The 71,487-nt window shown below is 40.0% G+C and overlaps 3 protein-coding genes across 6 annotated transcripts; 1 reads left to right on the top strand and 2 right to left on the bottom strand.

Annotated features, from left to right (window-relative positions):
• Positions 1-23,773: 23,773 nt before the first annotated feature.
• Positions 23,774-30,275, bottom strand: CRIPT (CXXC repeat containing interactor of PDZ3 domain). The gene is made up of 5 exons (XM_066546519.1): positions 30,189-30,275; positions 28,722-28,787; positions 28,241-28,295; positions 27,496-27,599; positions 23,774-25,468 (listed from the first exon to the last, which is right to left on the bottom strand). Exons 1-5 carry the CDS (start codon positions 30,202-30,204, stop codon positions 25,404-25,406), a joined length of 306 nt encoding a protein of 101 aa, XP_066402616.1. The 5' UTR covers positions 30,205-30,275; the 3' UTR covers positions 23,774-25,403.
• PIGF (phosphatidylinositol glycan anchor biosynthesis class F) lies at positions 30,265-55,443 on the top strand. 2 transcript variants are annotated; one of them, XM_066546515.1, is made up of 7 exons: positions 30,265-30,303; positions 30,486-30,732; positions 32,398-32,489; positions 33,317-33,433; positions 37,910-38,018; positions 48,845-48,978; positions 50,328-55,443. In XM_066546515.1, the coding sequence occupies exons 2-6, from the start codon at positions 30,505-30,507 to the stop codon at positions 48,956-48,958; spliced, it is 660 nt and encodes a 219-aa protein (XP_066402612.1). In that variant the 5' UTR covers positions 30,265-30,303; positions 30,486-30,504; the 3' UTR covers positions 48,959-48,978; positions 50,328-55,443. The 2 variants fall into 2 exon arrangements, with proteins under 2 accessions (XP_066402612.1, XP_066402611.1); XM_066546514.1 differs by lacking the exon at positions 50,328-55,443 and having other exon boundaries at positions 48,845-49,227.
• RHOQ (ras homolog family member Q) lies at positions 44,240-66,605 on the bottom strand. Of its 3 annotated transcripts, none has more exons than XM_066546516.1 (5): positions 66,408-66,605; positions 66,191-66,249; positions 51,130-51,294; positions 50,296-50,391; positions 44,240-49,564 (listed from the first exon to the last, which is right to left on the bottom strand). In XM_066546516.1, the coding sequence occupies exons 1-5, from the start codon at positions 66,547-66,549 to the stop codon at positions 49,409-49,411; spliced, it is 618 nt and encodes a 205-aa protein (XP_066402613.1). In that variant the 5' UTR covers positions 66,550-66,605; the 3' UTR covers positions 44,240-49,408. The 3 variants fall into 3 exon arrangements, with proteins under 3 accessions (XP_066402613.1, XP_066402614.1, XP_066402615.1); XM_066546517.1 differs by having other exon boundaries at positions 51,130-51,227; XM_066546518.1 differs by having other exon boundaries at positions 49,412-49,560.
• Between the last annotated feature and the right edge of the window lie 4,882 nt (positions 66,606-71,487).

Genomic DNA, 71,487 nt, shown 5'->3' with positions numbered 1-71,487 from the left:
TAAGACAATAAACTGTTCTCTTTTTCCTATCAGCTGTAAAATCTGCAGGGTGACTGACAATTATAAACACCTCAGGAGGTGAGGTATGAGATCCTTTTTAATACTGAATTCTGATATATACATTCTGTGTTGGAGACATGGTCTCTCTAGCACGTGTTAAGCAAATAAATTGTAACATATTAAATGTTCCATTCTTAAGGCTCTGTTGCATCTTGTTAATGTACACTCAACATTAGTAACTTTCCCCCCTGCCCTTCTCTTCTGTTTCTGCATCAGACAGAAAAAGCTAATTTTTGTCTTTCAGATTTCTGGGCAGTTCTGGTGAAGTTCTTAATCACTTTACAATAAAGTATAAACTCCTGCCCCTGTGCTTCCTACATGGCACACATAGCTCAGTGAGGAATGTATCTTTCACAGGACCTTACATTCTATATTGGTCTGTACTTTAAAAATACATGTGATACAAACATTTAAATAGGTTAACTGCATTTGCTTCTTACTGTCTCTTTACTAAGACAAAGCAATACAGTGGCTAAACTCCAGGCCATGATCTGTGTATGACAGAGTATGAGTGCACACTTCTGAATTAGCTCAGAGTACCTTTGTTCTGATGAGAATGAGTGCAGTGATCTGGGACAGAAGTGAGAAATGGATGGACAAAGGCAGCACAGTCATTGTCAAGACAGGTTCATAGTTAGGCACAAGGGCCTTCCTGCCACCACTGCAATTTGCACATCCAGAGGCAGCCAAGGCATGCCAGCTCTAGGGGGAAAAAAAAGGGTAGGCATATTATTAAATTGATGGGAAAGGTCATGTATAGCTGTCACTCCATCTGAGCAAAGTAAATACAGGTTTTCCTGAAGTTTAACAGCATGAACAAGACTAGAGATCTATAGCTGGAAGGAATTTTCTGGTATCATTACTCTGTTCTCCAGCATCAGCCCAGAATAATGTCAATCACGCTATTCCTGACAGATGCTTATTTATTAACAGCTGCCAGTTAAGGTGATTCTGCAGTAATCACAAGCAGCATTCCCCCATGCTACTTCATTGCCCTTCTAACCTGACAGCTTTTCTAATTGCTAATGCAAATCTGGTTATAAACTAAGGTAATTATTTCTTAACTTTGTTCCTGCAGTAGTACAAAGCCAGTTGAATTAGTTTCATGAAAACTGAAAACATACTCAGCAGATTCCTATAATTTCCCTTTTCTCAGTTTCCTCATTTTTTTAAGCCTAAATTCCTTCAATCCTTTCTCACAGCTCAGGGTTTCTGAACTGCCTGTCAACTCTTCTCTCAGCTCTCTCTAGTTTTTCATTCTTTTAAAAACACAGTGCCCAAAATGTGGCTCTGTATTCCAGATGTGGAAGGAAAATCACAGTGCCAAACAGACCCCAAAAATTATCTTCTTTGGCTTATGTGTGGTCCTGTTATTAAAACTACCCAGAAGATTGTTGGTTTTGCAATCCTGCCATGGCAGTGACTCGTGTTCAGCTTGTGACCCACGTAAGCCAGGGTGCCTCACTGCAGAGAGGGGTGTGGTGAGCCCTGCTTAAGGGTCTGAGCTGACTCTGAGGGACACATGAGAGTGGATCACAGGGTAGATCACATCATGTTGTGACAGCTGTGAGGGAAGAGGGCCTCAGGGCCTGTATCCACCAGCCACAACCCAACTAGGCACAGTTCAAGGGTAATGCTGTCAGATAGTTTCCACAGGGACCTAGGTGCAATCAGTCCCAGAGAAAGGCTTGTTCCTGCTCCTGGTTTTAGGAGTAGATCCTTGCATTCATCAGATCATTTAATACAATAAAAATGGACTGAAACAAAAGTAAATGGAGTAGAGTGCAGTGGGGAACAGAGATGTCAAGCACATGCAGGTCAGTTGACATACAGGTCATGGGTCTCAAGACTGTCATGCCTATTCTTTTCACCTTCCGTGTGCTGAAGAAAGCCCAGAGGAGGGAGTTCACACCACTGATGGTATGCTTTTCTTCAGGGAGCCTCTTCTCACCATGCTTCTACCTCCAAATTAGTAGAGGGTTCATCCCACCTAACATTTAAGCTGGCATCATGTGTAAGCCCCTTTTCGTTTTTTCATAATCTGGGAAAAAAAAACAAGCTACCTTTCAAGCCCTGGATTCTCCCCATCACAAAATAAATGTCTTAGAGATGAGGTATGAATCATCTCCTGAATGTGCTGCCTCTCTCCATTGATCAGTGAGGAGTGACTAAGTCAGCCTTAGGCCAGCTGTCAAATAATTTAACAGCCACGTAAAGGCAATCACAATAATTTCCTTAATGATGGGTCAGACTCTCTAGTCAAGCTGATTACTTTTCCAGAAAAGCACTCATAATCTGTTCCACGCATAACAAAATTCACTATATGTATGAGAATCCATAAAATTTAGTTTAAATGCTGAATATCCTCTCTGTTTTCTGTCTTCCACACATCCTCTGCCTCTAGCTCTAGTTATCTATAGCAGATTGTATTTTTCCAGCCATTCCTGGCAATACCTCAATAACCAGCAGCTGGGTCACATTCGTGGAGCCACAAGAACAAGACAAAGCTATCAGTTAGAAATTGTATCTCCTCTCCCCGGCTTTCATTGGCCTGGCATGAACTGACAAAGGGGTGTCACTTTTTTTTTTTTGCCTGCCCACATTTCTCACAGCACGTAGAAGGAAATGCAATTTGCTGTCACAGCAATTTTTCCCTTTCACACTTGGCTAGCCAGACTGTACATTTCACACAGATCTTTTCACTCAGCTGCTGCAAGTAATGGGCCAGAGGTATCAGAAATCAGAGACTGTGGTGTCTCAGCTCTGCTAGCAGCCATAGAATTCTATGCTAAAACAATACTTTACTCATCTTACTAAAACAAATACTTTGGTAGCAAACTCATGAAATGCAAACTGTTGACAGAAAGGTTTTGCTGGCAGATTTTTGCAGAGTGGCACGTGTACTAATACATACATTTTTATGTATCTTTGGTTCTGCCAAGCTTCATGCAAGAACCAGAAGAACATCAATCCCTAGAAAGAGGAATAATTAGCAGCTAAATGTGGAATGCAAAGGGCTGCTGTTATGGTTGGGTCAGAAGCTGCAGAACAGCTCTAATCTAGAGCAGAAGCAGAAGATAATTTTCCTCATCCAGGCTGTGCTTGAAGATTTACCTAACATCATACTTACCTCCATGAAGAGTACAGTGCATTTGCCACTAGTGGGCACACAGAGGTCCTTTTCTAACACTGATCTACTAGTTCCAGTGTAATGTCATGGGAAAGACAAGGGAAATCACAAGCACAGAAAGTCTTTTCTGTATCCTGGTCTGCTATATTTGTATTTGCTAACTGGAAAAACACAGTTGTGTGAAATTAATTAGGTGATGGTTCAGAGCACTGGTAGCTTTTATTTTGGCTGAAAGCTCTTAGTAGTGATGTCCTGTACTCAGTGGTTGAGAGTTGGTCTGCATTTTCAAACACTAGATGGTGCCAAGGGTTCACATATAAAGAAAAGCATCGAAAATACTCAATTTACTGACAATACTGGTGTAGTTTGGTCGTTCTGTAGTTCTGAATTAGTTCAAAATCTATTCTTAGAATGTCTCATTACCAAGGAAGTGACAGGGAAAAAAATTCCATACAAGAGGTTTCTAATCCAAGCAACCCAAGTCACAGCTAAATTATTGTTGGAGTTCCCAGAGAGAACAGCAACTCAGACATGAAGTTTCAATACAGGGATGTTATCAGCATGGACCTAGTGTTTTCTTGGATAGAAAATGTTATATTTGCTCATTCAATACTCTTACTGGTCGCACTATACAACCAAACTTTTGGAAATGAGAAACAAATTACCCCAAATTTAAATCAGAAATGCATAATATCCTCTGCATACTGCTTTACAGCAGTAAAGCAATATCTGGGGAAAAATCTGTAGCCATTTTTCAAGCCAGTATCATACTTTCTTGAGGCAATTTGTATGAAACTGTTATCTGTGAGACTATGATACTGATAGTTTGCAAGAAAACTGTTATTAAATTAACAGCAAGAAAGGTCAAAAAAAAAAAAAAGGAATATTTGATACCTCATTAGCCTTTCCATTCTAATACTCTATTGTTTCAAGTTATTGACACTGTTCAACTTTCCCAGTCCTGTTTTTCCTGTACTCAGTCAGAGTTCTGGGAAGAGGAATGTCTGTCTGCCAATGATATGCAAGAAGTGTGGAATAATCTGAGTCTTGGGGAAAGTGCCCAGTTCATGCAGTTACCTGTCAGCACAGGGGTTAGATCCTGATCCTGCATTCAGAAGGATTCTCCTAAGGAACCTCTCATAGATATCAATGTAACTGGACAGAGAGTCTGTCTTCACAGTGGAGAAAAGTACCACTTCCTAAAGTCTACTGATCCAAGTCTTTAAGGAAGGATCCTTGGATCCATGCTTGATGAAAAATTCCTCCCTGGAAACCGGGCTGGGATGCCTCCACAGTGCAGTCTCTGTGTGTCCTGTGGCAGCACCATGTACAGAAAGAAAGGAAGTTCCTCCTGGATGACCAGCTCACAGGTGCCTCTCCCATGGCTGACCCAGTCCCCAGGACACAGGAACAATGTGCTGCAGCCCAGCACAAAGCAGGCTGAGCAAACAGAAGGCACCTTGTCTCTGCTGATTGTACATCCTGCACTTAGCAGAGCTGTGCTGCCTCAACCAACTTGTATACAGAAGCTGTGGTGGGGACAAACATTCCAAAGGGGAAACAACAACGTATCTCTGCCTAATGGATGGCGATGTCTGGAGATACAACAAAGTCTAAGGAGTTGTTAAGAATGAAGACAGATCAATAACACAGAATGATCTGGGTGACATGGTCAACTGGACAGAGAAGACATAATCAAACATAAAGTTTTACATCAAGGATGAAAGCATATTCATATTCAGACAACTGGTGAAGGCTGGGTGAGCTCTCATGTGAAAATGTGACATTGGAAAGGATTTGGCAATGAGTAAGGTGGATTGACTGCTGAACATTCAGCCTGTGCTCTGATTCTGCAGCCAAAAGCACTAATGCAATCCATAAATGTACTTATAAATCAAAAGTGAAGGGGCCTATTTGACATTTGTGTGATTGATCTCTACTAATTTCAGTGTGGAGGCACTAAGAATGTTTAGAGTAGACTCATAGTTGCCATTAAAAATTGGAAAGCAGTTTGCAGTGAAATATTTCAGGAATTTGGTTTGCTTTGCTTATGAAACTTATGTAAGTCTATGACCCCCTGTGCAGTTTCTCTGCAGATTAGTTCATTTCACATGACCACTGGGTGCACTCTGTCATTTATAATGCATGTGTGCATGTGTGTAGGTCAGCTAGTTAGGGTGAGGTCATTTCAATCTCATTTTGACTCAGTTGCATTTTGCAAAATTTGGTTAAATATTTTCTTTAAGAGAGAGGCCCAGTGACAGGAGATGAATCTGTTCCCCATCCATTAGGGATCTCATGTAAGAAATAAGGACTTTATTTAAAAACCCAGTTCTGAGAACCAGCTACTGCAAGTTTCACCTCATGCTATCTGTGCAACTGATTGCTGCAACACCATCCCCCAAAATCCAGGGAAGTCCTGAGTACACAGGTGAGCCCCACTGACACAGGACTACAATTCATGACTGGGGGATGAGCACAAGCTGGAACATACCAATGCATTTGTGGGCCAAATGTAGCCTTGTTGCCCAGGTGTTGAGCAGTCCTGCCCTCAAGCACTCCTTCTCAGCCAGAGTCTTGTTTCCTGCCATTGGCACTGCAGATCATCAGTCAATAGCTTCAAAAGGCTAACTTCCATTTCTAGGTGTCCTTGCAAATCCACCTACACAGCGTCAACTCAAGCCCAAAGCCAGAAGTCTTCAAACTAAATGATACTGCAGATAAATGAGCTGCAATGCTCAATAAGCAAAACTTTCCCAGTAGCAAGTAAAACATCAAAGAAATGGGGTTTATTTCTCCTTTTTAATGGGAGGTGAGAGGAGAGAAGAGAAAAAATAGCAACAGATCCACTAGATATACCTGAAAGGTACATAATTCACAGGTCAACTACATCACTCCCACTATGAGATTAGAAATAGAGGCATCATAATTCTTCAAAAGCTATCAGGAATGACTGAGATAAACAGCTACTGCTCTCAGATTGATGTTCAGGCTCAAGAGGGACGAACTGGTGAGTACATCTATGAGCACACTGTGAAAATAATGTTCATTGTCCAGAGTTGGCAAGCAGCTAACAGAAATAAAGTCAGTGTGCGATACAGACCACATCAGTGTTCCCAACCCACAATACAGAACTATTATAGATCCTTAGAATGGCCCTGGGTGTCAGAACTGTCTTTCCTAACTTTGCTTCCCAACTTAATCTGGTTATGTGATACCATGCCAGAGTTTTCACTTCCACAAGCGTGAGTTTTACACACATGTTCAGCTAAGAAACTCTCCTTTATGCACCAGGTAAGTAAGAGTTAAGCTCAGGCTAAGGAGCAAAGGAATAAAGAAATACTTAACCAGATCACCATCCATTTACCAGTTTATAGCCATTAAAATTTTTATATTTTATCCATATCTGAATTTTTCAACTGAAAGCCCCAAATCTTAGTATTTCCATGCTTCACAGTGAAGTCACAAGGCCTAATCCATGAAACTCCAAAGTGTGATGAGGTCCTCAGCTAGAAGATAGCTGGAAGAACAGTAAGATTTATTTGAAAGTACAGAAAATGATCTGAACAATTAATAGGAGGGAAATAGACTCTGTTTCACTTTATTAGGATGAATGGCATTTTGCCTGGAATATGAGTCATGAAAAACATTATATTCTGAGTGTATGACATGGCTAGGCAAGAAGGAAGGGGGAATAGTAATCTAGAGGATACATTTCAGGAAGAAATAACTAAGAATACACTGAGGTGTATATTAATGCATGCAACTACTGTAAGATTAAAAGCTCAGTTGCAACTTACCCCTTTGAAAGTCATTCAAGTTAAAAGCCTCCAAAATTCTGCTGAGAGAATTAATCACATCTCAAAGCCTGTCAATACAGCGCAGGAGAGCACAGCAAAATGCATTCTCAGTCTGGGACACCTGCCTCTGGAAAGAATTTTCAGTACAGGTTTGATGAATCACAGTCAGAGGTTTCTTGAGTCATTGTAAAACTTTCATTAACAGTTTCAGACCCAAATAAACATTTGCAATACTAACTGAAACTCACAGCTCTCCCACAGAACAACAAAAGTTTAGCAGACACAGCCTTGTCCAATACAAAGCTTTGAAGAAAGTGAAATGTGAGAAAAGCCAGAGACTCAAAATTGAAACATGATTCATTGCTTCTATAAAGAATCCCCCAGAATTACTGATGGCATATTCATCTTCTCTGGCCACATGTAGACATTTTATTGGTACTTAGGTAAGTCCTTTGGCAAAATGATAGTAGCAATGCTGGCACCAATAACCACACTCAGAAGTCTCAGATTATGGTGGCAGCAGTTTCTGTTTTCTCTTTTTTGTGCTCTGGGGTCACTGAATCTTCTCTGGTACCACAGGGTATTGCTGTGACTGTTCAAAGGAAGGATACCAGAAACACAAAAGCATGTCAGGGATGAGATGGGGAAAGCTGTGGGCATATCTTAGTGACAGTAGGAAAAAGCAGACAAACTTCCAGGGCACAATGACTATATTTTACCTGAACTGCTTGCCAAATGTAGTCCTATCCACTACCATTAACAAAATCCAGTCCTAATAAATGTCATTTGTGTAGAGTTTTTGCAGGCCCTGATTTGACACATCTATTATTGACATCGCACAAGTCCTGCTTGGAGGAATTTTTGATTGAATCTGCTGATGCAGACTGCATCCAAAGCTATTTCCAGAGGACTTTTGGAAAAATATTGCTTGCAGCAATAACCTGGACAAAAATTGCATCTAGTATGTTTTACACATTATATAGCTAAGAAATACATTGCATGATTTGATTTGCTGCTATAGTTGAATGTACTCACTTATGCTATCAGCATAAAAGCAACTCACACACACACTTAGATGCACTCTGCCTAGTTTTTTTGTATTATTGTGCACGTGGCCTCTGAATTTTGGTTTGGCAATGTATGAAGCTTATTGCCTAGAACTTCTTTTTAAGGCTATCAGTTTTATTTAATTATATTCAGATTTTAAATGTATGGCTTTGATTTTTCTGTCTTGATTCAATGCCCAGGGAAGTCAGTGGAAAGTTCTTATTGACCTAAAAGGAAGTTGTTTGAGGCACTTTTGTGTGGCTGGTTTGATTTGACATTAAAGTTCTTCTTTAAATATGTTCCCCATATTTAAAACGGGTTTGGAACTGTCACAAAGTACTGAACTGTTTTTTGAATGCAGAGAAATGACTAAAGAGCACAGCTTGTGAGAGCCTGCCCCAGCTCTCACTGAAATCAGCAGGAGCTGTTTCATTTACTGCAGGGGAAGCTGAGCTAGAGCTGAAGATCAGAATGACATTTATTCCAGGATTTATTCCAGAAAGTGAAAACCTAATATAAAAACCAGATGGTTTTGCCCTTTCTGGGTCTTTATTGAGTTGGAGAGAAGGTAGGATCCCAGTACTGGCCACAATTGAATGAATTTAATTAAATTAAATCCACAGATTTAAATTTCCAGTGTTCTCTGAAACTCTCCACTTTCATCTCTAAAAAAAAAAGAAAAAGAACAAAAGGAAAAAAGTAAACTAACTGCTTTTAGAACTACAGAGAAAGGTGGAAAACCATAAATCCTAAGGGCTCAGAAATAAGAAGGCCAAGTCCTTCCTCACAGATTGGTACGTGGTAAAATGCTATGATTTTTAAATCAGCTTCATAGTTTGGAGGACTGATTCACTTTGAAAGGCTTCGTGTCATTAATGCCTCTGTCTCACTGTGCTGGATAATTATTCTCTGGCCCATGACATTTCTCTCAACAGAATCAGCACTCCAATAATGCCAGAGGCTTTCCAAAAAGTCAAATTTCAAAAGGTAAAAGTCATGCAAGCATGTCATCAAAATTAGTTTCATCATGAACTCATATGCAAATGTATTAAATATGGTGTTAAAGTTACAACATTATAGTCTGCCTTGTTCCTTGTATAAAATCAAAGTGGAAGAGAGATTAGAAGATCTTCCTCAAAACTATGTAAGAATGCACTAGATCATGTTTTTTTCTGGAGGGAAACCTGTGTCATATACAGGATACCATATATCATTGGCAAACAGATGCTGCTTGGAATTCCAAGGCTCTTTACTGATACAAGAATGATTACTGACAACCTTAACTCTAGATGTGATCTGCTGCTCATCTGCTGTACCCATATTTCTTCAATACAGAAACTATTGAGAGATCAGCTATATCACACACTGCTGGTAAAATATCTGAGCACTTTACCAGCTCTGCACACCTTGTTAAGCTACTCTGCTGTTCATAAGGAAAATGCTTGTTGTTTTCTCAGCTGTGAACATCTTCAGGACCTTCTCCCCCCATTGTCTCCTGCAGTACATGAAATATGCCCTGCAGACCTGAGCTGTAAGATTTTAACATGCACCTCCTAAGGCTGGGAAAATCAGACATTCCTAATACGAAGGATGCAGCCAGTGCCTGGCTGTTTTCTCTTTTCCTAAAGCACCATATTACCACTTCTGGAGAAATAATTTTAACTTAATGAGGTATCCTCTTACTAAAATGGCCAATTAAACCTAATGAGTCTGCCATATCAGGCTTATAAAGAATATTTTAATGGAAAAAAATAATTATTTTTTAAAAGGCCCTGCTTCCAAAAGCCAAAGGGGTTTTATAATTTATGAATCCCCAAGTTTTTATTTTCTTTTCTCCATTTTTTAATAACATGGATGATAAATAATCTAAACTTTAATCCCAAAGATTCCATCTTGCAAACTTGAAAAACCTAATGTTCCTTTGGAAACCCATTACACACATTATTTCTATAACTACCACTGCTGGGTATTTTTAATTCTGGATATTCATATAACAGTTGGTTAGAAAAGTCTCCTATTATTTCTTTTGTTGAACGTATGTCAAGGATAAGCCTTTTAGTAGGGATCTTTATGAGTCAGTATTTAAAGACCAATTAAAAAAACCATCCCCATGCAAAGAGAAAAATCAGCAAATAGTTACAAACACATTGGTCATAAGTGAAATGACAATAAGAACAAACAACAACATACCCAGTTTTGTTTATCATCTGAGAATCTGTTCCAGAGCCACCTTTTAAGATGCTTCCTTTTCAATTGTATATAACAATTTGATACCATAATCAAAGGCCAGATCTTGAAAGTGTTCGTTCACATGTAGGTATTACCTCTGTTAACATGGAATTTGCCTGTGCTAAGATGGTTAAAGTGATGGTGGTCCTGAGTGTTCACCAAACCAGGTCGTACAGCGGGTCAGAAGGAACTCACAGACAGTGAGCTTAAGACCAAAGAAACATCAGGGAGCAGTCTAAAAGAAATTAACATTTAGAGTGTGATGAGAGGAGAGATTTGCAGAGCTCATCCTTCTTACTTAGTCTGACTGTGCTTTCCCTTTCTTTTGCTAAGGCCTTCTGGGATTCACCTCTATTTTTGCCCTGGCAAGCTGCTCATTCCTTTGGCTAGTTTAAGGCTATGATAATACTGTAGCTTCATTAATAATTGGTAAAAGCATTTTTTTATGCAGCATTACTGCAGCAATGACTTAAGGACTTGAATGAAGAAAATGAAAGACAGTGCAGGGAAGAAGTGTGCACAAAAGAAAGGTACTTTATGGAAAGTGTGAAAAATGCTTTACTCATAAAATCTCCTTCAATAAATTGCATCTTCTGCTCACTTTCTCTAATACTGGAAAATTACCTTCTTTTTTATCACTGCTTTCTGGGCTGAACCCTTTTATTTGTGAAAGGAAAGAATTATTTATCCAGTGTTTTTGCTGTGACTCATATTTCATTTGGGGATCACAGCTTCTATGTGTCAACTTGATTTTGCTCTCATTGTAATTCAAATGTTTGTGAAGAGGTTCCTCTACTGCTGCAGTGCATGGGAGACCTATTTTCTCATCCCCTCAGCACAATCACTACTTGTAAACTTGGGGTTCTAGTTTGATTTTTCAGAGTTTGATTTTTTTTCTGTATAATAAATCCATGTAGATTTTTCAGTATTTTGAAAATATTCTAAGACTTCACATTTAGAAGGGCCTCTCACTCTGCCTTGATTTGCATTCAGTAAAACAGTTAAATAAATAAAGTTTAACCCTAGAAATTTATCACATTGTGACTGGGACAGAAATTGGCCAGAACTCAAATTTTGTGAACTCTCAGCATTATTTAGAACCAGGTGAAAAGCTGAAGACTGTAAATGTACCTGAGTCACAGATTTGCACCCAGAGGAGAATTCTCACTTTCTTGAATGGAGGGAAAAAGGAAGAGCAGGTCTGCATGTAAACCCCCACCTCCTCTTAGCACAACTGTGTCCTCAGAGTAACTGCACAAGTTAACTGCAGGTTTTTTCAATAAAGCTGTTTTCAAAGCCTGGATGGACACCTGTATTTCCCATTTGGGCTCTATGGGTCATTTGTCACATTACAACCATAAACCCCTTTAGAGCAGTTTTCTGCCCTAAAGTCAGGTATTTCCTTTCCTGTAAAAGGTCATCTGTGCTTTCATGTACACTTAGTGATGCAGTCTTGATAAAGGTCTTGATGAGATGATGACCATTAAGGATACTGACAGGCTGTCCCCATGTAAGTACCACTCACTACCCTTCATTATTTACTGTCCAGTTCTTTATGGAAAATTCTGATTTTCAGAGTCTTGGATGCCATGTTGAATAAAAGGAAATAAAGAGGGAAATAATAGCGAAGATAATAAAAGAGGAAAAATTGCTATGAGTTCTTACTGCTCCAGGAGGTAAGCCAGAAAAGAAAACACTTATCCTTAAAGGTATATGTTTAATTGTAGCTTCTTTGGGGAGTGTGAAATGTGAAAGTTGTTGTATCTGTGGCATAAAGCAGTCCAGGGCTGGTCAGTGTAGATGTCCTTTAAGAAAGAGTTACATTTACTTCTGTAGGTAAATAGCTGAAAGCTGATAGCCTAGGAAGGAGTAAAGCTGCTGGTCTCCTTCAGGTTTTCATAATCCCCACTGAAATTAATGACAACAGGGCAAGTATTGCTCATGCAAACACTATGAAAACTACACCAAGGGTCTCTACCTGAAGTCAGAAAAAAAAGCTCAATCCAAATTTTACATTCACCGGCTTGATCTTCAGATCCTTCCACAACTGAAACACCTTCTACATTTATTTACTGGAGTGCCATTTAAACTAATTTCTTTTGTTTTCCTAACCAGTAGAACTTTCTTTTTTTTCACCTTCAGCCATATACTTTTACTATGTACACACTGCCAAGCTACAGCATGGCTCCAGTATTTATTCCATATGAATCTCTGGCAGCTTGAATGACTTGGAATATGCAAAAAATATACCTACCTGCCTTAGCAAAAATCCTGCTTCTAATCCAGACTCACATAAACTGTGCCTCAAAATAAATTGATTAATAATTTGAACCACTGTTTTAATTATGACTTAATACAGCAAATGGAAATTCCTGACTTGGATCATTTATTGTTTTCCATTTCCATGGCTTTTTACCTCACAGAAAGAGTTGGATTCTCATTATTAGTAATGTAGTGCTCATTTGCAGCAGAACATAGCCTTTATATTACATCGGGGCTTCATTTTGCTAATCAGTAAGACACCTTCTTTTCACACACACTCATTTAACATGGCATGTATTTATTCAGATTTCTAATGCCTATATTTTATTCTAGAAAAAAGTAGCTGCTATTAAGAGTCAATTTATTTTTTGATTCCTGATTAGTGTTAAGCTACGCTTACACGCCAATTGGAATTCAAGTATATTAAAAACATTCAGAATATTAAAGTAGTGCTTTACTAGCTGAATAAAATCAGCTTGAATACCCAGCTATAGGAATAAAAAGGCTTTTCAAAATAAAATTCCCATTTAAAATGTCGCCTTGTCTTCGTGAGCTGGATGATTGTTCCTGGGCATTCCATCCTTCACAACGTTATGAAGGTAATGTTATTCTGAAACTGAAGAGAATTAAGTTTTTCAGCTCCCTAGCATCCCAACTGTAAAATACTTCTACATGTGCCCTGTTTACAGCTTCTAGGCTCTTTTTCAGATGCAGGAGTGAATCTCCTATTGGTATTGCTGGGAAGACAATATTGCAAGCTTCGAGGCCACAGTTTAGGAGCTCAGCATCTGCAGGTTCTGATTTACACCTATACTGCTGTAGTCAGAGGCCACCCCACAGATTTAGTTGGCACAGAAATCCTATCTGCTCATGACTTTGTTTAAACATCACCTTTCCTCCTAGGATCACTCCTAGGAGTTATTCAGCACTTAGACCCTTTCTTTTTGCAGGTGCCTCCTTTGAGTCATGACAAAACTGGCAGATAAAAAGCTCTGCAGTGGCTCCCAACCTGACTAAGAAAGATGACCTTCAGGGAGCAGCTGCAAGGTACACAGGTGAAACTCCATCTCCACCTCAAGTTCTGAGAATAATTTCCCCTTCTTATAGCAGGCAAGGCTCTTTCACAGACAACAGGAACAGTGCCTGCCAATGATAGACTGTGTTTTGTTTAGACCAGTAACAAAGATTTTCTCAGAATTTTTTGTAGGAAATTACAGTTTACATAATAAGATTTTATAATAATTTATATGCTTAATTGCAGCTTTTTACTGGCAGGGCTGTTTCATGCCACAGAAATGCTATCTTTTGTGACAGCATTTCTCAGTCAGACTTCTTGAAAGCTTGCACACAAAACACTTGCCATCATCTACAAGCAGAAAGATTGGCAGGAGGGTGTTCTGTGTGAGAGGTACTTAATTGAGGAGTTGGCACCTCATCCTGAACTGAAATAGCTTCCAGAGCATGCTGCAAATATTTTCCTATTGCCCAGACCTCTCAGTGGGCAGGGATTTGGCAGGAAGCTGAGGCCTGTATGAAGGGAAAGTTCTGTGGTCTGCTTAGTTAAGATCTAACCACCATATGTACATATTTTACTGGCAGATGCTGATGGCCCTGCTGGGCATCTGCTAGGTTTGCCAGATGACTTTTGCAAACAAACCAAAGATACCTGTAACCTCCAGACTGGTGCTTCTTTCTGGGTAGAAAAAAAAAGATTTCTCACAATAGAGGAGCTCTCCTTTCTGTTGAAGGGGCTGATGCTATGAAATAACAAGCATGCTCCCTGCACTTGAAAAAAATGGTCCATATACCCCAGACCCAAATCAGCACTTGCCAGAGACCCTGCTGTATTCCTACTGCAACTGCAATGGAAGGACTGTGATATTGGAGATTGCTTATGACTGCGATAGCAAGGCTGATGATGCATTGGAAATAGATTACACTGGTAAAATAAGATCTCTTTGTCATGGCTGAAGGACACCTTACAGAAAAAAGTAAGGTTTTCATATGTTGACATGAGAAGATTGCAAAAATTTATTAATGTTTAAAATATGTATTAAAATAGGTGGGTGCTGGTTTAACTCTGGCCTCATAGACTTGGCCAGAGAGAAGAAGCAAATGGTTTCAACCATAGCTGAGCTGCAGAAAGTGAGCCATGTATTTCACTGGCTAATACAAATGGGACTGGGAGTCCCTAATGCCTTCTTTGAATGCACCCCAGAACTGCCACAGCGGACACATAATCTAAGCTGTAACAGCAGCTGAGTATTTTTTAAACAAAAATATTTTGAGAGATAATTCTACAAAGAATATAGCAATGGTAACTAGCACATAGGACATTATGAATAGGCCCTAATGTCTTTTTTGTCAGATTAGATATAGTGGTGTACAATCATTTGTATTCCCAACCCAGTACTCCTCACTAGTACTACACTTACTGGCTTTTCAAAGCATTAATCAAATGCTTTTAGCACAACAGCTCACTTCATTACTTGGTGTTCAATGTGATGGCATGTGCCTGGAGCACAGCAGGACCATTCCCATACTACTTCACAAGTACAAGCTCCCAAAGCTGAGTTTGGACCCAGATCCCATGACCTTGGTGAAGTCACCTGCAGCTGGCTCCACCAAGGAGACAGAAGTGCTCCAGTGCTTCATTTTAGGCTAATTCACATGCAATGGGATATTCAGCCTTGAGATGGGCACTGCTGCTTACCTGCACAAAAGTGCATTTCAGAGCTGTTCTCAAAAGTTATGAATGATGCTGCTGTGAACATTTGTCCAGACATAATATTCTAGAATATTAAACTCAGATTGAAGATTTAACAAATCACTGTATGGATGCATATGTGTTCTTTTGCTCAGTGCTGACAAACAGCAGGACAGTCACCAGCATCATCAAGGGCAAATGGCCTGAAGTTGTGCCAAGGGAGGTTGAGGCTGGATATGAAGAAAACTGTCTTCACTGAAAGCATTTTTAAGCATTGGAATAGCCTGACCAGGAAAGTTGTGGAGTCACACTCCCTGGAAGTGTTCAAAAAACAAGCAGACCTAGTGCTTTGTTATATGGTTTAGTGGGCATGGTGGTATTTGGTCAAAGTTTGGACTTGAAGACCTTGAGGATTTTTCCACCCCTAATTGTTCTATGATTATTTTGCATTCTTGCAAGGAGATTCCAAATCCAAGAAATTTCTCATGCTGATCAAGAATTAAATGGAAACAGACTCCAACAATTTGACAGCACCAACAGTAAAAACAATTGCCAGACACTAGAGCTACCATATGTGGCGGTTGTGTTATGTTTGGAGAAACTCTATCAGAGAACCAGCTACTTCACAGCTTTGTTCTCACGTTCTGTTAGCACCCTGCAGTCTCCTAAAATTCCTGCTAGAGAATAAAAGTATTTTATTCATAGCTACCCAACAAAAAACAGATGAGGTACTCTCTCACTGTTCACAGCATAATGCCATTGTAACATTTTACTGTCAGAATCTAAAACCGCCTACTCATTCCCACACAAGAAATCAAAACCAAACCAACTCATCCTACATACTAACAAAGTGTACAGAAGAAAAACTTAACTACATATTCCCAAAGACACACAGGCAATAACCAGATGTCATGGAGAACTGGATGACCAAACATCCTTGAGGACACAGAACACTAAGCCCTGCTCTTGAGGATTCAGCCCCACTCCAAAGGGCTCTATGGGTTGTTTTCTAAAAGATGCCTTGATTAGCAAAGGTGTTTATGCTGTCCCCAGACAGCATCCTGCCTAGGAACAGCCAGAAAATACAGAATTGATGTAATCTGCTTCTCCACTGTCTTCTATCCTATCTGCCTGGCAGAATTAGGGTGCAAGCTAAAATTCCCAGCTGACATGGTTAGACAAACATGCCACAAGCTTCAGAAACATCTGCCTGTTAAGCTGCCCTTTGGAATTCATGGCCCACCAGAAAAACAGCAAGGCAATTATGTGCCCATACCTAAAAGTCACTAGCTGGAATTTGGTTAAGGGCATTACAATGAAACATGGATATGTGGTTGTGAAGAGCCATTCTCCTCCAGAACTGCCCCTTTCCTCCACAGAAATGTTTCTATATCCTGAAATTAGGACTCTCTAATACATAGAAATGTTATGAGGCCTTCTGCAGAATCCAAAGAAGAGGACAAACCTGTATTTGTTTAGCCCTCAAAAAACATTTTTAATCCTTTTCCTTAATCTAAAGCAATTTTCTAGAACAACTTGGAGAAGCGTTGAATGATACATTGTATCGTGCAATGAAGTACCATGCAATGTATCTAAGTACATGTATGTATATGTAAGTATCTAAGCATGTTCAGCCTGTTTTGATGTATCAAAAATGTTCAGTCAAGAGTTAACAGGCTGCCTCATACTTCCAGTGAAGACAATTTATTTACCACTAGCTAGAAATTGCAGTTCAGAAGCAGTTTCCCACTTTTTGAAGGGAATACAGAACCAACAAGGTAATACAAAAAATCAGTTTCTATTGTATCACTATATACCCACCAATGGCAAACTGAATTTTTATTAAAATTTTTCTGGAAAGAAACCTGCAGTAACAGTAAATCAGATGGTGATAGTATATAAAAAAATACCACTTATTCTGATATGCCACATTTTGTACCTTACACTGTGCAGTACCTTATTACACAGCTTGATGTGAGCACCAATTCTCAATGAAATAAATTTAATGGGAATTAAGTCCCTAACTACCCTTAGCTATTTTCACCTCTAAACCAAAGGAGAAGCAATACTTGGGAGAAAGAGATACTATACTACATCAAGAAGTGTGTGAAAATCTGACTGTTAATTTGAATTTAATCTGACTGTTAATTTGAATTTAATTCAGAATCAAAATAGATTCTGAATCTATAGATTTTAGGGTTTTTTTTCCTATCAGATTATTGATTTATTCAGTATTCCTAGTTTTGCCAGTTTTATGAATACAGCATTTTTCAAATGCAAATGTACTTTCAGATATGGTTGTTCTTCAAAGCACTGTAATCCTATTGACCATCTTCTTGACAAATGCCCTACAACAAGCTGGATATGCCTTTATCTTTGGCAGAACTGGGATAATATATCATAGCCCATATGTGTTCAAGTAAGAACGAATTGAACAGATACGTTTATGTATGAAATGGTTAATAAATGTCAAAATTCCTATCTAACTTTAATCAATGCTGAAAGCTGACCAATTATACAGAGGAAATGTTTACACAAACAAAACAGCTGCATAGCCCAAAGTATTCAGTACTAGTATGAAACTTACACAAGTATCAAGTACTGGTATGAAACTTACACACATACATAAAATGTTATGGAAAACTGTTTGAATGGACCTTGAGGGGAAAAAAAATCCCAAATGAAAACTCTGCTGGACTTGTTTCTGAAACTAATTAATTCCTTCACTAAAACACTTCTTGTGTCAAGCTCCTGTCTCAGTGTGCCCTGGTAGCACAGGTACCAAAAGATTGCCCATGGAAAGGGCACACAGAGACAAGGCACCTCCCAGCAATCTACATATGCCACAGCTCTTTTCGGCGAGTTCCAACCCCAACCTGACACCAACTTCCTCATCAGCCTTGGACAAATCATCTGAGTGGTTCTTATTTATCCACCTGGTGTGGGATTGTAAGGGAAAACGAATGCTTACTGAGTGCTCAGTGACAGAAGCATGCACTTGTGTTCCACACACTTTTACTGGTCCTACTCCTACCATTCTGTCCCTCAGTCCAAATGGTGACATTTTCATTATGAATGTAAAGGCAGGAATAAAGCCAGAGCATATGGCACTTCATGGCTGAACAGTGTTTATAGAATTGCATTTCACAGCTAGCATGTGACAAGCACACTTGTCAAAACCTGGTTAACCTGTATATTCACCTCTAATGAATCTTCATGACCTTGCCATATACAGTTTTATACTGCAAATGATTTGAAACTTTAAATTATTTGCTTAATTAAGCTTAAACTTTAAAAATAATGTCCTTGGCCCCCAGCTGTTTCTGAAAAAAACCAAAACAAACACAACGCAATCTTCAGAAATATTTCATAGAATAAAAAAGCATAGAGATTGCAAGCTGGTTTATAACCTTAACATTTGCAGGACCATTTGTTTCTAATTCAGCTAAGATAAATAATGTCAAAAGTTTTCACTTTTATAATGAATGTGACAGTCTTTAAAAATGGTTTTTTTCTTTTTAATTCATTAGTCACAATACCTGGTCATCTATTTTTTCCTCAGTGCAACTATCAGTACTTCACTTACTCAAAATTCACCAGTAACAAATGCTTGTCTGTTACCCTGGAAATCTGGATTAAAAAAAAAAAAAAGAAGAGGGGGAGAGGGTTGTGAATATTAGCAGCAACTTAAGGAATAAATGGCATTTGCTGCTCTCTAAGAAGTTTTCCTAGAAGCTTCAAAGATTCACTCACACAGTTCACTATAATGTTTTAGAATTTGCCACAGAAATTAAATTTGAGTACTTTTGACTTCTAGAAACAGTGTTCTGCTGCCCTCACTAGCAGACACATTTTTCTTTAGCCACTTTCTTAGCTACAGAAGTTTCTCTGCCCAGTGCCTCCACAACAGCACTGCAGGATGACACATAACTGTGTACATGATGCCCTCTTCATCTCCAGGGCAGCCCTACCAAATTTATGTAAATCCATACTGATCTACTTACCTGGCCACTATTTCTAAGCTAGGCTGGGAAATGTGCCAGTTTAGTGAGTCTCTGAATTTATATTTCACGTATTCTGATGATAAGGCAGCAATTACTGTTGCTAATACCTCACTATTCAAACAAGGATCTATTTTAAAGTAGAGCGACTCAGTCACAGCATCAGGCTCACTTCAAACTCAGGCTGATACCACTGCATAAACAAAATATTCCTGATCTTTCAAAGATTTCTTTGGAATTCTAATAACAAACAAACCAAACTAAACCAATCTAAAAATCACTAGAATAACTGTTCCCTTATATCAGTTTTTTTTTACTTCCCATCCTTTAGGAAACATGCTTTTGAAAGCCATAAAATGAAGGCTATTCATCACTGAAATGTCATGTTGTCACTTTTTCAAAAGCCTCCCACAGAAAGACAGACAATGTAAGATGTCAGAGTAAAGTCTTTGCTTAATCCAATTAGCATTTAAATATTTTAATCAATAAAATATGACAATTAGACTGGGCTAGAAGCCAACTCCCTGAGAGCCACGCCTTTTGTCACACATAGTCTTACTTGCACTGTTGTGTTACAGAACAGTAGTAAACATATCAGAACAGTAAATATCCATGACACAATTTGGGAGCTGTATCAACTTAAAATCTTTACCTTCTATGGCAGCAAAAGGAGCAACCAAAAATCAACAGCAAATAATAATTTCCTGGAGACTGGGCTGGTTATGATATATTTAAGATGCATGTGACCCATCAGCCAGCAGAAAATGGCAAATGCGAGTTCTATGTGTTTGCATGTGACCTGAAACAGTTAAAATACTGATAACTGAATCATCAGCACCATGATGACACAGAAAACAAACCCTGCTCAACATTTGTTTTCCCAATGGCACTCGGCAGATGAGCACACAGCAAGTGCATTTGCTGGAAGTGCTGATGCCTAATGAGTCACTAACATTGCTAAGTTCAGTTTGCATCTCTTAGTGCAAAGAGAGAGACAGAAAGGAAGGAGTAGTTTTGAGAAGTTTTCTACTAGAAAGCCAGTCTGAAAATGGCTGCCTAAACTAATTAGATAGTTATTTGGTCACTGAGTCACCAGTGCCTGAAAAATCTACTTGCTTAAAAATCTACTTGTTTATCCCAAATGTTAATCACAAATGGCATCAAGGCAAAAAATCAAATGTCAGTAGTGCCTTCCTGAACCACATAACAAAGTAACCTTTTACCAGCAATACCCACATGGAGAATACTTCATGCATCTTTCTTCTTGGCAAGACATCAGATTCTTTCAGGTTCCTTGAACACAGCTTTTTCTGTTGTCCTGAAGTGCAAGAAGTAAGCCCTCCCTGTCAACAGAGCACTTGCATTTTCTGCATTAGACAGACATGATGAACACACGTTCTGCAAAGTCAACTATGGCCCCTCCCATAAAAGTTGATAAAAAACCAGTTTCCTGATGAATTTCAGATGACAACTTCATCCATAAAAGCACACATCTGAGAGGAAGACAAGCAGTACAAAACCAACTGGTCTTCATATGAGGCACAGCTATAAACCTCACAAGAAGAAAAATAAACACTTGGGTCTGTTATTTGTAAGGGCAGCCACCAAGCTTTCTCGTACTGTCCAACCAGTTCTGCTGACTGGGAGAGCAAAAATACTTTAGCTTAATAGCAAACCTCAGCTGTGATGCAGCAATGTTTTCATTCTCCCATGATATTCAAGGAGAGTTTTCCTGTCACTACTATTCCCTTTTGCATCTGGCCACGTTTATTTTCTAAACCAGTGATCTAGTGAGAAACTCATAAGCAAAAGAGGTATGTTCATGCTCCCATGCTGAACCAGGGCTCATTAAATAGACAGTTCTATTAAGCAACTGGTAGGTCAGTGCCAAAAACCACTCTTGGATTCTTCAACAGCCAAAGCCAATGACAGAAAAAGGCACATATTTAGGCCATATATACTTACACAAAATCAAGAAGCCCAGCTCCAATCCAAGAAAAGCAATGATTTGTCAAGGGGAATTCTAAAGATTTCGGTAGCTACAGAATTTTATTCACAGCACAGAGGCCCTATCATAAACTAAATTTTGTCATTATAGATGTAAAGAGCTTGTCTCTTGGCTATCATCTTTCAATGAATAATGAATCTCTCATGCTGGGGAACCAACTTGTGTATCTAGGAACCTTACAGCTTTGTATTAGGAAAATAAAGCAACATAGTTCACTGCACCACTTTGAACAGCTGTGTTCCAACTTTTGCATATAGCTTTAATGACCACTGATAATACAAAGGCACCAGCCATTCTTGCCCAGGACTGTGGAGGGACTGGCAGAGGGTCACGGCCAAAGCATCTCTGGGTGGAGCAGAGCTGGAAGATTTGTACAATCTGAGGCACTGCAGAGAGATAGGCTGATGACAGGAGTGATGCCAGAACAAGCAGGCGCAATAGACTTACCATTTGAAACCTGCACATCCTATTTTGCCAAAAAAAAAAAAAAAAGGATGATTTTAGTGAAAGTCTGGGCCATTTTCAAGAAAAACTGAATGCAAAGTGGACAGTGACGTCCTTGTACAGAAGACAAAGTCTTTCTGGTTGTTATTCTGCTGATGAAGGAACAGAATGGACCAAAGAGGGAAAAACCACCACATTTTACAAGAAAACAATTACAACAATCTTAATGCTTTGGAACAGTATTGCCAAATGATAATTCTTGGATGGTCCCTTCTCCAGCTTCTGCAGCAGGAAGAGCAGGGTTAAAAAAATAAAACAACAGGGGAATGAATGGGAGAATACCCTGACACAACAAGGACCCTTCAACAGCTCCTGTTTAATTTTCAGCTGATTGGCTTCTCCAGGCACAGTGACATTATGTAGCTAATCTGTTCTCTTCATACTCTGCACCAAAATGCAGAGTACTTGCATTGCTTACTCTTAGCTCAGTAATAGTTCTGGCCAATGAGCACACAAAGAAACAGCAAGGACAGTATATACTAAGAATTCAGCAGTACTAAGGAAAATTCTAATCCTACTAAATTTGGCAGCACAAATCTCTTATGTAACCTGTGATTTAGAGGACAGGCTGATCATCTGGGAATATTACTGTGTTCTTCTCAGTACATTAAACAAAATTGGCAATTTCTCATTACAAATTTTGTTTTTCACTGCATAATGTCTCAGGAAAGACATCCCATGCTTACGAAACATTTTTAGCATCAACAATATGCTTTTATATATGACAATTCAATTATACAGAGGGTGTATATAAGTTTAATAGCTACCCTTAAGTGCTTCTCTGCCAAGGCTGCCTTGAACTGTGGTACATATCTGAGGTTCAGGATTGTGATCTACATTTAAAGCAGTGAGACTTCAAAATAATGTTTGGAAAATGAGCTTTTCTGAAAGTTGAGTGTTATATCAGCAAAATTTACAGATCTCTGAACTGATACTCTCATGAAGCTGAGGAGCTTTGAGAGCTACAGATGAAAGATCCTGAGCATGTAAAAACCACCAGAAAAACAGAAGACTATGTATCCACCATTAAAAAAAAAAAAACCACAAAATCAAAACCTGTCTTTTTACAACAAAAACAGATTCTAACATGCAAAAGCAGCTGTCCAGTAATAGGACAAATGTAAAAAATAGGACAAATGTAAAAAATAGGACAAATGTAAAAAAGCTCAATTGACAAAAAAATTATGAACCAAGCACCACATTATTTAAATTCCTGTTATTCTTCTATCTTCAATACATCCTTCAAAAGGAGGAATTAATTCAATGCCAATATTTATAGAGTGCAATAAACATTCAATTCATGCCAATTCATTGAAGAATTATGATGTCTTGCTTTAGAAATAGAGATACTGGCCAGTTTTAGGAAGAGAAGTTTTATTCACAGAATAACAAAAATCAATCAATCCTATAGCACATGTCCATAAAGGGTGAAGAGTTCAGGGATTATTGGAGAACCTGCCATCTGAAATTGTCACACACACTGCTGACAAGATTTGCTGCGAAACTTGAAGCCAATCGCAGACATTTTCTTCTCACCTATATAAAGAATGTGTCATAGAGATATACACTAATATGGGAATTCCTTGATGTGTTTGAAAACAAGTGACCAACACCAAGTTATCACCAGCTAGCTAACCCATGTACCTCCATGCAGTTGTTACAGTAGGAGAAGCTTTTGCAATAAAAAGCGGCAGCATTCCTCTCCTTGGGGAGGCCCAGCTCATTCCACTATCCTGACAAAGCTTCTCAGCAAACATAAAATGCCAAAAATAATTACCTCTTCAGCAACTGCATGGCAGGAAGGCAACAACAAAGAGGATAACTGTAAGCCCAGTGTTCTTCATTTTGCCCTACAGAAGGAACAGCAATTTTTTCAGTTTCCATTAGTTATGTAGTTTCCTCTGTAATAATATGAGAACAAAAAGGAACCCAAAACAGAATCTGTTCATAGGGAAATTCCCACTGATAGTTTTTCTGTTACAGTTGAAAGACAGTTGCAGAAGCATGAAATTGCCAACAGGAGGATGCAGGGGAGTAAACACTTTAATAGGTCTAGTAAAAACTTCACCATGCATTAAGAATTAATAATTCTTTGCCCTAAATTGAGAATGAACTAAAAATTAACCATGAATTAAGAATGAATAATTCCTTTCCTTTAAATACATGCAAAGGAGTAATTATTATGCTCCACAACAGGAATTGCTTTAATATGTAGAAACTAAGCAAAAGACAAAAGAATTGCAGAGCCACAGTCAGCCTCTCATGTTCAGAGACTGACTCCTTGTATCAAACCAGAGCTGGAAAGCAGGCAGCCTGCTTTGATCTTTTAAATTTGACATGTATACAAACAATTACATCACAGAACTCAAACCCAGTATTTAAAAGACAGACTACCTTAGGATATTATGAGACAGATATTTAGAAATTGATGCTCATTATTTTATTGCCTTGGGCCACCTGATACCATAAGTCTCCTTGGGGGCTAACAAGGGAATAGCTGATCAGTCCTAAAGCCTGTGCTGGTGTTGGATGGGGTGGAGTTCATTTTCTTCACTGTTAGTGGGTTACTGGGGCTGTGTTCTGGATTTGTGCTGAACACAGGGTTGATAATACAGAGATGTTTTTGTTATTGCTGAGCAGGCTTACACAGAGCCAAGGCCTTTTCTGCCTTTTGCACTGCCACAATGGGAAGGAAGCTGGGGCTGTCTGGGAGACTGGGAGGAGACACAGCCAGGACAGGTGACCCCAACTGACCAAAGGGATATTCCAGACCATATGACACCATGCTCAGTGGATAAAGTGGGAGGAAGAGGAGGAAGGGGGGACATTCTGAGTGATCAGTTTGTCTTCCCAAGAAACTATAATGGGTGATGGGGTCCTGCTCTCCTGAAGATGGCTGAATACCTGCCTGCCCATGGGAAGCAGTGAACTAATTCTCTGTTTTGTTTTCCCTATTCAATTGTCTTTATCTCACATTTCCAGGATTTTACCCTTCTAATTCTCTCCTCAGTCCTGATGATGGGAGAGTGAGGGAGCAGCAGTGGGGCTTGGTTGCTGGCTGGGGCTAAACCACAACAATGCCAAAGAAAGAACTGGCAGGACAACACACCAGATTTCACTAGCTTACAAATTTGTGATTTAAGCAACCATACTGTAGGCAGAAACAAAATACAACAAGACAATTGCATTAAAATCTGAAGAGCAAGGTCATAATAGTTTGGGATGAGAATAATTATAAATACTTATAGGCATACAACTAAATGAAGATACTTTAATGAGTTGATGCAAGTTCGTATTTTATACATCTACCAAACATTACCATGAGACAAGCAGAAGACTTGTGATAGGGAAAAAAAAAGTATTCATCTCAAAGATCTCTGTTCTGGTGGTAATCTAGTTTCAACCCATCCACTTGGATATTCTCCTTCCCTTTGAACTCTAACAATTGCTGAAAGCCATTACCTTTAAATACCAGTCAATATTAGTGCTAAAACAACAATAATCAAATATTATGTACATTTTAGGCAAGCAGGCTGTCTTTACCTCTCATTCCAAGTACTATCATCCAGAAAGTAATATTCACAAATCATTTCAGAGAAAAGTTACTGTACAAAGACACAGAAGGTAAAGTTCATAAAAAGACTAGTCAGTACAATTAGACAGACGTTTGCTTGTAGTTCTTCGTATCCAAGACCTTCTTGCCACACATTGAGCAGATGCCTATAAGCACATAGAAAGTCTGTAAATTATTTTAAAATTATTAAAATCTTTTCTCAAAAACACAGTTACTATGTTTTTGTAAGCATCTTTCTCACGAAATTGTTCAAATGAGCTCTTATTAACAATCTATCTGTTCTCAGACATGTTCTCAATAGATACTACAAACTTAGAAGTACTATTGTAACTTATAATACAAATTAATATGTGCAGCATGTGTGTAATCCTTCCTCTGAAGAAAACAGACTCTATTTTGAGAGCATTATCATTCACAATACTGCTGGAAGCCTCTATAATTTGCTGGAATGCCTGAAGAGAGCCAGGAAAGGCTCACTTCTGACCAAAAGGTAGAAATGGTGTACTGTTAATCATTTTAAGTTGTGTACACAAACGAGGCCTGAGATGGGCAGACAGTAGCAGGACTAAGAAAACACAGTCACCAACAAACTGACTGCTAAATGGGCATTCACAGGTGGGGTGCTTTGGAGAACTGTGGAAGTTTAGAACATGTTTTCATAGAATTAAGGTATTTATAGAGCAGAAGTGTAAAACAATGAACACCAAGAATACTTGAGAGTTGAAGTGATGAACACTGATGTCCCAAAGTACTTTGTCCTAAACTCTAAGAGTGTCAAGTCAAAAGACCAGAGTACCAAAATGTACACAAGTTGGGCAGAAGGGTGGGTTGTCTCAATCTTTCCCTCTCCTTTCAAAGCAGAAAGGTGCTAAGTCTTTTATCTGGTAGGACCACACCTCAATTTACACAAACATTCACCTGCAGACAAAAAATGGCATCTACTGCTGCTTTCTCCATATTGTGTGCTTTCATATACTGACATCATGACTGGACATGTATCTAGCAGTCCATTAGGGAAGAGAACAGCAGGGAACATGGCACCTGATTTACTCTGGAGACCAAAATTCAGCCCACTAAATACTGACTTCAGGTTTAAACTGATGATTAATTAACTTGAGATTGCCTCTCAATTTCAGAGATATGCACAGCTGAAGCACTGAGCTGTATAACTGCATTTGCTTCAAGAAGTATATCCTAATGACATCTTTGATGGTCAGAGCTAGAACCTTAATTAAAAAAGTTCTTAATTTTATGAAGATAACAGGTTCAGCCTGGAAAGATACACAAACAGACAAAGATCAAATTCTGAAGCCCAGCCAAACCAGACATAAATTTTAGAATGAGTACAAGGTTTTACAGTATGGGATTCAGGCAGCTGTCTGGGGAGGACCCAGCAGGCAACATTCCTACAGCAGGCTGCTAAACCACTGACACAGTGACACAGCACAGTTCACCTTGTGCTATAAGAACTCTTCGGCATTAAGTCATGTAACTGACTTCATGATGCTTTTTTCCATCCAGGAATTTTAGATTTAGCTATTATAAAAATGGGAGAGGAGAGAAGGGACCAGAGAGACTGCAACAAGCAACTGAGTTTTAGAAGACCTGGGGTTTTTTGGGATTTTGAGGAAAATCAAACTTGTTAGATGACAGTTCTCTAAGCAATTGCCAAGATTAAGTTTCCAAATGTACTGCTTCAGACACCAGAAACATTCTAAAAGAAGCAGAATTACAGAATGACAACAGTTTAAAAGAATCTCCTTCAGTCTCTAGTCCTGCCCCGCTTGAAACAGCCAACTTGGATAAGGCTGGCTCAGGACTGTTCAAGCCATTCTCTGAATACCTGCTGTAAAGATTCCACAACCTCTGATGGTTCCTGCTACCTGAGTATTTGATCACTCCCAGACTGAAAAATTGCTTTCCTTGTATTTAATTAGAACTTTCCACATTCTAACCTGTGTACATTATTTCTTATTCTATTACTGTGTGCCTAAAAGTCTGACTCTATGTTCCCTGTGCCTATCAGTAGCTGAAGATAGCAATTAAATCTCATCTTAATAAAAAAATACAAATTTAAGTGTTGTACTTCTCTTCATAAATACAAATTTAAGTGTTGTACGTCCTCTCTTGTCCCGACCCAAACTGTGGTATTTTGGCACTCAGTGAAACTCACCTTTTTTATAGGCACATCCTTGACAATAGTGGGATCCTGGCTGGTGGACAGAACTCTTACAAATCCGACATATTGCAAATTTGTTCTTTCCATAAGGATCAAACCTGGGAAAAAGGAAAAATATTTTATTTATGCTCCTTGAAATGAAGTCTTTTTTCTGCCTCATCCTAAAAAGTCTAAGCCAGAGGGTGCAGTCAGAAACTCCAGCAAAAACTGTAATTTAGAAAAGGGACATACAATAATTATTTCTAATAAGCTACACAAAGTATGCAGAAAAGCTCCCACTTTCCCTATTAAGAGACATTTCTTCCATCACAGACAACAACTTCATAAAAGCAGAACTAAAAATGCTAATTTTTATTAAGATACTACATGACTTTGAACTTAAACTCCTTCCTTGGCCCTTGCAAACAGAAAGTCCTGCAGACATGAAGGAAATGCTCAAGAGATTATCCTGGCAATCTTAGCACAGAAAGTAAGTATTCTCAGCTTCTTCCTACAACAGCATCAAATCCTAGCAAATCCAGTGAGAACTGCAATAAAATACTCCATGACTGAGCAGAAAGCACCCATGAAATACGTATGGACATATTTTTACTGACAAATCAAATACCATAATCCTTGCAATTTTAATTTATGAAGTGTATTTTGGACAAGTTTGGAGTGGTTGCCTAGCTATGCAGGAAACAGGCTCGGTTAGTTTGCTAACTGATGTTTTTGGCCAAAATCAGTGTTAAGTACTAACCTTGCCTTCTTTGAGGTCAACGCCTTGTTTTCATTTAATTTGCGACCACCGCTTTCTACCAAAAAAAAAAAAAAAAAAAATCAATAATGCCGTTCCAGGCATACTTTAGAAATCTTAATTTACAACTTTTACACATACGCAAATAAAGTCACAAGGAGAGATAAAATATTCAGCACAACATTAGGGGACAGGGTAACAGAACACTTTATGCTCCATTTAAATACTCTATGTATTGTCCTCCCATGCAAGAAGGAAAAAAAACAGAAAACAAAACCAGACAAATTCAATATGAAAGAGTTCTGGGCAAATAAATTTCCAATGCATTAAATCAGCGTGAGAGGGAAAGTACATGACTTAATATTTAACCTGATTTTGAATATATTTTTTAATATAAAGTTTTGGACTTAAGATTGTAGCAGCTCAGGTGCCCAGGTGGCTTTCTAATACCTAAAAGCAAGCTGCTAAACCTTGCTGAGGTTACCTGTAGTGTTTCTTGCACCATCTTTCCATGTATCAGGAGTGATCACCGTTCCAAGCTTCTTCTCACCTACATAGAGAAACATTACAAAGGAGAAAAACAGAAGCATGGAGTCACTCAGGTGGGAAAAGCCCTCTGAATTCATTGATTCCAACCTGTGACCAATCACCACCATGTAATTGGACCTTGGCACCAAGTGTTATGTTCAGTCATTCCCGAAGCACCTTCAGGGACGGTGACTCCACCACCTTCCTGGAGCCCATTCCCATGTCTCATCCCCATGACTAGGAAGAAATTCTTCTCAATGTCCAATCTAAATGTCCCCTGGCCCAGTTTAAGACAATGTCACCTTGTGCTGTGGCTTGTTGCCTGGCAGAAGAGGCCAATCCCCACCTGGCTACAACCTCCTTTCAGGGAGTTGAAGAGGGCGATAAGGCCATCCCTCAGCCTCCTCCTCTCCAGACTAAACAACCTCAACACCCTCGGCCACTCCTCACCAAACCTTGTGCTCCAGACCCTTCACCAGCACTGCTGCCCTTCTATGGACCCCCTCCGCCACCTCAGTATCCTTTAGGTAGTGAGGGGCCCAGAACTGAAACTGAAACAGCACCCGAGATGTGGCCTCACCAGTGCCGAGTACACCGGGGCAATCCCTTCCCCGGTCCTGCTGCTCACGCTATTGCTGATACAGGACAAAATCATTTAAACTATGCACATTAATGCGTTCCACAGGCAGAGAATGACAGCGCATACAGGGCCCTGCCCGGAACCGCCACCCACGGCCTGCCCTGAGCAGCCCGGGACCTTCCTGGGCAGCCCAGGCCCATGTCTCATCTCCATGACTAGGAAGAAATTCTTCTCAATGTCCAATCTAAACGTCCCCTGGCACAGTTCAAGACAATGTCACCTTGTGCTGTGGCTTGTTGCCTGGCAGAAGAGGCCAATCCCCACCTGGGATTTTTTTTCAGGGAGTTGAAGAGGGCGATAAGGCCATCCCTCAGCCTCCTCCTCTCCAGACTAAACAACCTCAACACCCTCGGCCACTCCCCATCAAACCTTGTGCTCCAGACCCTTCACCAGCACTGCTGCCCTTCTATGGACCCGCTCCGCCACCTCAGTGTCCTTTTTGTAGTGAGGGGTCCAGAACTGAACACAGCACTCGAGATGCGGCCTCACGACTGCCGAGTACAGCAGGGCAATCCCTTCCCCGGTCCTGCTGCTAACGCTATTGCTGATACAGGACAGAATAATTTAATCTATGCATATTAACACGCTCCACAGGCGGAGAACGACGGCTCACACAGGGGAGAACGACGGCTCACACAGGGCCCTGCCGGGAACCGCCACCCGCGGCCTGCCCTGAGCAGCCGGGGAGCCGCGGCGGCTGCTCCGCTCGGGGAAGCCCTGGATCCCGGCAGGCAGGGCAGGGCCCAGCGGGTCGGGCAGAGCCCCCCGGAGCCCCGTACTCACACTTGTCGCACACCATGGCAACCCCTCCACAGCCGCCGCTTCCGGCACCGCCCCGGAAGCGCCTCCGGCCGGGCCCCGGCGCCTTCCGCTGCCGGGCGGCGCCGCGCGCTCCGCGGTAAGAGGCGGGAGCGGCGCCCGTGGCCGCGCGGGGTTTGGTTGTTTGAACAAACGCTGTTTCCTGTCCCAAAATCCTCCCCTTGGCCCCCAGCTCGGCCCGGAGCTCTGCCCTGCGCGTCGCGGCCGCGGAGGATGCTGTCCCAGCGTGCCGGTGACGGGGCGGGGCTCGGTGTGTTGCAGGTGCCGCTGCCCGGACGCCATGAGGGAGGCGGAGGTCAGGAGGCTGCTGGCTGCCAACCTGCTCTGCGCTCTGGCCATCGTCCTGGCCACACTGGCCCCAGCTTTCTTCCTGGACGGATTCAGCGTGCTGGGAACGCACCTCACGTGGCTGTGTGTTTGTTCTGTTTGTGTTGCTACCCTTAATATAATCTTACACTTAGTCCTTACACCAAATCGGTCTCCTAAGAGACGTTCCTTTGGTCACAAGGTAAGATTTTATTTTTATTAAATTCTTAAGTTGTTACCAGGCAATACAGAGGGGAAACAAATTCTCTGAAGTAATCAAATGAGAAAGAAGATAATTTTCAATGGTGAATTCTCATTTTCCATTAGTGAGTTGAGTGTAGCACCTTTTGAAACAAATTTTTCAGTATATTCATGATGTTAAACTTTCTCTACCTGTAAATAACCTATTCAGGTGAGTGATTCTATGTTTTCCTGTTTCTTGTCAGTGCAATGTTGTTTGTAGTCCCAAGAATTTGCGTGGTGGCAAAACCTGGCAAAATTAAGTGGCTCAAAACTCATTTTGCAGTCCAGGCCTGACTTATCTTCTTGATAAGTGGATATACCAGGAAAAAATGTCATCACACGCTTCTCGTGTGTAGTTGTACGTTTGTAATAACTTTAAAAGGAAAATAAATATTTTTTCAGGATCTGACACATAAAAGAGATGCTATGCTACAATGCTACATTTCAACAACTAAAAAAAATCAAATGGAAAAATATTAAAATGTCTGCATTTCCTTCTATGATGAAATTATGAAATTTGCATACAGAAGAATCTAAAGTTGGGAGAAACTTCTTGTAGTTGCAGTTTTCAACGGGGAGCATTAAAGATATGAATCCTAATGAAAACCTTTGGAACAGAGTGATTTTGGAGCAGCACATGACTTACCCAGCAGGGAGGGAATACCCCAGAGTTTTAAAGTCGGGGGAATAGTCTACTTCTGACTTGCTGAGCCAGGCAAGATGTAATGCTCTGAGGTGGTTTTTAAGCATTTAAGTAATCATCCCTGCCAGCATATCTTTGTGTGCAAAGCTCCTGTCTAGTTTTGCTGACTGAGGATGATGTGAAATGCACAAAACCATGATGGGAAGGAAGCAAGTGTTTTAACCATCTGTGATTTGAAAATGAAGCACACTTCATGTTCTAGGTGAGATTTCATCCCAGGAAATAAATATAGAAAGGATTAAATGTAGAAAAGTAAGGGTTCATGGAAAGTTACGGAGTTTGCACTGGTGACCTGATCAGAACAGACCTTACCAGAACTGTTTATCAAGTGTTTTTCCTTCTACATGATATAGTGAGTACCCAGAAAACTTGTTTAAGTTCCTTGAAAATTATGTGTTTTGCAGACTTTTAGAAAGTTATGGATATTTCTCAAATATATTCAGAATTTAAGATGCCAAGTTCAAAAGATGCCATGTAGTTTTAGTTAATGTAATTTTGATTCTTTACATAGCAGACTTTTTTATATTGTATGTTTTCTTGCTTTTAATTTTTTTTTTCACTTTTTGTGAGAGTTGCCTTTTAATGAATGGATATGACAGTCAGATGTAAAACAGAAGTGTAAAAATGTCCAATAAAATTACTTCTGGTTATCTTGTAATTTCTGGTTATATTTTTTATACGTTTGCCCTGTTTAATGGGATGCACAAAAAAATTGTAGGTGGAGTGTGATGTTTTTTAATTATTTATTTAAAGTATTAATATATGGAAAACTGTTTTGAAATGTGCCATGCTATTATATTGTGCTGCAGCTGAAATGAAAGAAGTAATCAGAGTACAATGCTCTTGATAAGGTATAGACTGTGTGTGTTACTTATGTTCTGTTTTGAAGCATTATTCTGATATTTCATTGCTCTTTTTTAGATATCCAGATTTCTAAAATGCTGTATATACTTTTTCATGTCTTGCATACTGTTTCATGCGATTATTGTTCTTTATGGAGCACCTCTCATAGAGTAAGTCAGAAGACCCTCTCTTTCTCTAAATATTCTAAGGGGCAGCTCTCCTTGCAGATGTTGGTATAAGTACTTGGGAATTTTCTGGTACACTGGAAGTTAAGGGATCAGCTCCTAGCTGGGGGAAGAAAGGTGGCTGTTTCAGCTTTCTCTTGGTTTGGTTGTTTTGGGGTTTTTTTTGTTTGCTTGTTCAGTTGGTTTTTTTGGAAGCCAGCTCTTAAATGAGACTTCTGTAAATAAAAATTGCATCACAGTTACAAACAACTGTTTACTTTAATTTTTGTGGTAAACATATGGACACAAACACTTTTTGGAGCTTCATTTAGTCATTTTCCCTATAAGATTCTAAAGCACACATCTTGCCTATTTTTCATCCTTTTGATATTAGTGTTTTAACTGTTATGAAAGTTTAAAGAAAGAAGTGTGAAGCAACCTGGATGTTGAGAGATACACTAAGTAGTTGGCTAATAATAGTTTCATGTAGTTTGGTTTCATGGTTGCTGTCACAAGGGGAAAAATAAATGGAATAATGAAGTAAGTATCCTAGCATACTTCAATTTAGAACTAATGATCTATGTGAAGTACACCTGTGGTTTTTTAAAAATTGCTACATCTCACTCTTGAGATAACAGCAGAACTCTTTCCAGCTTCCTCTACTATTCTACAGAGTAAGAAGAAAATATTTTATTCTATTATATGAGGTTTAAGAAAGCACACATGCTTTCACAAGTTGAGTTAGAGGGACTTTTTTCTTCCTAAATCTTGGAACTTTTAGAGCATTAGCAACCACCTCACTTAATTTTGTAATACTCTTTTTCTTTTTGTAGGTTAGTGACTGAGACATTTTTGTTTTCAGTTCTTCTGTCTACATTTACTACTTTACAATGCTTGTGTTTGCTGGGACCAAACATACAGGCATGGATACGGGTATTTAGTAAAAATGGGTAAGTCCTAATCTAAAGTTTCTGATATTTCTCCGAATAGAAATGGACAGAATTGATGTAAAAAATATATAATGGAATTTTTGTAAAGAAAATAAAACTTCCTGGATGATGGGTGGTTTTTGTATTTGTGATTACAGACATATGGGAGCTTTTCTGACAAAGATTTATTTGAAGACACTGATTCAGAAAAACAGCTTTTTATTTTTGGTGCTCAGATGCTAAATCTCACTTTATATGTATTTGAAGGAAGTAAAGTTTCCAGCACATATTCTGCTGAAGTAACAACACTGTGCAATTCTATGTGATGGTTGTCAGACAAAGGGGAGACCTGACACTGAGCTGTGCATGGAGAATCTTGCACATGATCCAGTAGTACCTTCGTAAATACAATTTTTAAAGTAGGAATAGGAAGTCAATACAAGCACTGTTTTAAACTTGAGTACAATATTGAAAATTACACATAACTTGCTCTGTTCTTAATTATGTAATATTAACCCATGCTCATTTTTAAATTTCAAAGAAAGCTGTTTTGAGTGTCAGAGTTTTCAAGGATTAATTTTTTCAGGAGTATGTTTAAAGTAAAACAAGCCTTCTAACTGCATTTTCACCTCCAGTGGCAGCCATGGCATCAGCATCCATCAAGGATAATGTATTTTTCAGAAGATTTCGATTTCTTCTGCCTTTTGTCATTCCATAAATATTAGCAGGTAGAAAGAATGGGACGCTGAAACACAAAGAGGCTTCACGTATGCTTGAGATTCAATGAGATTTTAGTGTTCATCCCCTTTTAATAGTTCATAATGGTGAAGTCTCATCTCAGAAGACAGCAAAAGGTTGTATTACACTGCTGACCTATGGAAGTATTTTTGGTTTGCACTCCTTTAGAGGAGGAGACTTAAATGCTACTTTCAAGTATTAAATTCTGGTTTATCTCTGTTCTCAATTTACTGAAAAATATCTTGAATCCTTATTCAAGTAATTTACACTTGTTCTTTTCAGTGGACGTTTAAATATACTGTAATAAAAGCAAGGAGTCGTTTAGCCAAAATAAATCTTTGCTGATTCACTTGGTCATCTTTGGAGGTTTTGCATCTGAAATAACAGCTGAATTGAGCAGATGTATGACAATATCAGTCTGTCTTAGTGCCAGGTAGATTTTGAATGCCTGTTGATTTTTTTTTTCCTAGTCTAGATCTTAATGAAATTTCAGCACAATCATTGCATAGGAAGCAGTTGTCTTGTTTTGACACTTTTGCTGTGAGGATTTGTCAGTACTTCTTACTAGTGAGCCACGTGACATTATGAGAGAAAAATGTTTATTATTAATGATGTTTGTTTACACTTGGAGTGAATATAGACTACAAAGAAATATTGTAGCAGGTTTCTTTATGGATAGTAGCAAGCTGCTCATTTAAAAATAATCCTGTGTTTTTTCTTTTGACCTCGTGAAATTGGAACATCTTAGGTTTGGGCATGAGATGAGTGAAGACATGATACATTAAATAAGGTTTTCTCTAACCCAACTATATAAATGAGCTGGGACTGGTTAAGTGGAAGAAAAGGATGGTTAGGTGAAATCAACAGAGCTGCTTTCCTTGGAAGCAGAATTTAGGGAATTGAATTGCACTGGATCAGTTAGCTTGAAAGTCTGATTAGGTGTATAGCTTAGTATGAAAAAAAAATTGTTTTTAAGTACCTGAGTGCAATTTAGACTTAAGTAAACTTAAGCCTATGTGCACATAGAATGTGTGAGAAAAAGTAAGTCTATATATTCTACATGACAAACCCTTCCATTCTTAGTTAGCTATAAATAGGGCCCTTTTCACTAATTCTGCATTTGGGAAGGGGTGGGCCCACGCCATCATCTCTGGGCTCCTCACTCTGACATCGAGAGTGGTGACTGATGTCGGGGTCATGTCACTGATCATACGCTCTCATGTCCTGCTGTGAGTGGTTAGAGGGAGGTAAAAGCTGCAGAAAGGGGTATCAGCATTCATGGCAGCATGTGGCTGTTATTTAAATAGTGTTTCAGTAACTTAGGTGAAATAGCCTCCTGCATAAAAGTCTTTAAGAAACCAGGTTTTTGGGTTTTTTCCTCTCTCTCCTTTTGGAGACTGTTTGTTTCAAATCACTGCTCTGAGAAATTGTGTTGAAATTATAATAGCAATTTTAAAGGGTAATCAGGGCAGAAAAGAGATTTTATTTGGATGTTGCCAAAAAATAGTAAAAAAATCATGACATTAGGGCTTCTTCCTGTTTTCATTATGCCTATTTTATCACTTTGTGAACTACATACTCTTACAGACATGAAATGCCCCTTGTAAATGTAGGCATCGTCACACACCAAGGGCTGCTTAGTATTTAGTCCTACTACAGCCAAGAATTCCAAATCTTGTCTATGAAGAAACTGTCTCAATAGATTATTTTGTCAGCTAACCTCTTAATTCAAACATTATTTGATGTGGAATTGAATGTACTGTGTTATTTAAAGGGGTTAAATAATTACTTTAGGCTTTTAAAGACCTTTCTGCCACTAGTGTTATCTTAATCATTGCTACTTTTGTCTGCAGGATTTTCTTAGTTTAAATGAAAGAAATGTGGAAAATGCAAAGTTTATAGACATTGCTGCAGTTTTTAGTCTTATGCAAATGAGAAGTTTATGTGGTGGTTTAAATAATAGCTTCAAAAATTTCAATAAGTGTCAGTCATTCCAAGAAGAAAAGTGAGTACTTAAGTAATGACTTAAAGTAATTGCTCCTTCAAGATGATGCTGGAGGACAAGTCAGGTTGTCTTTGGGTAGCCAGCCCATGCTGCAGAGGGGTTCAATTAGCAGCTGAAATAGTTGCCAAACTGCCAATGGCTGTTTTTCACTTGGGCACCGTGCCTTGCTAATTCGGTTGTTTTGCATTTGGACTCAGTCTGATCTCTCCATATGGTACAGCAGTCTCTGGTGAATCTGCCACACACACAAGATGTCTTGTGAGGTATAACTGTACCTCAGTCAGTCCTTGGTGTATTCTGCTGTCCTTTTCACTGCTTTAAGGTTGTTGTGAATGTTCTCTTCCTTGTTCTGCCTGACAGCTCCCTGCTCAGTTATTCAGCTTCTGAAAATAATTCAAAAGAATTTTCTGTGTGCAGACTCCTAAACAGTTTTCCAGTTACATCAGGACTTTTCAATAAAAAGAATCTCAAACTAGTAGGATTGTGAACTGGAGTATTCTAAATTAAAGGGGTCATGTGATTGTAGAAGAAACTGTTCTGCTCAAAATGTCAACCTTGCACTGTCAGTACTGTAGTCTGCAAGACTTTTTTTTTTTCTGGAAACATTGAAAAATGTTTGCTTTAAATTTGTGAGCTGTTTGGTCAATAGCAAGTGCAGCAGTGTGTACTTGGAAGTAAAGAAATTTTATTCTCTTCAAAACCAAGTGTTCATGTCATCCAACCTAAACAGCACATGCAAAGTTCAGAGTTTACTGTGCATCTAGTCTTCGAGCTATAAAAATGCTCATTTTTTTTCCTCTGTTAGCTGAAGCTAACAGGTGTACATTTATAATCTGAGATGTAGCAAACTTTAAACTCAGCTCTCCTGCTGTACTGATTTGGAGCAGTGATTCTACTAGTCTGGTTCTCCTGTCCTGAAACTGTGCCCTACTGCCTTCTGAGCTTCTGTTGCTCTTTTCTTAATTGGTACCAAGTACCCAAATGTTCATGGCCTGAGCAGAGCAATCAGTTGGTACATTGATGGTAGTAAGCACTCATCTGTTAAACAGAAATCCAGCTTTTCAAAAACTTTTGAAATCAGTAGTGGCAAAAGGCTATAAACTCAGGACTGAAGTAATTTAACATCTCTTACAATGTGTGCCATGACTGGTAGTGTTAGAGTTCTTTAGTGTGCAAAAAATTTATCCTGCAGCCAGTGTACTTGAACTTGGATGCACTGCTACCAAAGGGCTCCAATGTGCAGTTATATTTACTTGCAGTGTTTCTTTTCAGTTGATGGAAACTTGTTTTGAAATATCATCATAGTGGACTTCTATGTTAAATTTTGAATTGTTATAGTCATCAAAAATGTCTACACCACAGAGTCCTTTGTGACTGTGCTTGTGCTTTTCTGTACAGTCCCACAGTACACTTCCGTGTCTGCCTCTCCCTGCACTGCGCACAGCTATCGAGATAGATTTATGTGCTCAGTCTAGCAGTGTTTCAAGGTAACATAAATTAGCTTTTGCAGTAAACATTTCAAGGAAAAAAAATCCTGAAGGTGTTGTATTAAAAGATTGTAATTATAGATAAATTATGCAACTTAGATTTTTACTTCCAGTTTGTATATTTTAGGAGAAACATGCATGCTATTTACCAAATATGTGAATTTTTATGTCTGTTTGTAGCCTCAAAAATTTGGGGAGAAATCTAATCTAACTCTCTGCCATGGTAACTTCTCCTGTTGTTGAAAACTTCTAACACACTTTTTACAGGGCTATGTCCATATGGGAAAGCAGTCTACAGATTACTTCTGTGTGCAGTATACTTGGAGCTTGGTTTGGAGCATTTCCTATTCCTCTTGACTGGGATCGGCCTTGGCAGGTTAGTATCTGCACCCTTACCACAAAGGTACAAAATACTAATTTTCTGGAGATGCACACTACACAAAATTGCTCTGAAGCTGTTCAGGTGTATTGTACTTGGTCATAAGCTGCTCCTACAGAGTTATGCCAGACTTTTAACAACTCTTTGGAAACATCTGTGCTTAGGGCATAAGGAAGTAAAATGCATTATTTTTATTTCCGGTTTAAATAGATTCTTTATTACATGCTTGTGAGTGTCTGTTGCATGCAAATTTTATAATGGAATAGAGCTCTAATGATTTGGATAAGAAGAAGCTAGACAAGCTGGAGGAGAAATGGGAAATGATGAAGATGGCTTCAAGTTTGCCTTCAGTCTAGTAGCTTTTATTGTTCACAGGTAGGGAAAGAAATGCTTTCCTGGTGTTTTAGCTCCCCTCTATCTTTCATAAAAGCACTTAACAGAAGGTATTTTAAATGGATTTAGATCAGTTTGTGGAAATGCAAACTGGTATAGCCAAAGCATTGTACTAAACACTTGTGATTTCAAAGGAAGGCAAACATTAGCTTTTTAGTTGAACAAGAAGAAATGTGAAGCTGGCATTGCAATTCTATCTTTATGAATTCCAGTGTTTATGCTAATTTCTTACTATGTTTTTTGGCATGGAGAAGTGATTCAATTAAACATAACTGAAGTCTGCAATTGCCATAAAATGATGGCACTAGTAACAGCTTCTTCCTACATGTGCTCAGTGTTTCGTAACTTCGTCTGGTTACCAAACTCAGACACTCTTGGCTGAGTAGTGTCTACCAGGCCTGTTCTTAAGCAGATGGTTTCAGAGGTTTCTTCCAGAAATCAGTGTAACAGGCAGCACACTTTCCACTGTGATATTGTGGAGGTGCTGTGGCTTACAGCTGCACTTAAAATTTGTCTTCTGTGAATAGCTCACAGCCTTTATGCCATTAGTCTTTCATTGCAGTAGTGTAATTAGACATTAGAATTTGTATCTTAAAAATAATGGAGGAGTAGGTTAACATTTAAAGCAAAACATTTTCTTCCCTGAAAACACTTGTTTATTCTTGCTAGATATTTCACCGTCAATCTGGCATGGGTATGTGTTGACACTAATTAATTGTTGACAGACATGAATGTAACCCAAAAATCAAGGGATTCACTGAAATGCAATCTCCTTCCAAGTCTTTCTCACTTCCCTGTGCTGATGAGAGGCATGCACTTTTTCCTTAATCAGATGGGATTTTAAAATAGCATGTCTCATCTGGCAGGTGTTGTTTTATTCCCAAAAATCGCAGACTTTGCTTATGTGCTGTGTATAAAACCTCCACCTTTTATGCACCAATGATATGAGGAAAACTTAGGTCAGGGGGCTCTGAGTAACAAAACAAAGACACTAATAGCTGAAGACAGATACTTCAGGTAGAGTTAGTTTTAGCTTTTGGTCCATTCCCACATGTTCCAATAGTGGGAGACAGAAGTTTGATAATGGTCTGAAAACTTTTGCTGTTTGAAAAGTCTTCCAAGTTAATAAAAGACAAACATGACTGAAAATTTAGCTCTATAATCTACACTTAAACATCTAAAATGATACTAAATGACTCCTCAGAACAGTAAAGCATCTGTAGAAACTTCAGATACCCAAACTTGTCACTGGCTGTTTCTGGGTGTGAATACTCCCCAGTGCTCCCTGTATGTCTGCAATTTCCCTTTTCCTTCACCCTCTCCACCCTCATTTCTGACGTACTCCTGATACCAAAGTTAGCAGGTGAGAGTTTATGACTCAAGTTCTACATCAAAGATCTTTTGCCTAGATCTAGAGCATTTGCTGCTATTCTTTCCCTTCCCCTCCTTTTTCCCATCCTCACTTCTCCATCTTACACATTATAGAGTTTTGAACAGTGGGATGGGGGAAGAAATTTTTTGTTCCACTTTGAGTCTGACCTGCTTGATCTTTAATAATGTGGGCAGTTCAAGAGCAGCCATAGAGAGTTTGCTTATCAGTCCTGCAGGCTGCCACTTCAACAGTCTGAAAACTGCAGTTTTAAAGGCTAATTTTTTAAGATCTGCTGTATTAGGGGAGATGAAAAAAGTTCTTGTTAAAATGTAATGTAGTTTTTACAAGTCCAGTTGTTTCAGCAAAGCAACACAGTGAAGCATCAAAATTGTAACAGGTCTTCAAGGCAGAAATCAACTTCTCTAAAATAGCTTGTCAAGGATCCTGCTCACAACTCTCAGAAGTTTTCAATCACCTATTACTAATCTAATATTTGTGACGGTGATCTCTTAAATACTGGTCACTAAACCATAGAAGTGGGAGCAGGGTCCTGGCCAGGCATTTTTGGTATTTGCCCAGAAAACACTGCTTCCCAGCTTGCCCAGCTCAGGCAAGAGATCTGTTGAGATATATTGTGAATCAGGTTCTGGGGAAACACAAATTCATGCAACAGCTGATATCTTTTGTCTTTCTCTTCCTACTGAACAGTATGGATTCAGCAACCCAGGTATTGCATGTAGTAGCTGCATGGCTGTCTCAGAAATCTTCAGAACCAGGAAACTTTTGTGTTCTTCAGAAGTTCACTGGGCACTGGCACAAAGCCCCTTTTTACAAGAGTATTCCTTTTGCTACCTGATGTCAGGTGATTACAGAAACTCATAGTGAATTCTTTCACTGTAACAATAAGAGAGAAGTGCTTTCTCTCTTGTCTTCAACCTCAGACAGGGGAAAGAAGAATGATCCTCAGAGAAGTCTGCTGTTGTTGCAGATCTGTTTAGTTTGTGAAGATCTTTAGTGCTGATTGCCCCTGAGTGACCTAACCACTTGCTGAACATAAAAATACCTCCACATAGTACAGCTGCAGAATTAATAATAATAATATTTTTTAATCTCCCCCAAATACAAGGACTACTAATTTTTTGCATAGAATGCCACAGAACTTCAGCTGGTATGTTTAGGGGAACACCTACAGATTAAGTCCCAAGCAAGGTCTGAAAGAAATCATGTAGACCTTAACGTGACTTAAAAGTAATCAGAACCCAGTCAAAACCAAATTACTCCTAGACATCTGCATGAGTAAAGTATTAAGCTGTTGTGCTTCTGACATCAGCTGTTTCTCATATTAGCCTGAAGACAGAGAGCTTGAGGATTACAGTTTTGGATTTACCCTTTTCCTATCCAAAAATGGACTCAAATGGAACAGCTTAGTCTTTGAACTCAAGACCAGCTTCTGAGATAAAAAGAGGTTTCATTAGTGATTGTTTTCCTTCTTGTATTTTAGCCTTTGTGCTGTAAACAACTGTTTTTTTGATCTGTAGTGGAAGTGGTTCTGCTTTAAAGCAGAAAATGTGGTTTAAATCTTATTCGTTGGGGAAGACTTAAGTGGTATTATTATTTTAGAGAGCAGTGTTAAGGCCTTTAAGCCTGCTTATTGCAAAATCTGGTTCTGATGTTTGTATTGATTATTGTTAGTATTTGTGGTGTAACAACATGCAATAGAAACACAGCTGCATTGCTACCTGTAACTTCGGAAAATTCATTATTGGCAGATTGTCACAGAAAAGGTGAGATTGGTACTACAAGAACTGGATGGATCAGCAATAATTGAGAAATATCATGTGATAAAGCCAACCAAAGGGGTTTTGCTGCTGCCCTTGGGCTCTGTTGGTAGTCCTGGAATGTCAAAAGTTGTCAAAACCACAAAATATCCAGCTGGTACAGAAATGTGCTGTGAGTTTGGGGTGAAAAATGCTATTGCTTTAGCTTTGTTAGAACAATATAATATGAAACAAGCTATACAGAAGAAGTCACTGTATCTTGAATTGGCATATTTTTCCACTTAATTGGGATTTAGCACTTAATCAAATCTGGTGTCTACACTTTAAACTGTAGATAGTTTAAGAGTATCTACAGTCAACTTTTAAATTGAAAAATTATTCACGAATGGGAGAATTGTAAAGCTGCTTCTGTGAAGTCTGGTTTGTTGATAGAAAGGTCTTCAAATGGAAATGGCCTGTAGTCACTCACCTAACGCAAACAAGAGGTTGGAGGCAGTACTGTGAATGCTGGAATCCAAGCAGAGTATTAAATAAAGCTGTCTGCACTATTCTGTAAGATACTTGGCTGAATTGCCACACTCATACCTATCACAGTTCTTCTGCTTTGTGTCCTTCAAAGAAAAAGCAACATTGGTTTCATTTTTTGCAACTGTTTCCCTGCCCTTGGCAGTCTGTTTTGAGTCTATCATATTTTCCTGCAAATAGAAAGAGGTGAAAAATTACCTGGTAGTCATTGCTTTACATTGTGGTTGAGATGTATCAGTAGAAGTTGTACTTTTGTACTATTACCTGGATCTTACCTGGTCAGAAAATCAGATGTCAGCATCCTTTGTGTCTTTCACTAGAATTTGTTTTTACTTCTAAGTACTTCAGGGTTCTGTGGAGTAAACCTGATGATGAATTTCATAACAAGAATTCTAACTCATGTGCTAACGACTAAAGCCCAAATGCTACTTCATCCTTACTTATTTACAAAGCAAAGGAAACATGTTGCTTCTTTATACATACATCTTGTGACATGCAACAAAACTGAGATAAATACAGATGTCTCAGAAAATCTTCACTTTATTTTCCATGTTTATGTTTGAAAAATATTGCATACAGGGGGTATTCAGATTGGTGTGCCTCTCTACCCTTAAAAATAATAATGTTAATTGCATTTTTTAAGCATACAACAACTTCTATGCTAAGGAAATATTACTTAACAGGAACAGAATATTGTTTCAGAAATAAACTAACATTAATTTTCTGAATAATGTTTGAGAATGGAGATGGAAAATATATAAAGTATTTCTGTTAGAAGTATAAAATATATTGCTGAAAGTCAGTTTGCGTCCTATGATTCGGGTTTTTTTCATTATTCTGTTGCTTTTTTAAAAGCAACTTTTAAGTGTGCCATGTATGTTACTCCTCTGATAGCTTTAAGAAAAATGTTGTAACTATGCCAAACAGTTGGTCAGGGAGGCCCAGTCTGTTGTTATTCCTGCTTGTAGGTCTAGAATTTGGCTTATCTCAGACAAAGGTAAAGCTTTCCCCGACTCATTCTGCCAGGCGTGTTTCAGTTAGACTGGTAGACTAATTTTGCCAGCGTTTTGAGATTGTTATCCTATTTTTTAGTAATTTTTAAAGCAGTTTGCAATGCTTAATTGTGATGATTTAAGTAAGGCTGTTCTAGACAATTTAGAGTTGTACATCCATCTCAAGATGCCTCTAGGCTGATCAATGGGTATGTAAGGATTGCAGTTAGATAGGACAGTTCTACAAAGAAATAGAAAATAACTTCCTTTCTTACAGTTGCTTAGTTTTTCCAGATTGCCTGTTTCAAGTTGATGGAGTGCTTTTAATAACCACATGTGATCAGGATATTGGCTTCATGTGTCCCTGAGAAGTGGAACCTCAAAACACACCACCACTAAAACAGGAGGGGATGATGTAGGAGTTACTAGGCACATCCTTTCTCTACTCAGCTTGAGGAAACTAGTTGCAGAACAACAGGGGATAGTTAAAGACGACAACGTTATCAGCACACTTTTTATGTGGTGGAACTATTATTCCAGACACAGCATTTGAGAACAACTGGATTTAGCTCACTGGGGAATTCCTCAGATTATTGCATGTTTTGATAACAGACTTTTAAATCATGTCTCTGTGTTTGTTGTGTGCATGCCCTCCCATACATCCAGGTTTTTTTGGTAGCTTAACTTTGATCTGTACCTGTTACTAGTGGTAAAACGTGACTTGGAAACAATATTCTGCTTACAGTGTTATCATTAGGTAGAAGTAAAATTGCTATATTCCTACTTCATAGTGGATACTGCAAGTATAATAGGTAGTGCTGATAAAGCTCACCTGAGTTGACTGACTGCCATGTAATTTAGCCAATATGACTGTAAATACTAGCCTTAGATACCTCTCAGACATCTGTAGCCTGAAAAATAATCCAGAGAATGTTGGGTACAGTTCTTGATGCTTACTCAAGTAAGCTGAAATGGGACTATAAACTTTCACTCTACTTTGGTTCTTCTTAACACAGCTCAGAGAGTTTCCTTCTTGTATTCCTTTTTGGATCTACTACCTACTGTGAAAGTTTTGTTATAAGAGAAGTTGCTTAATATGAGAAGAAGGGATAATACACAATTGGAGTTGTTTTAAACAGAGGTAGAAGATTGTTCCACTTCAGTGTGGTTATCATTGTTTATTTAATAATGTGTTTTCTCAATGTAAACCTTAATGGTGAGATTAAAGGCTGTTATGCTTGCTATAACTTTAGAACACAAATCCATGAAATCAACTTCGAGTTACAAATGCCAGCCTGAAAAAAGCCTCTCACTTTCTTCTCGGTGTGTACTTATCAACACACACATTTGGTACAGTGTGATAAGACACTTGTAGTTAACATGTGCATGCAACCAAAATAGATTAAAGGCATGTACTGAAGTTTTTGAGACAGTACAGACTAAACAATCAGGAATTTAAGGCATGTTAGAAACAGGGAGGGAAAATAATTGTGCTCATTTATTCAGTTTTAAAATGAAACAAAATTATTACATAGCCTTCTAATTGACAGTCAGAAATTAGTTTTTTGAAACAGTAAGCATACAAAAAATTGTGTTTAGGAATATGAGAAAAACACTGTTAAGTTTACTGAAAAGTAAGTACAGTAGATTGCCCCACTGTATTTGCATTTGTATAATGAAAGTTCCAGCAGGCAGCTGCTTACTTCATAATATCTTTAAAAACTTTGTGTTGCTCCTCTGGTCTATAAGCATCTGGCCCTTATGTCCTTATCAATGTCTATGTAATTCCCTTGCATGGGACGCAAGATTCGTAATAGATGACGAAACTGTCATGCAGTCAGAATTCTGGTTTAGCCAGCTGCATGCACAGTCCAGCAGAGCTAGGTACCTTGCTGGGATCCTGCAACATGCTCTGTTTTCCATGCAATATGCTAAGCATTCTCACATCATAGAATCTTAGATGTTCTAAAGAGCGCTGAGGAAAACTAGCCCATTTGTGTCCTGAAAGGTTGGCAATTCCTATTTTGAGTCATTATTCTTAAAATGAGTTCTAATATATACTAAAAACCTTGCAGTTCTGCAGTGTCTTTTAAGCTAGCCTAAAGAAATTCCTGTGAAGTCCTAACACTGCTGCCAGATGAAAAGGCAAAAAGAAAATTTAAACAAATAGCAGAAGTCAGAATTGCTTTGCATTAAACACTGCCTCATGCTCTGTCTATTAAAATGCATTTTTTGTTCTTGGTAAGATTTGTTTTTGCCAAGCTGCTGTTCAGGTTCCTAATAATCATCTACAGGTTGTTAAAATTGCCCTTTTCACCATGCATTTGATATGTAAAAAAACTGATTCTTCTTGTGTTAGGCTGTGAGAATGGTAGCTTATGCTTCCCAGCTGCTGAGACAGATAAGGCATTTCATGACAGTTTCATGAAAAGTGTTCTGTTCTATCTCCTGTGCTCCCCACACTTTTCTCTCCTTATCAGCCTTTTTTCCCCTCAGCAAAAGTGCAGCTTGGCCATGTGGCCTAACATCTTATTCCCCTGCTGCTGACCCAGCCCAGACATGACATCTGTACTGGGGCAGGATATGTCAGCTTCCTCAAGGCAGAAAGGGAGCATGATGTAGGAGGAACTGAGCTGGAAAGTTCTCAGGGGATGAGAGGGGTGTATTACAAGTCTCATATTTTAAGCAAGCAGAATGGAATCTCTTGAAACAGGCAGACAGATATTTGCTGCTTAGATTTTTATCACTTACAGGCAGTTCATACCAAGTCAAGGACTTTAAACCAAGTTTGAGATAACATGAAAGAGGGGGCAAAAGCAGGCCAATTGAGTAAGTCAAAGTCATTTAAAAAGGTCCAGAAGAAAGTGATTGGGTCTCAGAAAAATGAGGCCAGCAGCTAATACAAAATAAAGCAACCCACTTCCACAGAAAGAGGCAACCCATTTTCATAGACAGCCAAAAGCATGTGAAAGTGGTGTTATTTTAGTGCAGCTGCTGTGCTTAAGAACCATATCTTAATCTGTCTTTGATAACTTGCTGCTTTAGATATATACCCATGGGTGCCTCAGGCTATTTGTAGCCTAAAAGCCATCAGTCAAGAACAAAAGGTGCAAAACTGGTATTATTACCTGTTTGTTAGGGGGTTTTGCCAGGTCTTGAGGGTTAGAGAAAATGGCAGAAGGACAGCAACAGTCTTAAGTCCAGGCTTTTAACTGCTGTGCTGAGGGAGTTTTCAAAAGGCCAATCAAACTGCCCTCAGAACTATTTTGGGCTGTCCAAGCAGCACAGTAAGAATAAGTGTCTGGCCTAATACCCCTCTGTTCCATGCCACTAGAAGGGATGAGGTGGTGTCTCTTTCTGTCTTATTCATAGATGGGGAGATGGTATGTTTTATGTTTTCTTCCCTTTGCTTCCTATCTTTTCCACCTGCCATTTGTGAGTGTTCAGAGGTCAGAGATTCAACTCTTAAGAGAGAGAGCCTGAAACTTAGGTAAGGTAACAGTGATTTTTAAAAGCCAAAGCAAAAATTGAATGTTTTAGAAGACAGACAGAGGCATAATTTAAAAGTTACACAGCTATTGAAAAAACATGTCCCAAGTTGCAGTTCAGTCAGGTGAAAGAGGCTACAACAATCATCAGATATGTTTTTAATCATACCAATAATCACCCACTATACACAAAATAGCACAATATACAGGGTCTTTGGGTCATCAGGGGTATTCGCTCTCTAGTTAGGGGAATATGATCAATTCAGAGTCCATCATCTACCTATAGTTCTGGAAAGCAAATAGGCAACTACAAATTCACCTAATGTAGGTAAAAATTTAATGAAGGATTGATCATTGATCACTCAGCAAATCTGATGTAAAAGCACCACCGAGTTAAGAAGCCTTTGTCCATAGTTTTGTGGATATTGGAGTGGTATTTGACTTCATCAGTGGATAAAAAAGTATGACTTGAGTTCCATCTGAACAATACTGAGTGAGCAGAAGGGTTTCAGGGACTTTTTTTATTGTTTTGTCCTTTAGACAAATGTAATATGCAAAATGCTAGAAATAATTACATTTTGTTTAAAAGTTGAAAAGATCCACCTGAAGTGTAAGTTTAGCCAAGGCCACAAACTTATGTGAGTTTCAAATGCATGTAGTACTTACCATGCCAAAGCCTCTCAAGGCTTTTTATAGATGATCTACTATACACAGTAAATGAATGAAAACAAGCAAATCTTTGGCTTGAGAGGCAACTGCTGAAATACTCAGCAACAAAAGCAGCAGAGACAGAATGTATGAAAGTGAAAGAATGAAACAAGGTCAATAAAGAGTACCTAAGGCACCTTGTTTAGTAATCATCTTTGCTACACTCCTTAAGACCTCCAAATAACATATAAAAGCTGTAAATGCTAAGGAATGTGAAGATGAAACAACTGAGGAGATGGAAGATGAAAGAACAGAGGACAAAATACATTACTCTTTTTTGTAGTTAAAATTCCCATGATCAAAGGATGTGAATAAATATATTCTTTTAAGTGATAATGAAGTAAAGAGAAGAATCAGAGCTAGGAAAATGAATGAAAGGAGGAACCAGTACCATTAAGAGTAGGTTCATTTGATATTCATGAATTGCAAGTCAAAGTGAAGTAGAAAAGAAGGCTGGAGATTGGGATATTTCCTCTATTGTCTAGTGCATTTCTCAGTCTCAAGTACTATGGGGAGGGGGAAATATCCCCCTTAATTTAAAAAACAAAAGAATAGGAGAGTCCAGTCCATACTTGCTTTAGGAATATGCACTGTAGAGCAGGAACTGCAAACCTGTCCTTGCGAAAAAACAAAAAGAAAGCAAAGGAGAATTTTAAAGAGGCCTGGGAATTCTGTTTATTCTAAAATAAATAAATTAATTGTCACCTTAGTTGAGACTTTTCATCAAATGCAGTATGTAGTGGACTGGTACTATAAGCTACATCTGATGACAAATTGGTTAAGTCAACTACTACTTGGTTTGGCCATTCCTCCCTGCAAATCAATACCAATTAAAAAAAAAAAAAAAGAGCAGGGAAGAATTCTATTACTACTCTGGGTCAGCACAAGATGGTTTGTTAAAGTGAGTCAGATCTATTGAGTTGGTTTCCTTTTCTTATAGTTGAAAATAGAGTATATAATTAAAGCTCTCTTTGACATAACTGGCTTATTACAAGTTTGATGATCTGGGTGCAAGATGTTCAGTCAGCTTCCAATTTTGTGTTCCCTCCCTACTGCTAGCCAGAGGGAAATTTATCCTTTTATATACTTTTCAAGAAAAAAAGCCAACAAACCTCTATCTATCTCTAGCCTTATTTGAATACTAATTCCTCTATACACACCTGAAAGTTTCAAAACACCATGAGAGATTGAAAGGAGAAGTTGCTGAGAAATCCGTAGGTATCCAAATGTGTACAGCAGAGTAGGAAGTCAGGTCAGCTGAATGCTTCTCGGGATATAGATACTTCTAAGGGGTGGTTTTTTCCACATAGTTTTTGGACTATCAAACTAAAGTCTGCAATAGCCAGAAGCCTGCTTACATTTTAATGCATATTAATTAAAAACTGTACAACAGCATTTAGTGTTTATGAAGATGATTGTTACGCTTTTGGCATTTTTAGGAAAGCACATCAAGCTTTAAAGTAGAATAAGACTTCTGTCTTTCGGTACCTAGACTTTGTGCTCATGAAGTACAAAAAACCACAGACATTTTCCTCATTGTTGCTTTTGCCTTTTGTTCTCCCCTCAGGTATGGCCCATTTCCTGTTCCCTCGGAGCTACCTTTGGCTATATGGCTGGTCTGATTATTGCACCTCTGTGGATACACTGGAACCGGAAGCAGCTTACATACAAAAGCAGATAACTGGAGCAAAAAGAGACAAGGTATTTCTTTGTGCAGATTCCATACAGACTGTGCAAAAGTTGGGGGTTTTTAAGAGATATGTATATATATATATATATATAGTCAAAGCAGAAGACTGTCCAAATGCAGTTAGAGTATTTCAGGCCAAGCATCTCCACTCAGTAAAATCACATAGATGCCATTTCAGCATGGTGCAGTTTTTGCTTCCTCTAGACTGTGTAACCCTGAGAGATTGTACCTTCCAGTCTGAATAAAATATTTGTAACAGATGTGGTGGCTTCTTATTACAAGTTCGTTGAGTTTGATTTTATTCCTCTGGATTTCACTGGTTGTAGAAGGCAGAAACGTAGGTTTAACTTTCAAACCTGGAACAAATTCACTATGTACTTAATGCATTGTATTTAAAATCAGTAGAATTTCACAGTAAGCCTGGCCATTGTCAAATGTCTCTCACGTGATCAAACAGCAGTTTATGCATCTTGAGCCTATTCTCTTCTTCACTGTGTGTTTCTTTGGAGTTAGAATGGCTATAATAGCTTCATCAAAAACAGTCTTCAGTCCTTTCTGTGTTAAAGCTGAACACTCCACGTAACAGTAGGCTCCTATCTGTCAAGAAAATAAGTTAATTCAATAGCAGTACGTCTCAGCTGTTCAATTCCATCTGAGCACTTCTGCTTTTTTTTCTCCCCCCATAGCAACATTACAATGTTTGGCTGCAATCTAAAACAAGTTATCTGAATGTGCACCCCCCTGTAGGAGAAAATAATATTTATCTTTTGTCCAAAGATCTGGAAGGTATTTAAGTTGGTTTGTTTCTGTGGGAAAGAAGTAAGTTCTCTAGATTGGCAGTGGAGGCCTAAGATATGGTTGATAATTAAAGAGCACAAAATAATTACATTACTCATTTGTGTTTCAAAAATAAATGCTCTGTAAGTGTCCTCATAAGCATTATCCACACAGTAGTTGCAGTGGTAGTATAACATTCTCAAATAATGTCTAAAAGATGCTTCCAACATTTTGCTTGAGCAGGAAAGGTCCCTTCCAACCTCCACCAGTCTGTGGATTTTAATTATCTTTGAGTAATATTTATATAGCTTGTATAGCTTTTACAAGTGTCTACACTGAAAATTAGAACTGTTACTGACAAGAAAGTGTAATTACATAGGTCTACTCATTAATGTAAGTAAGTGTTGTTCACTGGTAAGCAGTCACAAGATTTCATATGTGGACTGCTAAAAGATATGCAAAAAAGTGGTAAAGGAAGACAAAGTAGAAATAGGGGTGTTTTGTTGTTTTGTTCTTTGTTACTTGGTTTCATTTAGGAGTATCCAGTTTACCTCTTTTGCTAACTTCTGTCCTTGCTCCACAGATACGGGCTTCTCTTTCATATCATTCAGTCTTGCCAGAGTTTTTGGGTCATCACGGAGATCAATCTAGCAAGAAAGATTGAAGTCATGCTGGAATACTTTCTCTAAACAAAAGTCAGCAGGCAATATGATACCCTCTTTTTAAAGGAGAATCATTCAATCGAATATTATCACTATAAAAATGGAGTCATGTCATGATTCAGATTGTGGACCCTTCCTGATTCAAGAGCCCTCAATTTAAGTTGTGAACCTTTAATCTAGAAGGAAGAAACATTTACTCTGTAATTCAGTACTTCAATTAGATGTGATCATCTTCGAACACCAAATGCAGTGGCAGAAAGATTAACCTATAGGTAACACCAACATGTGAGTCACTTCATAAATGAAGCCCAGTCCACTACCCATGAGAAGCAAGAGGAAATTGTCTCATTTCTCCCCTTTTCCTTTGCTTCAGCAAATATTGCATGTGACTAATAGTTGTAAACCCAAGAAATTCCAGTAACATGGGCATGAGCAGACGATTTTATTGAATAAGTCCCGTGACTTTTTAGAAAGTCACGTGGGAGACATACGGCCCATCTTGCCATCGTGTTTACAATGGACATAAGTTTTTTAACAAAATGGGGATAGCTCATTGGAGAACAGCACGTATCTGTGTTTTTCTGCCACCTATAAGGGTTGTTCCTCCAAAGGCAGAAGGAGTTGCTGCTCAGGTCCTGTTGGGCCTCAACTTCCAGCCCAGAGAAAAGGCACCATACACTGATCCTAATTGTTTAAATAAAAGTAGAACAGAACCAAATATACCTGTGTTCCTACTAGTAAAAAGGGAACATTAGGTGCATATTCCTTCAACTCCGGTACCCACTCTTCCTTCACATTTTGAAATGAAGCAGGGTTTACCACTGAGAAGCAGATAAGGAAGACATCGGTCATAGGGTAAGATAAAGGTCTCAGACGATCATAGTCTTCCTAAGGAAGAAAAATTCTGTTATCTGCAATATTAAACTGTTGCCTGTATTTTAACAGTTATATTCAGAAACTGTATTTGTATTTCATGAAGGTTGTTGAGGCAAACTTTCTGAATGTTTAAAACTATTCCAAGTTGGTTAGTGTCACTGTTAGAGCAAAATTTACATATGAAGATAACTATATGTGAATGTAAATATTTTGAAAAATGTGTTAATACTGATAGAAACTTGCTTCTCTATGAGAATATACAGAAGATTACCATTCAAAAAGTTTTCACTTCAGGAAAAAAACAAAAGGCTTATGGTTCAAACATACTTGCAGATCAAAGACTAGTATTTGTAGAGAAATGAGCAGGTGTGACTGCTGTAGAGTCATCCAGGTTATACAAAGCTAGACTAGATTAAGGCTGTTTGATGCACTTAAATGTTCTATTTTGGTTCATACACAGAGGTGATATCTAAAGCCCTCTGTAGAATTTTGTTTCTTAGAAACCTTACAGTCCTGTTCCTAGTGTTCAGGGCAGTAGGCAGGATCAGAAGAGACCTCTTTTGTCTGACTGTGCTTTCTACTAGCAAGCCCAGCAAAGGATTAGATGGAACAGAAATTCAGAATCAAGAACACTATGGAATATTAATGCCTTTGTTTATTTGTTTGTTGGGAGTGTGGGAGAGGAGTTAGTGTGAAAAAGTTATTTAGGACATTTAGAGCCCCAGCATTTAAAGTCAGCAGTCCTACTGCCAGGGTATACCATACTGTGGCAAGACAAGTACCTAGGAGCATTGCTCCTCTTGTAAATCAGAGTTCTCTCTAGCAAGGGAGAAAGTGGATTTTTGCCCCATGTTTTAGCTGACAGCCAGAAGGAACATGCCTCAGCTTCTCTCTGCAAGGCTTCCTTTGGTCTTTGGCAGTGAACCAATGCCTTACCATTCCTACTATAGAATTTTGGTGGTTTTTGCAACATAGGTAACTAAGACTGAGGCCAGGCATTGCAGAGACACTAACAAATGCTGGATTTATACCTTCCACAGTAAACACCAGTTTATTAGGGCTGCTGCAACAGTTTCCCTTTTTCCCATGTAAACTCTCCATCTTAATTAAATCTCACAAATATTGCAATGATTCATTCATTAAACATAGAGGCAGAAATGTAATTCAAGTCCATGTTTGAAATGAGACAGAAAATTAAATTTTTGTTTCCTTGGGAACAAACAGCCACATTACCAGATTATTAACCTATAGTCACACCCTCAGAAACGCACTTCATTGAGTTGTTAGGTTTTAAACATGGTCACTCGAATTTCAGAAAAACTGTGAGAACATCCTCAGAGCAGTTTCTGCTTGGCTCATTTTTCCATTTGGAAGTCAACAGCTGTGGGAAGAGAGCTGTTATTCTCATGAACTGGAGGAAAGACAAGCACAGGCAGAAATTCTGCAGTAGCAAGGAGGTGATCATTCCTTGTCATACTCTTATGCCATTTTGAGTATCCACTCTAGTTTTGTAAACAGGCTTGTCAATTAGCTAAAACATGCTTAAATGTTGACAGGGCTTCCCAGTTTCACAACCACAGTAACTGACACCACTTTGAAGCTACAACATTTGACAGGCCTTTTCCCTGCCAGTGTCAGGGTCTTGCCCTGATTCAGAAGAAAGAAACAGTAACCATGTCTCTTCCAAATTTGTGGACATTCATCATAGAAAGCAGAAATAACTTCAAAACACCAACACAGGAAGTTGAAACTCTTTTAGCATGCAGTTAGATTTTTTAGACATGTATTTTATGTTTCACTTCTACTACTGAATATAGCTAGATCCTGCTCAGGGTTACACTCTGTTTTCTGGGGTGGAGATTAAAATCCTAAAAGAAACTTCGCAACTACCAATTACTCTGTTCCCTGGAGTACAAAATCTGCATGAAAGAACACACAGTGGACCCATCAGTTGCTCTGAAATTCAGCTCTAAATCATATGTGGGGTATTATTGAATACGTTGTAGTTTTTAAAAATCTACTTAAAAGCTGTAATTTGTTCCTACTGCCAAAGAGCTGCCATCCCTATACGCTGCATTTTCTAAAAATCTCATATCTGGATTAGGATAACTAGAATACTGCCTGCACTAAAAGCTGGAATGGAGAAAGCCTTTCACTGTCACCAGAAATTACTGTTAGTCCATTACCTTAAAATAGCTCTTTAGTTAATCCATTTCAAATTACAGATGGACCTTTTATTCATAGCAAATATTCATCATTTTCTTAAAGCCAGTCTCAGGTCTGAACTCCTTTCCTGCCCTGCATTTGTTTGTGTGCCTTTTGATTTATACCCTGTTCCACTTGCACTGGGCCAGCTGTGGGCAAGTGTATTTAAGAGTTAAACAGAAGGCAGGTACAGTGTGATTGGATATATCATGTACCACAGCCAAAGATGTGTGTGCTGTCTGCTGCAGTGGCTTCACTGCATTTAAGCTTCCTTAAATTATCAGAGAATTTGGCCATACCCACCAGCCCTGCTGCTTGAAACATGACAGTGCTCTCAGGCTCTCCTTTGAACCTTGTGTGTGCTCTGAACATCGGGTGTGCATTGACACTAATAGTGGCAGTAGTTCTAACAAAGCCTCCCACCACGTGATTGGACTGGTCCTGAGTCCTCCTGGGAGAAACTCTGCTTAAATTTTGTCAACATCTAGTAGGCAATCTGGTCTTAAAGACTCCTTTTGCCTCCCAACAGCCCCTCAGAAACAGCAATAAAACCTGTAAACTTTCTCTGATGTATTGGGCCAGCATAACTGCTACAACTGGTAGAAGAATCTGAAATACCAAATTAATTTAGACTGAATGTTAGAGAAGCCTAGAAAAATCTTATACCTTCAACTATAATTTATTTCTTCAATCTAGTGTAAGGGAAATAAATGTGGTTTATTCTAAAATGAAATGCAATGGCAAAATTGATTATGCTAGCCAGTCAACATAAATTCCAATTTGAGTGCTTGTACATACCGCACTATACAGCAATTAGATAATTAGACAATCTGATTGGGGGAGGCACTGCATATATATTTAGACTTTAAAAATATTTAAGGAGATTAGCAGGAATATTTTAAGAATGTGAATAAGATGGGCAAGAAAGCCCCGAAGGACTGAAATAGTCAGTATAAGTCTCAAAAACTTGAGGCTGTAATAGTGAAACAGCTTATTCTCCAACATACTCTAGAGTTTAAAAAAAATTGTTTGCTGAAGCAGGTGAATACAGAAAATATGAGGGCTATATTAACTTCAGACAAAACTGGACACGAGAATGTTGACTTAATTAATGTTCTGTGGAGCTGTGATCCCTCTAAAAGACATGACACTGCAGCAGGGCTATTCATAATTTCCCTAGTATCCCTATGGAAAGCCAGGACAGCTGCCAGTACACAACAGACATAAAGAAGGAGATGAGATGGAGCTAAGGACTTGGCTTCTCAAGTACAAACAGGGGGTTTTGTTTTTAAAGTGGAGAATGGAAATTCAGGTTTTAAAATTACCATGTCTTCTTATGGTAGGCTGAAGGTATGTCTAGCATTGTCTTTATCTTGGTTCCTTAAAATCTATCCTTTAGGTCTCCTTTTCCATGTTACAGTACCTAATCATCTGCCTGAGATTTTCTGCTGTCTTGTGTTTGAATACTGTATTTTGGATGGTGAAGAGGATTTGCTCTAACATGTCCAAAATCTGGCTATTTTCAACATTTACCTGTCCAGAAACAGAGGTCTTGGGAAACTTTTTGTATGCAGACTGAAGAATGGTACTGCAATTCCACAGCATTACAATATTCTTCATTTCATGGGTTTGCTCAGACCAAAAGCAGAACACAGTGTCCCGTTTCAAGTCATGCATTTGATTTTGAACTGATACTTTTGCCCAGTTCTATGGATATCAGCTGAGACACAGCTAAAGAAAAGGAAACTGTATTCCAAATTCTGCCACTGACACAGTTTGTAGTCCTGAGCAAATCATTGTCCTCTCTCTGTTTGCATTCTCCCATCTGTAGGGGTTTGCTAGCTTAATAATGCATTAGTCTTTGCAAAGCACTCCAAAAGCCTTTGATGTACACAGCTTATGTGCAGTGGGATATTTAAAAAAAAAAATAAACTCAGACAAAGTGGAGTATAATAATTTCTGGACAACCTTCTTGACCCACAGAAAGCACTGTTTCCTTATATTTATTAGAACACTGAGGTGAGAGGTGCAGACATACAGAGGTTCTGTATGTAGAGACCTTGTGGCTCCCCTGATTTATGGTATCACACTCCTCCCAGCTCCAGTTGAAGTGTTGGACACACAGTCTGTCTGCAGAGACACCCCTCTGTCAGCAGTGTGAGACCACAGGCCTCCTGCTCATCTGGAATGGTATTAGGGTCTCTCTGGCTGCTTCAGAGAGATGGAAAGCAGTTAGTCCTTTGCAGCCAATACCTTCCCACACCTTGACCAAGACCTTTGAGGAAGTCCAGGCCTCAGATCTGCCATTGCAAGTTGTGAAGACAGTGTTAACCTAGATCTGTCTGGTTGATTTTTATTTCTTTGCTAGTGTTTTTAAGAAAATAGGAGAAACCAAATTATGCTATATCATTAACACTGATGCAAGGGCCTAAGATGTGTCATGTTTTAATTCACACTCAGTGTCTTGTTCTGACAGAACCAAAGTAATGAATTCTTTTTATGTGTTTTGCAGTTTAGGAATGAAATTTTAACAATGCATCTTCAGCTGTTATACTGACATATCCTTGAGAAACCTGTTTCTATTCCAAGAGGTATAAAGTGGATGAGTGGAAACAAAATAAAGCTTGCACCACTGGAAGAAAAACCATAGCTCAAAACCTCTGCGTTTGTGATCTGTGTGTTAGCAACCATCTGTTGCTTTCACAGCTTACAACAGCAATCGTAAGGAGAGGTTCTCACTCCCAACCATCTGTTTTTAGAGGGGAAGCCAAAAATAGACATCAGGCAGGGTTGCTAGAGGAATCCAACCTTCATGCAGCAAAGGGTAATCACTACTGCTCAGAGGAGTGCAGTGAGGCAGAGTTTTGCAGAGTAAAATCCTTGGTAAAAGTCTGTTTTAACCACTTCATAGTAACAAGAGTCAGAAGTCCTCTCTCATTATGAATTGCCATATTTCAGTTTTTGAAATGCATTTCAAAGCTGTTCTTCAAGACTGCATTTTTCAGTTTTCCTCCCTGAAAATAAGTTTCTGTTTTAGAAGGCCCCCTGTAATATTTTGGAAAACATAACAAGTGAACCATAATGACTGATGTACATAAATGTGGACTTAGTAACAACTCACAGCTACCTCTGGACACATCTCACCATCTCCCCCAAATTATTTGGAATTAAAGGCTGATCTGCAGCTTTGCCATAAACACCAGGCAAAGCCTCAAAGGTTTTTGAAAGCAACTGCTTTACTGCAAAAGTACACCAGGAACCAGACTTCACTGAGCTGAATCACCCTGTGGTTTCTGATTCTACAAGACACATGGTGGGGGAGGAGAGAGAGGGAAGTGGCCTGTACTGCCCCATGCCAAGCATAAATTGCTTCCCTGGCTAAAAAACACTCTTCAGATTTTTCAGTCTGGGCTGTGTAACACTGTAACCCTTTGCAAGGAAGGAGGGTGGAGCGTCCCCCAGGATGCTGGTTTCCTGGCACTGCCACTCACAAGGCACCACTAATGCAGGACCATTTGGCATAAAGCTGCAGTTTGGACTGACAGTGCATTGTCTGCTTAGCCAATTCCACGACCCAAGCTCTGCTATGCTGATGACTGCATTTGATTTTTCAGTTGTCTACATCTGTAGCCCTTAGCTTTTGAACATGCAAAACAAGAAAGATGCAGTGATTATTCCCTGGCTGCAGGGGAAAAGTGCACTACAGACCCTCTGTCTCTTCACAGGCTTCTGAGGATACAGCTTGCGTTGCTAAAGAAAGCAGAATTGTCCTGTTGTGGTTTGTTAGCACAGGTTTCCCAGAGAGTGTAAAAAGCTGTTGGTTTGGGCCCAGCATCTATTTTTAATTTATAGAAAAGGCTGCAAGTATGCAGAGTAAGTGCTCTTCCATTGTATTCTAAAAATGAAGTAAACTGATCTAAATCCATTTCTGAATTCCTGTGAGGAGGACTGTTCAAAGGACATATGAATTATACATTGAAAAAGCCCAGGGTTTGTGAATTACCTTTTTTTTTAATAACAAAACTTTCCTCCTGGCATATTTGAGAACTGTGCAGCTGCTTACATCTCTGAAAAGCTTTTCTGGATAGACAGAAATAACTAGCTGGAAGATGGAGCCTAGTTAAGATGGATTTTAGATCATTAGAGACAGGAAGGACAGCATTTTTCTTATATTATATACAAAACTGCCTTTAAATGATCAGATTTTATCCTGGCCTTAATATGAGATTCAGTACTGTCCAAATGCAACATCTTGCCATGTGGTGATGCTAAACTACTTTCCTAGATGGTTTCAATGGCACAATCCCTTCTCTCCATCACCATGAGAACTTCAACTTGCTGGTTGGTTTTCTAAAAGTGAAACTCCCCGAATTTTCTCTATAGGGCTTATTATTTTAGCATCTGTATCAACAGAACATGTATTCAGCTGACTGCAGGCACAGTTTCACTTGAACATCTTCACCTAAACCTGTTGTCTACCCACTATGGAGCTCCTAAGAAATGGCAGCATAGCTCCTAAGAAATGGCAGCATAGCTGGCATGGACAAACCCTTTCACTCCTTGCCCATAAGAAATTTCAGTCCTGCTCTGCATTTCTTTCTCACTGTCAGTGATTTTATGAACATCATTTTTTCCACACCAGATTTCCATTTTCCTCAGGAAGGGAATTCACCCCAGTTGTGTCTGCAGCCATGAACAATCAGGATTTTCCATTCTTATAGATACAGCAAATAAAAAATAAAATGCACCCTGACACAGGAGATCTGGACAGATCCTCTGCAGAAACTGGTCTTTGGAAAGATAGGTTCTCTGACTATTTTCACAGAAGAATATGACCTGTTGTCACAGGCAAGACAACCTACAGAGTAGAGTTGGTTTAATACAGTTATCCATATAATATCAGATATGTCTTTTAATTTGCTACCTGTATAGAGACTGATTAGACAAGACTGATCAGATAGGTGTCCCATTCGTTTTCACCTTTTACAAATGAACCCCAAAAGCACATTCTTCAGTCCAGTGTTGAGGAACACATAGAAGACTACAGCTTTGCTGCCTCCTCAAGGTTAGTTCCCATCACACAACTTCTCAGGAGAGTGCCAGGGCCATTATGTGCACCTTGAATTAACACATCACAGTGAAAGTTTCTGGAATGAAAGGAGTTCCTAAGAGTCTTCTGCACCTTGTTTTATATCAAGTCCCATTTGCTAGGGCTAACTTCAGCTCCCACTGAAGAATGTGATAAAACACTGAAGAATGTGATAAAACACTCAGCGGATGTTAAGGCAATTGAAAGAAAAACTGTAGGCAGTTTTTCTTAGGTGAGGAGTTTTTAAGCCATCTGTTGTTTATAACTAAAGACACATCCCAGGTCACACCTGGCATCCATCCCTTCTTGACTCCAACACTGAATCCCAGCTGGAAATTGGACCAAGGAAGTAGCACTAAGTCCTAATGATGATCTTAAAGCATTCGTGACTACATGTAATTTAGAGCACAAGCTGCCTGAGGTACTCTGAATCTGTGTTTTACTTCATGTGGAGCAATATACTCACCTAGGATGCTGACAGATGTTGCTTTGCTCTGGAGAATAATGCTGCCACCTGCATTTTTATGTGCACACCAGTGAGTGCCTGGCATAGCAAAGAATTATTGCACACGTGCCACAGCACAGATGCAGCATGGAGCAGGATTAAAACAGACTGGGGACAGTAACTGTAAAGTGTCAAATGACACAACCTCTTCAGAGCTGCTGAAAGTGTCACGTAGCACTCAGACGTTTTTCTTAACACAACTCACCCAATCACCAATTCAAACAAATAGACTGCTTATAAAACCACAGAACAGAGCACTAAAACAACACAGTTCTTCTCCTCTGTGTCCTTATTTTGCATTTTTTCTCATTAGGGGAGGAGCAATTTTGTTAGAAATGCAAGTGCTAATTTGGAGGCTTAAAAAATGTCCTGAAGTTCTGCCCCAAAGCATCCATTTTTGAGATGTTGAAGTTTATTATTCCCAATAGAACTGCAGGATTTTGAATCAGTGTGCTTTGTATTATTTCTTAATTACCAGGTTCCTGGAGTCTCTATAAAGAGACATCCTTTTCACCTTTAAATGAAAGATTAATTTCTAGTACCCCACAGATACAGAGAAGGTTGATACATGAAGATAGATGAAGGCCAAAGATTTAAAGAAGACCCACATGCAGCAAAGGGCAAAACCATTTTAATTTCCTAGATTTTTGGAGTAGTGGTGTATGTGGGTAGGAAGAACTGGCTCATCATTTTGAATGTGCAGGACTAGCAAAACTTTGCTGAAGTAGGTTTTACATCCACTTTGTCCATGTGCTCTTAATAAGGAACTGGAACAAAGTTTACTGAAATCAGCAGTAGGGTGCCAGCTAACACAGAGCTTTGGATTAGACCCTAACATACCCTTTTACATTGCAGGTCCATGCTATGGAGACAGTGCTCCATCTAATTTTGTTTACTTTCTTTTAGGATGTAGTTTGGAGGCTGAATCAGGAGCTAGGCTAAAAATGAAAACTGCATTTTTTTATACTTCTCCTATTTAACCAAAATATGTAGAGTTCTTTGCAAAGAAAACAGATTTCAATGGAGAAGTCTGAGTATGGACCTGACAAAAATTCCCAGGGTCTCATATGTTCTGTATCAGAAAAACTCCACAAGTCATGCTACCTTAGCCAGTTGTCCCATTCCATCACCCCTGCCTCCTGCAGCACAGCTGTAGATTATATGATACTCAGCTGAGTGCAGGTGCACACACCATCTTAAAATGAACTCTGGGAAGTAAGAGGATATGCAATAACATTGTGCAGGAGAGCAGTAACTGTTTGTATTCAGTGTTGCCTTTTTAGCTGGTCATGTTTAGATAGCATTGTAAGATGCCACTGTGCCTCAAAGAAATTAAAAATTAGTAAAATTCAGACAGCTCTCTGTCACAAACTAAAGGATATCTACTGACTTTTAACCCAGGAAAAAAGGGCTTTTTACTTGGCCATGTAATCAGTGTTTAGCAAGGGTCCATCCTAGGTCAGTAGTCTCCATAAAAATGTGCTTTTAACATATCAAAAGTTGAAGTTTCAGAGAACCTGTCAAACTTGGTTTGCTTTGTGTTCTTTATTTTGTTCTGTCATTAACTTGCTGTTAAAGTGGCAAAGATATTCTGGATCTACTGTTTCAAATGCATCCCTTAGATTTGGTTTTAACATAGCTCAGTGTCGCTATTCAGAAGTACCGTGGGGCTTTTGGCACTCTGAAAATGAAATGTAACTGTCTTGAGTTTCCAACATCAATCTAGTGGATGCTTCTGGGAACTCAGAACACCATCTCCCATTCTGCAACTCCCCATCTGGTGATAACAGTGCTTACCTATCCTTCTAGGAAAGCTGCCGTGCTTTCAAAGCATGAGTCACAGCTCACGAAGAGGCGTTTAGATGCAGGCTTTGCACTGACAGTATTATTGTTGCAAGGCCATTTTTAATAACCAATCTGAAGGTATAAGTCCTTTTCCTTTTAAAGAGAAAGCCTGTCTTTGCTTAAACCCTTATCTAGAGAGCTCTAAAGACAGATTGTTAGCTCAGGCACTTCACCTCCTCTTACGCTGAAAAACTTAAATTCCAAAGGGAGAATCTAGGCATGTTTTTATTTTATCTGCATACATCCAGTTGTTAAATCTACGTGGCTGGCAACATCCTGAGGCACAGAGCAGCTTCAGCGGAGGCTGAGCTATTCATAGGCCAGCACGCTGGGCTGGGAGTGAGCTCATGAGCTCCCAGCCTCCCCAGTGCCAGCTGCCAGCTCGGCTGGGACATGGAAAGGGAGCGAGGCAAAATGCATGTGGGAGGAGGGAGGCACAGGGGGGACAGGATGTTAGCTGCTGACATTTCACGTTTAGATCTGTCAAAATCATGTTGGAGGGCTCGGTGTTTACACCTCTGCAGTAAAGGGTGGCAGGCTTTGCATTGTGTGAGACTGCTTCACTCCAGGCTGACATTTGCAGCTACAGCTGCCTGGTAGGGGCAACTCAGGAGGAGCAGCGTGCTCTGGGGAGGGACTTTTCTATTTTGCAACAGAGCAGCAGCTGCCTCTCTTCTCAGTAAGATACTGGAGTGGTACCTAGGGCTAGACCAGGGCTACTTACCAAAGCCAAGACAAAGAGGAAGGAGTATAAAGATTACTGCTATTTATTTATAGCAACCACCACAGGTTTGGAAACTATCAATTTTAATAACCACACCTCACACACAGACACCTTCACATTTATAACCATTTGTTTCTACATCTCTCCTTAATGCAGACACTCATCTCCCTAATAACTGAGTTAGCTTTATACACTTCAGCAGCCTCACCAACTTAAATATAAAATTGCTTTAGCATCAGGGCTTCTGTTACAACCAAAAAATCAGTTCATCTGAGTTAAGGTGGCTGTGGCTGCAACCAGTGTGACCATCTGGGCTGAGATGTGCAAAGAAGTGGCTTGTTCTGTGCTTGTGAATACCATGTGTTGTGGTACTGTTCTGGGGACAGGTGAGAAGGCACCAAGAGCTTCGTTTTATCAGACCCTGTATTAGGGTGTTTAGGGCAGAGTTATAAAAGCAGAAAGCCAAGGAACACAGTTCACCTCAGCTTTGTCTGACCAGGCCCCTCTAGTATAAACAGTAAGTGATGCTGAGGGATATAAATGTTATTATGAGGCACTGCACTGTAGTAAGATTCACCATACCCTGCTCTGCCCAGATGCTGGCTTGGTGCCAAATCTGCACAAAACAGTCATGCCATGCCTCAGCATCTCTCTTCCCAGAGCAACACAAGCAGTACAGGCTCTGCTACTGCAGCCTCCCCCATCCTTCCTCTAGATCCCAACCATCCTTTACAGCAAAGACACAGGAGCAGAGCAAGACTTCCTGTATGTGGTCAGCACACACTGGAAGAAAGGGACACCATGAATTAAAATCCTACAGTAAAAGGAACCGGCAGAAGGATAGACTCCAACTGTCATTTTAAACAACTGCCTTGAATATAGAGCAAAATCCCCAAAAGGCAACTCCTGTGTGTCCTACCACTTATTCTGACCACTTGGGACATGGCAAAGGGACATGTGGCACCTCTTTGTTAGTGCTTGTGGACATTCCTCCAAAAATGTTAACTTCCTGAGAGCTGGCATTACTTCTGATACCTTGGAATAGCAAAATGATAATCACTTGCCAGCAGTTCAAAACCTCTCCAACATGGTGATCTTAACAGACCCCTGATGAAGCCATGGTTCTCTTCCCAATCTGATTAGCCATGCACCCCTGTTCAATGCAGAGCAGCATTGACACAGAGTCTCCCAGAAGAGGCTGCTGCAAAGCCAGAGGCTTCCAAACATCAGCATCACAAGCACCTCATGTTTAAACATCAAGTGCATTGATGTGTCTTCAGTGTAGGTAGGTGCCACAGTTCTCATCTTCTGGGGAAACCAAGACCTGCTCTAAACCCTTGCATGCAGCAAGGCTAGAAGGAGCTGCTAGCTCCACCTCTGGGAGGAATTGCTGGAGGAATGGCACTGAATTCCCACCCACCTCCCTGATATGGGAGGCTGCCTCCACAGCTGCAAACCCAAATGGGCTCTGAGCCTCCACAGCCCAGCAGCTGTACTGGCTATTTTCTGCTGAAATAGGGCCTCAGTATTTTCAGACAGAGAAAAGCCTTCTTGAACTCACAAACACTCAAAGGCCTGTGTGTAAACTGAACTTTGTGAACCACTAGTGGCATTTTTCCTTGCTATATATATATATTACCAGGAAAAAATGGGATTTTAATAGGTTTGTTTTCAACCTACTTTAAACTCATGAAGATATGAGGCCTTATGTCATCATTATAGTTACTACATGTGATCCTGTGTGTGTTGTGAGGAAGCGAGCTAGAAGTGAGTACTGGATGAACTCAAAAGCTTGCAACTCCTCTGCCAAAGCAAAGTCTGTCACAAGTTGCTAAATACATAACCACGCAAGTTAAAGAGACCCACACACTGATAAGCCAGTATTTCAGGGTGATGAGCCTGCTGTGCACCAGCTATGAATCAAAATCTTGTCTTTAATCTTTCTTCTGCTAACAGCTTTCTGCGTGGATTTGGAGTAAGTCACTATCTGAACTTTCATTAACCCCTTTCACTCCTCTTCCCCCTGAATTGAGATCTGTAGATTGGACCTATTTACTTTTTCTAGGGCTGGAAGTATAATCAGCTGCTGATGATTGTGAACTGCTTAGGTACCACAGTGATCACATACAGCCAAGTTTTATAAAACTATACTATCAGGCCAATATTTTACAGTAAAATTATTTGGGGCTGACAGAATTAGAGACAAAAGCACAGATGCATGCTGGCATAGAAATTCTAGCTTTGGGCAGCAATGTATCCAATCCATGCAGAAGTCTGTGGAAGCAGCAGGCATGTACCAGGTACAGCATGCTGTTTCCCCAACACAGAGAAGACATCATCAACTCTTTATATATTTAAGTTTTAATGTAAGATTTCTATTGTTGTGTAGCTTTGGGAAGACAGGCTTGTCAGCTGCTCTGACAAAGCAGCTTTTAACTGAATGAAGTTGCTGGACTGGCATCTTGATACAGACTCCCTTCTCTAGTTGTACTGGATGTTAGGATGGAGCTCCCATGGGCAGTCTCTGACATCCACCAGTTCCCCACACGTGCTGAAGTGGGATGGGGATAGTGGTAAAGATTTTATCAGTACCACAGGTCTGACTAAAAGGGGAGTTTTGCCAAGACCAGATATATCTGTAAAGGTAGCCTCATTAAAACACCTTATGTGAACTGAGGGTCTTCTGAATCAGGCCAACAAGTTCTATTTCTAGGTGCCTCAAAAACTGCCCTGGAATTGAAAATTAAGATTTCAGCTTTTCAAAAATTGGGAAAAAAAAAGCTTACCTCAACTTTCTCTATATACAGATTCACACTGAAAAGTTTTTTCTTAGTGTAACAGGAACACCTTAATTTGCTGTTTGTTGTAAACTGGCCAGTTTGCCCTACTGACTTTTGAGGAGGCCAAAGGTCACCTGTGTTTGCAGGCAGAGTGGGTACCACAAAGCCACCTTAGTTGAGGTTACACAGAGCTAACACATACTCACATTAATAGCAACAAACCCAGAACAAGCATCCCCAAATTAAATGTGCATATGTACAGAAGTGCTAGGCTCATTTTCACACTTTCCAATGCTCATTAAAAAAAAAAAAAATTAGTTGCACACTAACGAAATGCTTTGTCTGAGCACTAGATCCTCACTTTGCAACCTACTTAAGCAACATTTTAAAGCTGTATTCTGAACTACTTATATTCAAAAACAGGACTATGATAGTAATAAGAAATGCACTTAGCTGGCATAAATTTGACTAGCTTGTGTTTATATCAGGGAGATGACAAGCATGAAGTCAGTCTTTGTGGGAAGAGTCTCATCCTTCAGGGTATCAGCTTTCTGGAAATGGCGTTGTTTCCTACAATTCTCATGGAATTAATTTTTTTTACTGATTTCAGGCCTAACAGAGATATAAAACTGGTTAAATGTTGATTCCCTAACTCAAGGCTATATATAGATCTAAAAAGGTACACTAATTCAGGCAGCAGTTGTTCAATTAAGTATAGGAACAACATGGTTAAAATTTACAGCTTCAGTCTATGCGACTTCAGCAAGATTGTCTTACGAGTTGCTCTTTACAACAAGGAAGCATGTCTGAGGTCATGTGAGACCAAAGCACATGCTCACACTGCAAGAAGAAGTTTAATATAGGGAATACACAACTTTACCGAAACCCATGCTCCATTTCTGTATATGCCCTGCACCTCCTTGGGGTCAGGCTCTTCACAAACGGTTTCAAATAAGCGATCCCCAGACAGTACTCTCACCCTGGAGACCGTACTTGGCTCGTGCCTGGTGCCATGCAAGTTAAGCTAAGGAAGAGATGATTTGAATCATGGAGCCCTTTAGAAACCACTAGACCAGTGACCCCTCCAAACATTCAGTATTTTATCCATCATTAAAGTTACTTAAGAGCCATGCTGACATCACAGCATCTTTCACAACTGGCTGTAATGATCTTAACCAAATTAATCACGTCAGTTGTCTGGGACAGCAAAAGAAACCCAGGTTATCTCAAAGGCAGTGGCTGAGAATGACATGTTATTTTCCACCGTTAGTTCGAACAACTCTTAGTAGCTATTTGAGTGCTGTAAACCACAACCAAGGCAAGCTGCGGCAGCCTAGCTCTCCATCCGACCCGAGGCGGCTGAGGCAGCGTGTGCCCTCTGTGCCGAACGGGGCACATTTCCCCCCCTGAAAGCCGGCGGGAGGGTCGAGCTAGGGGGTCTGGCCGGTGGCCATGCCCGGCCCGGAGCACTGCCCCGCAGGCGCCGGGCATCCCCGCACCCCAGCGCCGGGCGATGCCGTGGCGCCTCGGCCCCAGCACCGCTAAAAATAAAGCCCGTCTCCTCCTGCCCGCCCTGGGGAGTCGAGGTTGGATGGATGGCTTTCTTTTAAAGCCGGATTTTATCAATCGCCCCCCACGCCCGCCAACCCTCCTCTGAACCGCCCAGCCCGGACCACAGCCCTGCGAATAACTTCAGCGCCGGGATCGCCGGCGGGCGGGGGGACGGGGGCCGGGGTCCGCGGGCAGCGCTCGGCACTCACCTGGCCGGCGGTGTCGTAGAGCCCCAGCAGGTACTGCTTGCCCCCGACGGTAACGCTGACTGCGAGGGGGGAGAAACACAGCGGGTGAGGGGGGGCAAGCCCGGCCGACCCTTGTGCTGGCCCCCGGCCGGGCAAGGCCAGGGGATGGAGGGAGGAGGGAGGGAGGGCAGAGAGCGGCTGCCGCCCCCGGCGGTAGCGGGACCCCCCGCCCGCTCACCTGCGTAGTGGTCGAAGACGGTGGGCACGTACTCCTCGGGGAAGGCGTCGTTGGCGTAGCTCATCAGCAGGCACGTCTTGCCCACGGCGCCGTCCCCCACCACCACGCACTTCAGCATGACCGCCGCGCTGCCATGGGCCATGGCCGGAGCCCGCCCTCATGGCCCCGCGGGCGCGCCCCGCCGAGCCGGGCCCCTCGGCATCGCCGCCGCCGCCGCCGCCGCTCAGCGGGCGCCCCCGCCGGCCCCCGCCGGGCGCGGCCCCCCCGCCATCCGCCGCCGCGCTGGGCCCGGCGGGAGCCGCCTTCCCCCGGCCGCGCCGCGCCGCGCAGGGAGCGCCCGCCCGGCAGCGGGGCCGGCAGCCGGGAGGGGCGGGCGGGCGGGCTGCGGGGCTGCAGGGCCGGGGCCGCTGTGCGAGAGCGGCCCTCGCCCCGGCCCCGCTGCCCGCACACGCATGCACGGCAGCGGCCGGCGCTTCCCCGCCCCGCAAGTTACTTGGGCGCTGCGGGCACCCCCTGCCCCGCGCAAGCAGCGCTGGTTCTGTGGCGATCCCCCACCATCGCCCTGTGCGTACAAAGGAAACTCCGGTAGCATCTTCTGGTATTAGCCCCTAACTGTGACGGTAAGCGTGAAAATAATCAACGGGATGCGAAAGGATTTTGTTCTGCGCTGAGTTTGTTGTCTTTGGGACTAAATTCAGTAGTGGGAACAGATTTAAGAACACCAACGTGTGTCATTTGAACAGGCTTGAGTATTCGGTGTCAAGGCTAAAGGACCAGAGGACAGGACCTAGAAAGAGATGCTGCATGAAAAATGAGTGAAATCATGGTCCCACTAGTGTCAGTGGCAAAAGTCCCACTGTTCAGTGGCACTAGGCTGTCACCTTAGCAAGCTGTTTCCAACTCCACATTTTCAAATGGTGTGAAATACGTCTACAGTCAGACAGAAACAATTGCCTGTTTTAGTTTACAATTTTTCCAGATTTATGCTGTAAGTCCTATTCAATTACAATGAAAACGGCACACAACAGTGCAAGCCACGAGGAGACCTCTGTGTTGTGTAGTTTGTGTTTCTATTTGATCTGACATGCTTCAGGGAGAAAATAAATGCAAATCCCACATTGCACAAAGCTTATCTGAATATTCAGTGAAACACATTTCCAAACCAAGACAAAATACAAAAGTTATTACTTTGCAAGTTTTTCAGCTTAGTCAATCAAGCTTTCATGCCTTCAGACCACAGAGGGTGTGAGCAGGACATCCAAGACTGCTTGCTCTGGTGCAATCTCATCACAACTCATTCAGAGAGCATCAAACCCATGAAGAGACAGAAGCTGCCCCAGGAGGTATTTCCTCAGCCCTTGGAAAATGCCAGCTATAAAAGGAAGCTGGATTTACTGAGAAGTCAGTCAACTGGCAGCCGACACAGGATTCACCTCACAGATCTCCCAGTCAACCACTTTTCCTAGTGAGCAGATATGTCCTGCAGGAGCAGCTATTTCAGGATGGGTTAATGGCACCACATCCAGGAAAACTGCTTTAGAGGTTTCCAGGTATCCATGAGGGACTTGAAATCATGTAGATGCTCAGTGGCCCAGGTGACTTCCACTTCCCCTTTGCTTGCCAATGTATACATTGAGGAGTACCCAACACTTACATCCTTGAGCAAGAGCAGCCCAGCCTGCAGTCTGCACAATCAATGGGAAGTATACTTCCTCCACTCTGCTGCTTGCTTAATTGCTAGTGTTGCTTCCCAAATCCTGCAATCATCATTTTGAACTTGCATAATTTCAGCCAAATGATTCTCATCCGGTCCTCCATCTTGCTCAGACAATGCATAGCCAATTAGTCTGCACTAAATATTTAGAGAAGAAGAAGAACCAGCAAACTGAAACACTCACCTTGGCTCTCTCCTCACTAGTTTGGCTGGTTGTACAGCCAGGGAATCACATAGCTGAAGGACTGGGATCTCGAAAAAATTAACAAGAGTTCTAACAAGAGTGATATGGCTCTATGGAATCACCCATAGAGATGTAGGACTGTTGGTTTCATCCACAGCATAATTACTTGGTTTGTTTTTCACCCTTTGCAGATGTCATTTTCCAGCCAGCACCCATAGCAGTGGGATAAGGAGGGTGCAGCTCTAAGGCGAATACAAATTTCATAGTTTCTGGGAATTTGTTTATTGTCTTAAACTTCTCCGGCTTTCACCAGCTCCTCAAGAATGTGCTAGAATCTGCTCAGTGTCACCCAGCTGCCTCAGTGGAGGTTTTCAATTCAGCTCTATTGGCACAACAGATACCTTATCACATCCTTCTTTCACATAGATTAACAATCTGTTCTGGGTAATATGCTTTCATTTTTCAGCAGTACAAACACAGCGTTAAAATAATTGCCTATAACAAATATTATTGTAAATATCTTTATTAAAGACGCTCAATCTAGCTCTATTTCCTCCCAACTTCTTTCATAAGGTCATAAAATAAACCAGTATGAAATGTTGAAAAGAAATTCCTATCATCTTATTGATAATTAAAATTTTTTTTCCTCATTTTTTGCTAAAAAGTTGATAGGAAATGAGAAAACAGTTCAATTTAATTTTTCACAAAAGGGACATGTTCTGACTAGTTCTAGGTTATGCGCTGAATGGTTATTTTAGTATAACAGATGAGTACTAAACAGCCAATTTTTTCATTTAAGGAATTAAAATTTTGCCTTGTAGAATTTCTGTAAGATTTCTATATGCATCTGAGACTGAGCTAATATGAGGAAGAAATGTAACTTGATTTCCCATAGAAATAAGTCCTGTTCCAAATAATTCAGGTCAGTAATGGGGGAAAGTGTGTAGAGGAGAAGGTCTAATAAATGATGAGAAGCCTGTGAAGACACAAGTCTAGTGAAACTCCATAATGATTGTGCAGCTGAACATTTCTTGGAAGAAATTTCTGGGGTACACCAACTTTTAAAGGGAGAACAGGCACATGCACATTGTCTGGCACAGGACAATAAAGCAGGATCAAAAAATCCTTCATCTGTGTTACCAGCAGCAGGGATCATAGAAGAGAAAGGAATGGATCCAGGCCATAGTACAAGCAGCAAAAGACCTGTTTGGTCTATGGAACCAGGGAATAAGTGGTATTAATCATGTAATCAAACACATTTTGAAAATATGGATGTGTCCGTGTCCATGTCCATTATTAACACATCTATGAATTTAACCTAGAAATTGGCACAGTATTGTTACTTTCATCAACTGTGCTGCCATTCTGTGCACTCTGTGCTGTGAGTACACTCCAGCAAGTCTCTGTCCCAATTCCCCTGTTCAGATAAACTGCAGTGCCTCTCTTTGTCACGGGGGTGTTGTGCACCACTAGCATGTGGCCATGCATCTCACCACAGAGGTGGACATCTTTCCATGCTGGATGAAATGACTTCATGGAAACAGCCAATATTTGAGGAAAGACCCCTAAAAATGCCAGGTCCCAATCAAAGCTCAAAGCAATGTATGAAAAACACCCAAATTACTCCCATGAAGTCCATCAGAGGATTAATTTCTTTCTAGGCATCCCTGCCTGTGGAAGATTGCAGCCATGGTTCTCTAGTTCTCTAAAAAACCTTCTAGACTTACAAGGAATGTTAAATCTTAGGAAAGTCAGTGGGAAGGGTGATGCCATCAGAACGCCCCGTTTGCACCATATTGTCTTTCAGACCAATCAATCTCTCATCCTCAAGTAAAGATGTCCCTAAGCAGAAGGTTACACCTGAGTGAATATAACACAAGGCCTGGCTTTAGTCAGAATAATTTACTGTTTTCATAAGTGGTGAGAACACCACTTTTACACTTTATGAATCATTACAGTTTTGCTTTTCTGCCCAAGATTAGGTAATGCCAAGAACGTGTCTGTATCTCAGCTAATACAGAGGAAACAAACCACATATTTCTAATGTGCCAAAAAAGGATAGGCAATTTGATAGTTGCAGATCTAATTCCTTCTGAATGTCAGTTTCCACTCTAATTTCCTCTTAATTTAAAGGGTCACAGTTGCGAGTTTGCCTTCCTCATGTTTTTCAAGAACATGGTGACACCTCCAAGCAAGGGCAAGTACTATGTGAAATCAGAATGACAGGATGGCACATTTTAGGTCATCTGCTAGAGCACGCTGGCTCTTTACTGTACCTGTACTGGCGCCCTTCTCCCAATGGGGGTGAAGGCTGTTCCCTTCAGGGAGCAACCTGGCCTGCTCCCCTACCTGGAAAGCTCAAGCACAGGTCTGGTCTCATTCTGCTATTCTGTTGCAGCTTGTGATTCTGTATTAACATTTCCTTTCTTTTTTTTTTACATGGATGTAACTGAGATGGGAGGTCTCACAAAAGCAACATAGTAGCAAAATAGCAAACGTGAAATAGTAGCACCAAGACCAAAACTAGAATGCATCGCTGGGAATGAGATACAATATTTCAAAAATAAATTTGCACTTCCCACTGCAAAGTGTCAAAATCACTACTCTGTGTTTTTTTCTTAATAACTCTAGTACAGGAGCTTTAAAAGTGGTCAAAGAAAATACATCAGTGGAAATATCTTCTCTGAAAAATCATGTCCTTTGAGAAGAATACCTTTTGAAGTCATGTCAATTCCATGAAAATGTTTTAAGAAAGCCATACAAATGTTCTGACAGCTTCAAAGCATTCGATTTTCATTTTTCAGTGTAAAACATTTTAATTTCTAAATCACTATGTTTCAATTTAGGTTAGCATAGTGTTAGCATATGGTGTAACATAAATGAAAAGGTGCCATCATTAAACATTGCCATCAGCTTCATTTTTCTTGCAGAAGTTTTGGGGTTTTTTAAGGACTGCAAAATTTTCAGATTGCATTGCTAATTAGAACAAAGACAAATCTCAAGAATATTCATAAAAGTGAACTTTAATCCTCTGAACAGCTTATGTCCTCCTCATACTCCTGGCAGGGTTAAAAGAGATATTAAGAAAAAGAAAAAAGAAACAGCCAACCAAAAAAAGAAACAAAAGCATCTGGTTCACATAGCTTCTGAGAGGGTACTAAATTTCAAATATGAGAAGTCCA

The sequence above is a fragment of the Molothrus aeneus genome, chromosome 3, assembly GCF_037042795.1.
Source record: "Molothrus aeneus isolate 106 chromosome 3, BPBGC_Maene_1.0, whole genome shotgun sequence".
Lineage (NCBI taxonomy): Eukaryota > Metazoa > Chordata > Aves > Passeriformes > Icteridae > Molothrus > Molothrus aeneus.
This window is presented reverse-complemented; position numbering and strand designations above follow the sequence as displayed.

What these genes read in the sequence shown, in the direction of transcription:
- CRIPT (XM_066546519.1), bottom strand. An exon ending in TGGTGCAAGAAACACTACAG is followed by an intron (nt 28,296 to 28,721) that starts GTAACCTCAGCA and finishes TTTTTTTGGTAG; the next exon opens with AAAGCGGTGGTCGCAAATTA. An exon ending in AGGATGTGCCTATAAAAAAG is followed by an intron (nt 25,469 to 27,495) that starts GTGAGTTTCACT and finishes ATGTGCTTATAG; the next exon opens with GCATCTGCTCAATGTGTGGC.
- PIGF (XM_066546515.1), top strand. Translation starts at nt 30,505, where the DNA reads ATGAGGGAGGCGGAGGTCAGGAGGCTGCTGGCTGCCAACCTGCTCTGC. An exon ending in TATGGAGCACCTCTCATAGA is followed by an intron (nt 32,490 to 33,316) that starts GTAAGTCAGAAG and finishes TTCTTTTTGTAG; the next exon opens with GTTAGTGACTGAGACATTTT. An exon ending in ACTGGGATCGGCCTTGGCAG is followed by an intron (nt 38,019 to 48,844) that starts GTTAGTATCTGC and finishes TTCTCCCCTCAG; the next exon opens with GTATGGCCCATTTCCTGTTC.
- RHOQ (XM_066546516.1), bottom strand. Translation starts at nt 66,549, where the DNA reads ATGGCCCATGGCAGCGCGGCGGTCATGCTGAAGTGCGTGGTGGTGGGG. An exon ending in TCTACGACACCGCCGGCCAG is followed by an intron (nt 51,295 to 66,190) that starts GTGAGTGCCGAG and finishes TTTCTTCCTTAG; the next exon opens with GAAGACTATGATCGTCTGAG. An exon ending in GACAGAAGTTAGCAAAAGAG is followed by an intron (nt 49,565 to 50,295) that starts GTAAACTGGATA and finishes TTTTCTTGACAG; the next exon opens with ATAGGAGCCTACTGTTACGT.